The 72,089-nt window shown below is 37.8% G+C and overlaps 2 protein-coding genes across 2 annotated transcripts in view; both read left to right on the top strand.

The window, feature by feature from the left end:
- The window catches only part of LOC141293039 (zinc finger and BTB domain-containing protein 7A-like), a 12,422-nt gene extending 1,747 nt beyond the window's left edge, over window positions 1-10,675 (top strand). Inside the window, exons 2-4 of the mRNA XM_073825084.1 lie at window positions 5,885-6,421; window positions 6,502-7,355; window positions 9,394-10,675. Coding sequence (XP_073681185.1) covers window positions 5,963-6,421; window positions 6,502-7,355; window positions 9,394-9,841 — 1,761 coding nt within the window. The 5' untranslated portion in view covers window positions 5,885-5,962 and the 3' untranslated portion in view covers window positions 9,842-10,675. The remainder of the gene's footprint in view (window positions 1-5,884; window positions 6,422-6,501; window positions 7,356-9,393) is intronic.
- Window positions 10,676-37,570: 26,895 nt separating this feature from the next.
- LOC141292353 (transcription factor E2-alpha-like) lies at window positions 37,571-68,725 on the top strand. The gene is made up of 21 exons (XM_073824361.1): window positions 37,571-38,084; window positions 40,989-41,085; window positions 41,962-42,034; window positions 48,993-49,054; window positions 49,149-49,221; window positions 51,226-51,266; window positions 51,355-51,487; window positions 51,578-51,624; window positions 55,010-55,109; window positions 56,259-56,395; window positions 56,474-56,570; window positions 56,857-56,915; window positions 57,040-57,118; window positions 57,374-57,450; window positions 58,988-59,191; window positions 59,906-60,017; window positions 60,142-60,289; window positions 60,534-60,587; window positions 62,034-62,269; window positions 62,565-62,717; window positions 68,532-68,725. The coding sequence occupies exons 2-20, from the start codon at window positions 41,011-41,013 to the stop codon at window positions 62,708-62,710; spliced, it is 1,953 nt and encodes a 650-aa protein (XP_073680462.1). The 5' UTR covers window positions 37,571-38,084; window positions 40,989-41,010; the 3' UTR covers window positions 62,711-62,717; window positions 68,532-68,725.
- Window positions 68,726-72,089: the final 3,364 nt, after the last annotated feature.

Here is a 72,089-nt window from a genome sequence, read left to right as displayed (position 1 = left end):
CTCTGCCCCCTCATTCTTTTTATAGCTGTGCCATAATGCACATCACCATCTCCCTTGGTAAGGGTCTTTAACGTGGACTTGTCAAATAAGTATACTGCATGTTTGTCCTGGACTCAAAGGCGTTGCAGGAAGCTGCAGTCTCTTTCGCTCTCGCTCTCTCTCTTTTTTTATTCAAAGATGTATGCAGATCATTTCCAACCCATACTTGCTCGACTCGTTTTCACTAGTGCGGGTACAGGGAGGACGCAAGGGGTATTTTTATTCACAGATGACGCCCAGTGTCTGAATAATGCACAGACAAGGCTCCTTGTCTCACTGGGGTGAGGCCGATCTTTATTGTCTTTTGCTTGTTTAAGTGGCAAAGAGATTCTTACCCACCATAAACCAGTTAACCCTGTATATAGTTAAATTACCTGGTAGGGTCGTTTCAGGACAGCGTTTACAACAGGTAAAGTATTTGTGAACTTTACGCTGATACACATCATGTAGTGATGTTTTTACTTTCGTACTAACGTGATGGGTTGCCTTGTTTTTTTTTTTTTAGCTTTTTAGAAACTGTTCCAGTGTGATTTGGTTAGTGTTTTATGCACTTGAATGTATGGAATATTCGACTAGCTTTTGAATGCTTATGAAATACAATTTTATTTGAACTTACACAATCCTTTTGAGAAGTTAGGTAAAATTGTGGTCTGTCATTGGGACATATAAAGCATCTGTTTTTGTGTCCTTGTGCAGTGCAGGACTGAGGGCTGAAGGCAGTAGAAGTTACCAGCAACTGTTTGCTAAACAGTATCTCTGAATAAGGTTTAGTTTTACTTACTAAGTCTGGGGGACAGTGGACGTTTGTGAAACATTTTTGAAGTGATCAAATTAAAGACAGATGCTGGGAGATGGGCTGCTGCAAGCTAGCATCACTATCGGTAATCAGAGAGCTCATCTCATTATTCTCTCATTGCGCTCTTTAAAGGGCCTTCTTCCACTTGTTCTTATCTGCTGAGAGTCTGTCGACATGATGACTGAGGCCTTCTTCTTGGTTTCCTTGACGGTAATGTGGAATCCAATTGCTGTAAGTTTATGCTCTCGCCCCCATTCGCTATTGTGGAGCTCGACCTCCAGCAGGTGGAGGAGTCCTTGACATACTTACCTTAGCACGTTCGTTCAGAGATACGCTGGGAGGTAGAGCTGAAAATGAAAATCCTGGGTGGGTTGTCATGTCGTTTTGCCTCCTCAGCAGAGGCAGAAGAGGGAAGTGGAAGCTGTGGTGGACTGGTGGTGGAGTGTGCAGCTCAGTGTCTGGGAGAGCTGGTCATCTGATAACAGAGCGGGTTCTGTTACACCATCACCAGAGTCACGCAGGAAGTCTTCTTCCGCCCAACCGGCCAGGCTGCCACTGCAGCAGACAAGCTCGAGACACGGACTGAGGCCTGAGCACAAGGGCACTGGAAGGGCTGGAGTAGCGCTGCCGCCATTACTCAATCTTGTTTCTGTTTCGTGTGTTGGTTTTCTTGCTCTTTCCTTATTTCCTGGCCCAGCCACAGTTTGTCCAAAAGACTCCGAAGTTGTGGGCAGCTCAAAGACAGATGCAGGGAGTTAGGCCTGGAAAAGTTTGGTCAAACTATGAGGGGGCGTCGTGGCATTTTCACACGTGGGCTTCATTCTAACATGGGATTCTAACAAAGCTGCTGCTGGTCGAGAAAGATTGTAGGCACGTTGTTGCTTTTCAAGCTGGGTTTCTTGACTTATCTGCTATACCTTTTGCTGTATGCTCTGCTCTTATCTGATCTGCATCTAAGACCTTTAATTTCTTACCATGAAGAGAACATAGTTTGCTCAAAGAAGAAGGTAATTTTCCAGCAACTAAAGTGAAGTAAAATAAAGAATTGCACTAGTGTGCACTTGTTTCAAGCAGCCTCACCCAATACCTTTTGGGGGGCATTGTGAATACAAGTCTGGATTTTTGGCAGCCTGCTGACATATCTCCAGTGAAACGGCCCAGCACTACAACTTTTTATCAGTTGTTCGCCCACTTCCTGCTTGCTCTTTTTGCGACCAATCATGCTTCCCTAACCAATTCTGGCAGGAGTGACTCATTTGCAGGGCCTTGCTCAAAATCCTGTTCTTCTTGGAACCAGTCAGCCCCTCTCCATACTGTTTATGATTATCCGGTAATATCCTCTCTGCCTTGACCTTGAACCCTGTCAACCTAGTGTAGTGACTCCACTTCCCTCCCTCATGAGGAGGAGCTAATCACACAAACACTAGCTCGTACATACATACATACATACATAGTGGACATGCATGTCGGAGAGATGCCCAGGGTCACATGTTTGTCATTAATCCTCTCAAAAGATTCTTTCGAAGGATTCCCAAGCTCTAGTGAAATACAAAGTGAAAGGTGTGACTTATGAAGAAAGTTAATAGCAAGACGCCGAAGTGTTTTTGTAAAACCCTCCTGCTTGTTTTGGTTTATGTCATAAGTCAATGTGTGTTCCTGGAATGTGTGGCATGTGCTTGCCTAAGATGTTTCATTCTGAGGTGTCAGTTTTTGGTTCATATAATGAGAACGTAAATTTGCCGTTTGGTGCTGGATTAGTGTTGTTTTAGAGTTAGTTGAGAGAAGAAGCAGCTGCATTCTAAGAACTTAATCTCCAAACACATTAACCACCCTTGACACAATTTGATTGACAGTAGTTACCTCATGATTTTTGTAAAAAGATTTTACTGTGTTGGTGGTATTTCGAACCGATTACACAACTTTTTTTACACAACTATTTCTGAACTAGTTATATCATACCAAAAGATAACATGTTAGTTGAACTTCTAAACTTGTTTGGTTTACACTTGCTCAGATGAATTAAAACAATACTCGTTAAGACAGTTTGACAGTCTCCGAAATCTATTTTCAATAGCCTCACTCACATTGGCTGGGAGGGGCTGTTAGGGGAGGGTTAGGGCTGGGGTGGGATGAGTATTCGCAGTAACTTGTGGTTTGACTTGCAAAGTAGTTGAGGCCAGTGTGTGCGGCCATCAGAAGAGGTCTGAAATGAGACGTTGGGGCCGTTGCATGGCCCCTGTCACCCATAGCCATGAATAAGTGATGAAGAATGTTGGGAGCCCTGAGAAGGTGTCAGGATCAGGTTTGTTTGCACTGTTTCCTCTTTCTTTCAGCTTTGCCCTGGGTTTATTCAGGGACATAGATGCTGCTTAACTAGTGCCGGGCTATCACCCACAAGCTGAAGTGCAGAGAAATGACTTTTGGTTTTGAGTGTCACTTATAAGAAACTCCCCTATGATAGCAAAACTACTCTTGCTGTCTTTGTCTGAAATTCATGTTTTCTTCAGGTGTGGCACAGGTTCCTTGTAAATCAAGGTAAATTGTCTGACCTGAAAAGGTATGTTTTAGTGTTTAATGAGACAAAACTGATCCTGTGCTATCCATTTAAAATAAACACCATTTTTGAGTCAGACAATTTTCCTTGATTTATGCGGAACCATACCTGGAAACACTTGTCTAACCCAACCTCCAGCCTGCCTTCTACCTTAACTTATTCAAATTCTCCGCAATAAAACAATGAGATAGAATGCACCTGTTAGGGTGGGGGGAGTTATCAGTGAGATAACAGAAAACCAAAGAGAAAAGTGTGTGGTATCAAAGCTTGCCCTACAGGTGCCCATCATTTAGCTCAAAGGTGAAGGTAGAGACAGAAAGAGAAGGGCTTAAGCCATTGGCTTATGGGCATTACCATCTAACTTAAACAAGTCAAGATGTGGTCCAGTGGGGGGACTATTATTGGAAAGGCTTCACTGAAGTGTGCTATATAGAATTGTGTAGTGCATATGTGCCCTAGATTATGGTATTTTCATCATATTCTGACACTGAACTCTTTAACTGTATTCGCTGAAGTTAGATGGCGTGAAAAAACGGCACACGAAAGGTGAGCCTGAATGTCATCCACAGTAATAATGCACGCAAGACAGGTAGTGGGGGTCGGATTTGCTGCTGTGTTTTAACTTCCCACTACCTCTCAGTTGCTACACCAATAGTGACCTGACTTGGTGCCAGCATTCAAGGTGTGGAGGAAGGCAGCTTTGTGCAAGCGTGAGAGAGAGAGAGAGAGAGAGCGAGCAAGCAGCCAGGTTGAGCAGGTCTTGCATACATACCAAGGGGCTTGATCTGAAGGAATGTCATTTGAATGCATTGCTCTTATTGAGTATAATCCCCCTGTGGCCTCACCCCCTGCTGGGTCACTCTGGCAGATGGAGGGGCGGGGGGTAGTTAGGCTGTTTGGTGTTCACGCGTGAACGTGTGTTTGCCAGTGGACAAATCAAGGAGGGTTGCCTTCCAGAGCCCCCCTCCCTCTACCCTCGCCTGTACTGCGGTCGATCATTTTAATCTCCCCCCACACGTGATCAAGGGGACAGGCCTTTCCTGAAACTTGGCACACAGTGCAGGGTGGGGTAACCGGCTCAGACCGGATTGACAACCTCCCTATTTAATACTGTTCCCTTGCAGCCCTGCGTGTGTCCTCCTACTCTTCCTCCTCCTCTAGTGGATTTTTTTTTCCACTCGGGCCTTTAGCCGGCAACCCCCTGCCCCCACCCCCCTTCCCCAGAAGCCAACTGACACGCAATTCAGTGCACATGGTGCCCAGCCCTACTCTATGTGCCGTGCACTCCCCCACCCCAGCAAAGCTGCACAGTACAGATTCTCCTTTTCCACTGCCATCATGACAGCAGGCTTGCCACCCTCTGACATGCTGCTACATTTTAATTCAGTTAACACTCTGAACTGATTGCTGTAAACTAGAAGGCTGTTTAGAGTGCTTTTCAAGACAGATTAAAGTCTCAAATGCCACAAGTTGAGGTCAAACAGCTTTTTTTGATAGCACAATGAGATGTTGTACATAACCTGTAGATTGTTTGATTTTTAAGATCACTTTAAAGCAACATTTTTGCCATCATCAGTACACAGCAAATCAATAAGGTTAGGCAAAGGATTTTACTAGTGAAAAAAACTGAGAAGGTAAACTGAACTGGAACATGTCATTATTATATGTGACCCTGGATGACAAAACCAGTCTTAAGTAGCACTGGTATATTTGTAGCAATAGCTGAAAATACATTGTATGGGTCAAAATGTTTGATTTTTCTTTTATGCCAAAAATAAATTTTGTAAATTTCCTACTATCAAAACTTAATTTTTGATTAGTAAAGTGCATTGCTAAGAACTTTATTTGGACAACTTACTCAGTATTTAGATTTTTTTCGCACCCTTAGATTCCTGATTTTTAAGTAGTTGTATCTCAGCCAAATATTGTCCTAACAAACTATACATCAACAGAAAGCTTATTTATTCAACTTTCAGTAGATGTATAAATATCAATTTCTGGAAATTGACCCTTATGACTGGTTTTGTGGTCCAAGGTCACATATGCATAATTGATACCTTTTCTTTATTTCAATAATTACACCAATTCACTGTGGACTTTAAAATAAGGCTTGCAACCAGCAGATTGTGTATTTGCAGTCATGGCCTTGTTTCTTCCATTTGCAGTTTAGATAATCTTGACCAGTGGTCTTTCATATAATAGCAACCATTTGGCCACTATCTATTAACCTCTCTGCATCATTTGCATACAGGGCTTGGTAATTCTACCCTGGACGGTGATGGAGTGGCCAAATGGTTGCTACTGGACAGCATAAATATGTTCAAACATAAAGTGTTAGTGTATTAAGCAGTAGCATGAATTGAGCTCTTTAGGTCAATAAAGTTTTAGATTGGTGAGTTTGAAAAATACTTGAGAAATGTTTCTCCCTCAATTTAGTATCAATAACATTTCTTTTAATCACTTTATGATTAGTAACTGTTATTTCTCTTAATTAGACAGGCAGACGGACAGACGGCAGGACGGACGGACGGGTGGCGGCTGCGATTGGCGGCTCGGCGGCAGGCTGGTGGAAAATGTCGTCGGGAGCAGGTGGGCGGGGAAGACGTGAGGCAAGGGCCTGTGGGGGTGCAGGCGAGGTAGAGGAAGGACCAGTGGGCATCCCCTTCCCTGAGCACAGCGCTGACCTGCTGGGCAGTCTCAACCGGCAACGGCTAAGTGGACTGCTGTGCGATGTGCTACTAGTGGCTCAAGAGAGAGAATTCCCTGCCCACCGCTCCGTGTTGGCCTCCTGCAGCACCTACTTCCACAAGCTTTTCACCTCGGGCCTGGCTGCTGACCGCCAGAAAGTCTATGCGCTGGACTTTGTGCGGCCTGAGGCGCTGGCCGCCCTCTTGGACTTTGCCTACACGGCCACACTCACAGTCAGCCGCAACAGTGTGGTTGACATTTTAAGCGCCGCCCGTGTGCTGGAGATCTCACCCGTCCAAGACGTCTGCACACACCTGCTGGACACCAAAGTGCTCTCCCCGCCGGTGGGTAACGTGTGTTTCTTACAACTTGGCTATTGAATGTTCTGGGCGATATGATGACGTAGTCCCGTTTCTTTTTGCAGGCGGGCAGTGAGCAAGAAGAAGACCAGGAAGAGGAGGAGCGAGGAAAGAATGGAAAAGAGCAGGGCATCCGGCTGCGTGCCCGTGAGTACTTGGAGTTCTTCCAGAGGGGGGCGCATTGGGGTAGCAGCTGCAGCACGCCAGAGCTCAGGGACCTGCCCGCACACCTGCACTTTAGCCAACGCAATGGCGCTGACAGCAATGGCACGCCCATCGGCCCTGCTGACTACTACTCCTCCCTGGCCCAAGCCCTATCGCAGCCGCCTCGTGACCCTGAAGATGAGAACGTGGATGAGGAGTGCCAGGATGGACCTTCAGTTCTAGCTCGAGGGAAAGGTGCAGAGGCTATGATGTCCCTTTATGCTCCCACTCAGAATGGACATTACTACCTCCATCAAGCAGAGCCCAAATCAGAGAGAGAGGTGGAGGGGACAGGTGAGCGGGAGCACGAACAAGGCCCAGCCAGTGCTTTGCTACAACAGATGATGGACTCCTTGGAGCGGAAAAGGGAACAGGCCACGGCAGGTGGTGGGGCTGAGGAGGACGGGCCGGAGGGCGAAGAGCCAGATGTGGAGTTTTACTTGAAGTACTTTAATAGTGTGCAGAATGAGGAAGTCGCCAGTGCCCCGATGTCTCCAAGTTTGCTACCACTGTGGTCACTAAGGGGCAACGGAGGTGGAAACCAAGCGACTGGAGGGGGTAACAATAGTGAGAGGAAGATGCGCTCTAAGGCCTTCCAGAAGTGCCCTATCTGCTCCAAGGTCATCCAAGGTGCAGGCAAGCTTCCACGCCACATCCGTACACACACAGGAGAAAAGCCCTACGAATGCGCCATCTGCAAAGTGCGATTCACCAGGTATGCCTTTGAGAGCATCTTGCGTGCGATCAAATTTAAATGGTCAGGTATTCAGTATACTAAAGAGAACACAGTCAGCCATAAAGTTGTGTTTTATGTTGACAGAAAGGCTGCATGACAAAGTCCTGGAATTTTAACAAGGGGGGTCCAATAAAAGTGGGTTGTGGTAGCACAGCCTGGTCTGCTGTTATCAAAGATGAGGCTGTTATAAAACTCTCCATACCAATATTGAAAGGGATTACAGTACGGTGGCCTATCTACGCCAGTGAGTCAGCTGAACTTGTGACCCTGGGTGTTACGTTGATTATTGCCCCTGGCACATACAGCCCCTCTTTCCGACAAATACTGCATCTCTGTTAGCAAGCTGCTTGCGTGGCTTACCCTGCACTTAAGGGCATCACCTCTTCCACGAAACCATCGCCTTAATGAATTAATCAGGAGACACACATTGGAAATAGACACTGCGCCAAAAATATCCAGTACCCTATTTGCGTAGAGATGGATCTAAATTTGCCACCTAAATACGCCACCTATTGGGAAGGGGTACTGTAATCTTAATCCTGTTTGATCAGGGTTAAGAGTGCGCTTCACTCACACTGCAATAAATCAATCCCATCTTCTAAATAATTCATCTCTCTGTGCCCCACTCTGTTACATTGAGCGTATGTGCGTGAAAACACGTTCTCTCACAGGCGCGTATGTATATATCGTCCGTATTTTGCAGAATGAATGCGAAAGTGGAGAAAACTACGAGTGAGAGAATCTCCAGATACATTCGAACATGTTTAAATACACAAGTAGGCGTCATCGTGTGCACGTTTGTGTTTACATATTCGGGCGTGTGTCTGTCCATGGACGCAAGCGAGTGCCTATGTGTGTTCGGTAAGCCTCCAGTATTCTGGACGGGTCAACCACCCTAGTTTGTTTAGTTGTACTCTGCCCCGGTCACAAGCTTAGGGGGAGGGACTGAGTAGGGTAAGCTGAGAGCAGAGTCTTACAACAGAGGGCCTTGCATTTGACACCACGTTATAGCTCCCTTATTGGTGCAAAACAATACACTTTGACAGTACACTGTCTCTTGTTGAAGAAAGCCTACTCTTTAGCCATAGTGTGCCTCGGAAGTCAGAAATGTATATAAACTGATGACCAACATGAAGTTAGACTAACATTTAGGAAATATAGAGTGCAAAATTTGGTTTTAATAGTGCTTTGAAATTGTTCGAGGACAATTGAGGAAAGACATTAAAGGTTAAACCACATTCTTCCAAACCTGTTCTTCAACCCAGCACACCTTTTGATTTTCGATCTTACACTGGTTTCTTCCCATAAACTAAACGCTCTCCTCAGTTGAACTCCGACACCACAGAAGATTTAAATTTTTGCTTGTAAAATAAGCGCAATTGCGCATTTTGAAGTGGCTCTTTTGGGAAACATAGGGCCCACTATGACTCTGAACTGAACGTTGAGCCCTTTGGTGCCTCATTGGCCTAAAAAGAAATTATGGTGATAAAGCTGTGAGCTTTATGGCTCTTTTCCTCATATGACCTTGGGTGGTTTCGTCACAAAAGAATGATAAATAAACTTGACTTTACTCTAAAAGGAAAGATAAGGAGGTCAGACTCCTTTTGAGAACACATGTTGTCTTTGATGTGCAAATCTTTAGATTTTTGTTTATATGTAGTTTATGTAATATATGCGTGCATGTTTGCCTTTGCTAATGATCTGTGTGGCTAACCTTACCGGTGTGTCTTGTAAATCAACATCAGGCAGTAGTTAGTGACTCACCCCACTGTCATAAATGGTCTTTCTGGCACATCGAGTAATTTGGGAGTGGGCATTTTAAAGAATTATAAGTGCATTAAGTGTATTAAGCATGTATTTGTGCATATAATGGTGTTGTTTTGTAAAACCCCAGCCTTAAATTGCCATTCACTTACCTGAACAGTGTACTTACCTTAGACTAGGTATTTAATTCGCACAAACCCATGGCTAGCGGCTTATCTGAAGTTTTCGTGTGCTTTTTTTTTTTTTTTTTTAGGCAGGACAAGCTAAAGGTTCACATGCGCAAGCATACGGGAGAAAAGCCTTACCTGTGTACTCAGTGTGGCGCCGCCTTTGCCCACAACTACGACCTGAAGAATCACATGCGCGTGCACACAGGCTTGCGGCCCTACCAGTGCTCCAGCTGTTTTAAAACCTTTGTACGCTCGGACCACCTCCACCGCCATCTCAAGAAAGACGGCTGCAACGGCATCCCTTCCCGTCGAGGCCGCAAGCCACGCATACGAGATTCTGAGCTCCTGGAAGGTCCTATGGAACTTCACGGCCCAGAAGCAGACATCGAGAGAGGTCGGCAGCTTTCGGACAGGGGCACCGGAACAGCAGTCATGGAGGAAAATCACGGTAGTCACACGCACAGTCCGGCTGCCGATGGGGAAGGTAGTGAAGAGTTGACCTCTGGACAAAGGAACTTCGTGACAACATGAATCGGACTTCGTCAGAGAGGGCTTTACTCAACTGAAACAGAAGAGGAAGAACGAAAGCGAAAAATAAGAAAAACAAAAAAAACCTACATGGTCCTCTTTAAAAAAAACAAATCAGGGTGTCACGCAAATCTAATCTTCTAGTTTCTTTTTCCTCCTTTTTTAGCTTCTGCATTCCGCATAGAGACTAACCACCAAGTTACTGGTATGTTGGAAGAGCGAAGAGCACTTCAAATCACTCACCCGTGCTGTCACCATCTTTCTGGGTCTTTTTGTTGGTGTTTTTGTAACAATGGCGTACGAGAAAAAGCTACTATGCAGTTTAAACAAGTTCCTCATCTCTGGGTTGCATCTACAGGGCCTTGTCTTAAAAAGTAAGGTGTCAAACACCAGGCTGACTGCTGCTTCAACAGGTTAGCTACGAACGGTCTAAGATGCGATCAAGGCAACCAATAGATCTCTTTTTCTAATGCAACGAGAAACATGTACATACACTATAAAAAATTCTATTGTCTCAGATTGCAATATATGCAATACTCTGATGCAGCACCTTTTTTCTAAATGTTCCAGAAAGAATTGGACAGGGGTTTGATTTAAAGTGTTACTTTCTCTATAAAAGATGTTTTCATTTGTTTAGTTTTTTTGGTGTAACAGGTTACCGTTTTGAGTCGAATCTACATGGGGAGATTTCGTTAATTTCGTTGTTTCTGGCAGGGAGAGGGTAAGACAAGGGATGAGGTCCTGTGTTTCTAAAGCACTACCTTCATCTGTTCGCCACTGGGCACAATCATGTTCAATCTTACCTCTCACAGGCCTGCTTTTCCTTATATTCTCTCTTATTTTGGGGATTGTCTTAATATTTTGTCATTTGATTTTTCTTTTGACCTTCTAGTTGACTTTTGGGTACTTGACACTTTACATTTGTATACGTGTGTATATATTAGGTTGTAATCTTATGAGACCCTTTATAAGACGTATATTGCAGATAGATAGGGTTACATCTTCCTTCAGCTTCACTCCAGGTTTCTCACCGCGCTAAGTTTGCAGGGGGAAACACGCTGTTTGATGTTTTAGAGAATTATTATTGAGAAACCCATTTTTTTCCTAAGCTGCACTTAATGGAACCCAGAAGTTTCCGCCCAAAGTATGAATTGTGATAAATGTGCTTCATTTCGAGTCTTTCTGCAGGAGATTGAAACTGTATGCAACAGATGAGTGAGTTCACCCCTGTTATACAAACGGTTGGTGAACAACTTAAGCAGGGAATCGTTTATTTGTTTGTTTGTTTCCGCGACGGCAGGAGAGATAAAGAGCGAGCACCTTTTTTATGCATTTGCACAGCTTTACTAAAGATATCCAATGGAGATAGAGAAATATCTATTTATGGAGGCAGTTTGGGTTGAGGAGAGATACAAAGTGCTTATTCAATTTCTTTGCCCAAGGGACCACGGAAGAAAAAAAAAATCTGAAACAACCTGAGCGATAAATGAGCAATAAATTAACGTCCAATTCCAAATAAGCACACAGCTGTAGCCGAGTAAAAGGGAGGGTCCAGTTTTTAGTGTAAAATGTGAGCGTCATTATTAAACGCAATGTATATAGATACAAAATGGGATCAGTTATACAAACTTTATCGCCTTTTTTCAATGCAAATGACTGGGCAAAGTTTTGAAAGAAAGTGTCCTGAAAACCAAGACCTTTATTTTAAAATAATATGTGCTTCCTTGTGCTGGTAAGAGAGAGGGTGCAGCAACATCCTATGGCCACATCAGAGCAGAATGACTCACTGAGAGGGGCCTGGAGCGTCAGCAGGCACTTTGTGGGCACGTTGAGACAGGCTCTCCCCAAAATCCAGCAGAGTGGGTGCTATGGTTAAATTAGGACTAAGGCGGAGCCTTTAAGAGCCGATGAAGTGACACATTTGAACCAAACTTTCTAGGCGCATGCGTTCTAGAAAGTGTATACGGTGACTACGGTTAAAGCCGTGGCATTATACCCTGTTTATTGGCCTTTTGCACCTTAATAAGAAAGAAGCGAGATTTGAATGCACTTTGTTACTGAGAGGGGCACTTTTGAGTCTAGAAACGGGTACCTTCAAACAAAAGAGCAAACATGCTAAACAAAAATATAAAGGCCCATCCGAGTAGTAACACTTTAGTATTTTTTTTATTTAATTTTTTTTAATTATTATTATTTTGGCTTCGTAAGTGTTTAGGCCTCGACACCGAGCTGCCAAAAAGTGCAGTCACTCGAGAGTTTGTTAGAAGAGTAACAAAGAATAATAAAGGAGATATGAAAGAGTAATGAATAATTGCACTTAAAGTTGATCGAAAAGTTCTCTATTTTGTCTTAATACGGAAGAGCATCAAGATGTGCAGGGATTTACGATAATTACCTACAACTACATACTCCTCCTTTTTAGTTTCTGTCGGTGCATTGTGATATGCTGAGTTTCGCTGGTCAAGTGTAGTGTTGTAGGCCACACCCTAAGCATCACACTACTGTAAGTTACGAAGAACGATTTCGTGTGACTGGACGACACGGTGGAATTAATCCTTCTGGAAATTCCAGTGTGAGAGCTTGTGTTTTTCACACCCCAAAACACTCAGTTAATAATACATCACATGCCTGCAAGGGTGTGTGGTAACACATTGACCTAGACCATCTCTTATCAACCGTTTCACTCATCGCCTGCGTCCATCCCGTACTTATCTTTTAGATTTGTTCCGGGATGTATTTGTACCAACACTCTTAAAAATAAAGGTTCTTTATTGGAAGAACCTTCCATGGAAACTTTCAAATGCAGAAAAGGTTTTAAAATGTTCTTTAAAATGGTTCTTCTATGGCTTTCTAACTGCAAAACCTTTATTTTTAAGAGTGTATACCACGACCCAAATTTATTCTCCCTCGTTGTAGATGCAGAAGTTGGAGTCAAATTGTTGTTGAAAAAGCCTACTTGAGTTCCCTTTCTGTCTATTGTTTTTATTTCTTCTGTGATACAGAGTGTGAGAGTTTCAAATTTGCGATGCTTTTGTTTTGTTGTAAAATGTGTTGCTGCAGCTTGTTTGTTTTTATAGAGAAGATAATGCTAGCTTTGTGGGGTTTAGGGTTAAATGGTGGTGGATCATAGGGAGGGTTAGGTGGGTGGGAGGGTAAGGGAGGTACAAAGCCTGATAGCACTGGAAATGGTGCTTTAGCTGAGAATGAGTTTTTGCACTAAAAGTCACTCATGTCCTTGTCCTTGGAGGAGGGGGGACTGGAGAACCGGGCAAGGCCTTTGAGTTTCTGTGAACGCAGAGTCTGTTTAATCTCCACTTTACTTCCCAACTGCAATTAACTCTTTGAAGACCAAAGTAGGAAAAGACTAGGATTACTTGAAGACCGTTCGAAGAACGAGGTGAATCTTGCATTTTCAAGCAGAACGAGTGTAGGTCAAGAGTCCAAAGCAACTACAAGAGAAATAAGCCGCTTGAGGAAAGACACAGTATTCACGGAATGGCTTTTTTCCAATGGTTAACAGGATCAAACCCTAAGCATCTGTGTCTGCGAAGCAGTTTGGTGGAGTTATTAGAGGTCTTTGTGAGTTCGCACAGACTCATTGGCTTGATCTGGAAGGGGGGCAGGGGGGCGTAAACTTTGTTCAGTGGGTCCAAACGGAGTCGGGGCAGAGTCTTGAAGCTTGACAAGTGGAGAAGGATTTTGGAGAGAATGTGCCTTAACTTAAAAGGAGATTGGGAAGAGGATTCAAAAGATGGCTTCCATTCCAGCTTCCCGAACGATTCTTGAATACTTGTGGAGTCCAGAGATTGTCTACTACACCTCAACTTGTAAATACAACTAGCTAAAACTTGGTTAAAAAAAAAAAGTTGATTGCAGTGAGGAGATTCTGTCATCTTCCATTTAGCGCTGTTTATTGCTTCCGCCCCGATCGTGACTCCACTGACAGACACTACAGCGAGAAAGTGTCTCAAACAACCATTTCCATGACTTTAAAAGCACCATGTATGTAATATCCAAATATTAATCTATTTGTGTCTTTATTTGTTTAATTTATTGGACAGGATGTCAAAAAGCATTAAAGATTACAATGACAGTGATAACCGTAATAATCATGGAGGAGGATGATCTTATTACTCTAATTCTAGATGTTCTGGCTGGGTCGAAGCACAACTAGCTGAGGACGACATAATGCATGGCTAGATTCGCACAGTTGTTCTCACCTGATCCACTGCTGTTTGATGCCCAGCGGGCATGTTGCACAAGGAGTGCAGTTCGGGCAGGGGAACTATGTCTTAAAAGGGGGGTTTGGAGAGCCTCGTCAGGTATTGCTGTGCCATTCTGTATACCTAAGGAATTTATAGCCATCTACGTTTTTGACTGCCTCAGCTGGTTATGTTTCACTGATCGAGGAGATGTTCTGGAGAGCAGATGTCAGGGGTTGTGGTGGGAGGCAAGGGGGGATTTTGGGATTATGGGCCATTGTCTATGCTTCTCAGGTTAAATAATCACGGCAGTCCATGTCCATTTTCGTCGTTTGGTTTAAGCTCAAATTTTGCCTTCTGTGTAATCAAAGCTTTATTGTACTGAGAGTACACCAACCGAATATATATTATGAGTTTTGAAGATGATATCGAAAGCCAACTACCCGTGTGACCACAACACCCTCATTTTTGTTTTGCCTAATAACTGTACGTGTTCTAGTGTAGAAACACAATGGCAAATGTGTTTTTTTGATGTTTTAACATTCTAAAATGATAAGAGGTGTATTGTCTCAGAATGAGAATTGTGGGATGGAGACAAGAAGTCTGAGGTCTTCAACAAGTCAAGGATGCATTCCATAACTTCCTCTTAATAGCTGTTAGAACGAACAGATGCAGGTAGACGGAAAAAGAGGCGGCGGTTTCTTGAGTCTTAAAGGAAAGTTTTCCTCTACCCAGAATGTGCAGGGAAGAAAGTGTGTCTGGCTTCACAAAGCCATCAAGCTGATAGCAGTTCTGTGATTGTAACAAAAAAGCACTTTGCGAAAGGCCATCCAGAATATTGTGTGCTGTCTCCTTTGATTATTACTGTTGTTGTTATTGTTGTTGTTTTTTTTCATCTTGTTAATGCAATTTTTTGTTATCTCATTGTGGATGTAATGATTTATTTAAATGCAAAAACTACATGAAAAAAGAAACTTGAACATGCGATATATTTGGGTTGAAGTCCATTTGAACTGCCGCCCCGTACCACACACATCTCTGGAAATACAGACGAAACAATGTTCAAGTTGTCATACATGTTTTCTTTCGACAGTTTTGCACCTTTAAACCCATTATAAAGGACTTTGCTTAAAGGACATTTCTTCCTGGGTTTCCATTGTTCTGCAATATGCTTCATAGACAAATACAGAATTTATAAGTACGTAGATCTAGATTGGTATTGTTAGGGTTTAACCCAAGCAATGTCCACTAAAAGGCTGCAGATATGCAACAATGGACCATTATACAACTTTCCTGCATATGGACAATATACAATATTGCTTTCCTTCTGTTGTTAGACAGTAAAATGTATTTTCCATAATGTTTTTGCATAAAGTTTAAGAGTTTATAAGGGACTCGTTATGTACTCTATTCCAAATTATCGTTTCTCACATCGAATCTGTACGCTTAATTCATTACATGGGTAATCGGCTGAACGGACGCAAGCTCTGCACAATAAATAACTCATTTTCAGGCTTTGGGGGCACTTTTTAACACTTTGGGGCGGCAGAAAATTCCCAGTGTCTCAGGCTTGGACAGCAGAAACCCTTTTTTTGTTTTGTTAATTCAAGTCCTGTTCCTTTCCATTGTCTGTCAGTGTGTGTTGAAGCTATTGAGATGTACAGGAGAATTTGGGAGAATTTGCACTTTTGGCGATGAAAAGAATTTGTATTGTATATGAGACCACTAAATCTACATCGTCTAAATCAAACAATTCCATGTTGTTTTTCCTTTTTCCTTTTATTCTTTTTCTTTTTTTTGTTTTGTTTTATTTTTACAAAATATATCCAAAAATGTCTGACGTTTAAGAAATAAGACATTTCTATTAAAAACAGAATGTTTACGACCTTCCTGTCTTTGTATGCTATGTTGTTTCTAAAAAAATATAGAGGTTAAATGTCATTTTTGGTTCCCCAAAGAACTTTTCAGTGAACAGTTCTTAAATGAACCATTTCGAAGAACATTTTGAAAATCTAAAGAATCTTTTTTTTCACTATAAAGTACATTTTCTGCATTTGAAATGTTAAATGGATGTTCAAGGTTCTTCATGGAACCATCGATGCTAATAAAGAACCTTTATTCTTAAGAGTGTGTCTCAACCCTGCTGGAAAAACACTTCTTAAAACCTACCACACTCTTGAAAATAAAAGGGGTGTTTTAGTGCTGATGCCATAGAAGAATTATTTTTGGTTCCTCGAAGAACATTTCAGTGAACCGTTCTTAGAAGAACCATTTTGAAAATCTAAAGAACCTTTTCTGCATTTGAAAGGTTCCATGGATGTTCAAGGTTCTTCATGGAACCATCAATGTCAATAAAGAACCTTCATTTTTAAGAGTGTCTCAACCCTGCTGGAAAAACATTTCTTAAAACTTACCACACTCTTAAAAATAAAGACTCCAAAGGCTTTTTTTTTTTTGCAGTCATGCCATTGAAGAACCATTGTTGGTTCCCCAAAGAACCTTTCAGTGAACAGTTCTTAAATTAACTATTTCACCTTTTTTCACTATAAAGTACCTTTTCTGCATTTGAAAGGTCTATGGATGTTCAAGGTTCTTCATGGAACCATCGATGCTAATAAAGAACCTTTATTTTTAAGAGTGTCTCAACCCTGCTAGAAAAACACTTCTTAAAACCTACCACACTCTTGAAAATAAAAACTCCAAAGGGGTGTTTTTGTGGTGATGCCATAGAAGAACCATTTTTGGTTCCTCACCTCAACCTTTCAATGAACAGTTCTTAAAAGAGCCATTTTGAAGAACATTTAAAAAATCTAAAGAACTTTTTCTGCATTTGAAAGGTTCCATGGATGATGAAGGTTCTTCATGGAACCATCGATGCCAATAAAGAATCTTTATTTTTTTGCTGGTGTTAAGATGGTCTTCCAGCCTGGCTAAGCTGGAGTTTACTTAGGAGGCCAGCGGCACAAAAAGTACCCAAAACCCCTCTAAAACCAGCCAGGCTGGAACACCAGCTTATAGATGAAGATGTTTTTTTCAGTTGTGAATGTACGGTGTTTGCAATTTCAGAGTAAACAAAACTGTACTTATCTTTTTCCTTGATCTTTTCTAAGTTGTGTTCTTTAACTTAATACTGACACCTATCAGTGTGGATGCAACATCACATAAAAGTGAAGTTTTACGTGTCTAAGTCTAAGTCTGTATTTGCAAATTTTTTGTTTATTTATTCCTCAAATTACAGTGCCTGATAATAGAGAGGTTACCGAGATTAAGTTGTCACTATTTGGCTGATCATGTGATCTCAACTTCATCTTTATGAGTAAAAAGCTTTCTTCTCACATGAGCCTCCTTATCCAGACATATTTTATAGATCAAGATTTCTCTCACCAGAATATGTGTGACATATGAGGTGTCTGGTATTAATTTGATTATATAACTTGTGTGCAAATCAAATATAACACTTATTATTTTGAATAAATTGTGGCTACGGACAAATTATGCCTTTCTGTAGCTGGTTTCCATCTTGGTCCAGCAACTTACAAGGTGGTCCTACTAGTTTAAGATGGTAATGCTGCATTCCAGACAACTTGAAATTAAGATTTTTCCCACCTCCTACTTGGAAATAACGTCTGGAACATCGTTTTAGTTTGGATATCCGACCTGTAAACTCGGGCCAAATCGATCTACCCTGACCTCAGTATATGTGGAGCTACCATGTCAAACTTAAAAACATTAGACAGTTTATAAAATGACACCTTAATTATAGCTTTTCATCAGCTGTTTTCAAGTATTGTTATTTTTTATCTGTTTTTGCCATAATTGACACAAAGTGACATATCTGTGACCCTGGACCACAAAACCAGTCTTAAGTAGTACGGGTATATTTGTAGCAATAGTCAAAAATACAATGTATAGGTCAAAACTGTCGATTTTTCTTTTATGCCAAAAATCAGATATTTTGTAAATTTCCTACCGTGAATATATTAAAACCTAATTTCTAATTTGTAATATGTGTTGCTAAAAACATCATTTAGACAACTTCCTCAATATTTAGATTTAGGGCCTCATTTATAAAGCATACGTACGCTCAGATTTGATTTTAGAGTGTGTGTGCGCTTAAAAACTGGCTCTGACGTAGAAAAGTGCTTAGTGTCACGTCAGGGCCCAGACGTACACTTTTTCTTGTCAGAGTACTGCAGGTTTTTATAAATGTAAGTTGTTCTCGCAGCTCGCTGTTCTAAATTTGAATGATAATGGTGATCTTTTATATGTTAATGACATTAATTAGGAGTCGTTTACAAGGCAGAGAGCTTACGCTGTGCGTAAGTTCAAGATCATTAGCGATTTATAGATTTCACATCTGAAAGAGACACGTCCATGGGTTTTCAAATAGCTGTATCCTAATATGTGACCCTGGACCCCAAAACCAGTCTTAGGTAGCACGGGTATATTTGTAGCAATAGCCAAAAATACATTGTATGGGTCAAAATTATAGATTTTTCTTTTATGTCAAAAATCATTAGGAAATTAAGTAAAGATCATGTTACATTAAGATTTTTTGTAAAATTCCTACTGTAAACCTATCAAAATGTAATTTTTGATTAGTAATATGCATTGTTAAGAACTTAATTTGGACAACTTTACAGGTGATTTTCTCAATATTTTGATTTTTTGCACCCTTATATTCCAGATTTTCAAATAGATGTATCTCGGCCAAATATTGTCCTATCCTAACAGACTATACATCAATAGAAAGCTTATTTATTGAGCTTTCATATGATGTATATATCTCAGTTTTGTAAAATTTAACCTTATGACTGGTTTTGTGGTCCAGGGTCAAATATTGTCATATATATACAAACCATACACCAATGGAAAGCTTATTTATTCAGCTTTCAGATGATGTATAAATCTCAATTTCAAAAAATCGACCTTTATGACTGGTTTTGTGGTCCAGGGTCACATTTCAACTCAGATGTTTCCACTTCCGACCTCGTCTGGAATGTGGCATAAGGCTAGTTTATAGAAGCTGGTAGCTAGCCAGCAAAAATCATTGTAGACTAGTTAATTATCAGCTCAGACAAGCTATAAGTTAGCTATGTGTTTCAGAACACATCTACCAGCTACCAACAGGGTTTATGTGATATTAAAGTTACTAAAGCATAATTATAAAATCTGCTTGACTTTTCTTAGTCAGTTGACTTGGCCTTCACATTTATAAGTTTACCAAAAGTTGAGAGACAATAGTCAACAATGCTAATTAACAACCATTACGCGCCAATTCTAAAAATTGCCAGCGCTCTGAGGACATAAACTAATGAATTCAAACGATAATTCAGTGCTGAGACTTTAATATGATTACTTGTAATGTTGAATATAATTTGAAATAAACACTTACGTGCCATGTCATGTACTCTTTATCCAAATAGACACGCACTTTTGCCATTACATTTGGTTATTTCTTACCTCAGGCCAATCGACCGCTTTCTCAATGACGGCGCCAAAACAAGCATTCCAATGTAGTTCATTATATCACCACAAGATGTCACTAGACCTTAACTGTTCTCCCCCTCGACAAACTCTTCAAGATGTCCCATGTGTTTGCGGGTGTATATCTAAATTATCTGCATTGTTCTTTGTGTAAAGTGAGTGTCATTTACAATAGTTGTCTGAAATAACTAGTATTAGTTAATAAACGAATCTCATTTTGAACTGTGGCCATTCTTACAGACTATCCCATAGGCTACGAAAATTAACCATGGTTATACTATAGTAAAAGTGTAGTAACCATGGTGTTTTAGCGTATTGATTACCATGTGTATAACGACAGTTTTACTACAAATACCATGGTTAAACTATGGTTAGCAGAACAAAACCATAGTTAACTTGTGGTTAACATGGTTTAACTATTGTTTTATTTGTGGTAAAACCATGGTTAGAGATTTCTGTTATTCACCAGTCTAATATTTAGGATGAAATATTACTAATATGAACTTCATCCTTAATAAAGTGTGGAAAAGTGACAGTTTGTGACAGGAAACAACACAAACATCAGGATTAGCAGTGATTTATATGAATTCTGTTACATTTTGTGGCATTATTTGGTTTGAAAACATCTTGTGTGGTAAAATCACAGAAATTCGTGTGATAAATACACTATCCAAGGAGACTTGATTAGGCCTTTTCTATGGAAAATATGTGAAAACATTGTTTTCTTCTCAGGTAACCCGCTTATTTGAGACTATGCGTAGTGTCCTTCTCCTCGTGATGTCCCAGACACGACAGAAACAGGATGAAAACAGAGAATCGAGGGGCGATTAATAATTAAGCAGAACAGAGCAGGCGAAGGGGTTACATTGTTTTTCTCACTCAGGGGTGTTTTTTCTGTCCGAACAGATTGAGTTGGAAACAGGGTCACCGGGATCAAAGAAAACCCTGAAGCAGCCCGTTACATTTTTTTTTTTTAAATATCTGCAGGCCCACTCTGTATTCTCTCCTTTTTTTCTCTTGCAGTGTGTGAGTCAGTGAGAGAGAGAGAGATTTCACGCTATGACAGGACTAGATAAAACCCCTGCAGATTTCCCAACAATGAACTCCAGGAGGTATATCTCAAAGAGAAAAATATGTCTTAATCGGCCTCATTGACAGCCTATTATTACTGGGAGTCAAATGACATTAGAATCACACTTGAATTGGTTGGAACTTGGGTACACTTGCCACCGAATTGCTTATTCAAATAAAGAAAAAGCTAATAGTATCACTCTAGTCTCCATTCAAGCGCGGATTTGTCGTTAACTATTCCATATGTCAATAATTTGGTGCCGCTCAAGACAACCCCCTTTCATATGTTGATTAGGGACCTTGACCTTTAACCCCCTGAACCTCACATCCCGTATCGCGAGTGCCCCCCAACCCCGTTCCACACACAGACTGCTTTCAGGGCCGCACCGCAGCCCCGAAGCCTTGCCTCTGGACATCTCCGGGTCCCTGGAGACTGGGAAGCGAGGTACCTTTAAACCACTGCGGCAAAAATCCCCACCAAAACTCTGCAGTCATTAATATGCAAAAATGCAAATGAGTGGGTAATTAAGAGCTGGAGCTCTCTGGAGGCTCTTTGATTGCTAATGAATTCTAATCTGCAAAGAAGGGGGGAGGGGAACGAAGAGAAAAGGATGAAAGAATCAGACAAAAAAAGCTAAATATTAAAAAGTCGCTTCTATATGTAATCACACAATCCCTTACGGAAGCTACAAAGATCTTATTTACTATCCAGAGTCGCATAACAATACTAATGTGTACAGGTCACTCGATAACCACAGCCAAACATTTGCTAGTAATGCTAACAATTGGCCCTGAGCGAATCCAAAACGCTGACATTCCAAAGGCCTTGAAAGACTTCCTAAACAATAAACAGGATGCTGTAGGGCTATGCTAGACATCGCAGACATCTTGTTTTACGGTATATCGCGGCGAAGGTGAGTTCCTGAGAAAGACAGTGACAGAGAGAATGTCGGAGAGGTCAGGTAGCATGACTGTCTGCATGGCAGCACCAGCTGTGTTGTGGAGAGGAGATGTTATTTCATCACTTTTGCGAGTGAAAACACCCCCCACTCACACTCCCTCGCTCTGTCTCGCTCACACAGGCACACACAAACATGCTGTTATTGTTACTGAAGTAGTCCCACGACACCCACAATCTCCCACTTCACCCCTCCACCCTCCCCATCCATCTCTCCTTCTTTCGCTCGCTCTTTGCTTCGCATTCTGCACCTCCTTGTTAGCTGAACTTCATTCAAAATGTGATACATATTTTTTGTTTAATGGAATAATGAATATTCTGGCACTATTTACCTACCCTCAGGTCCTTCCAAACCTGTATGATGTGTAGTGGAACACAAGAGGAGAGATTTAGAATGTTAAAGTGTTCTTTTGAATGATTCGTCTATAAATCAGATTCATTTTCGCATTCAATCCACTGACTCAAATATGGAAGCCCGTTTCCGCCACTGAATAACAAATAAAAAATGAAATTAAAAAAAGGTAGTTACGACTTTTTGTCTTACAATTCTGACTTTTTTTTCTTGCATTTTGCGATTCTGACTCTTTTTCTCAGAATTCTGAGATATGAACTCGAAATATCTAGTTATGAAGTCAAACTAGTGGAATATAAAATCAAAATTGCGAATTGTTGTTTTATGTTGCAATTCTGACTTTTTTTCTCGCAATTGCTAGTTTACATTTTTAATGTTATGACGTCAAAATAGTGGAATATAAAATCAAAACTGCGAGAAAAAGGTCATTTTCTTGCAGTTGTGAGTTTGTCGCAATTCAGACTTTTTTTCTTGTAATTTTGAGTTTTTATCTCACAATTCTGACTGTTTTCTAGAAATTAAGATTTTACCTCAGAATTGTGTGATATAAACTAGCAATTGTGAGAAATAAAGCCAGAATTGTGAGACAAACTCAATTCTGACTTGTTTTATTGCAATTGCGAGTTTTATGTCGCAATTCTGACTTTTTTTCTCGCAATTGCGAGTTTACATCTTGCGATTCTGGCTTTTTTTCCGAGATATGAATGCGAAATAGCGAGTTATGAAGTCAAAATAGTGGGATATAAAATCACAATTGCAAGTCAGAATTGCGAGATATAAATTCACAATTTCTTGCTTTTTCTTGCAGTTGTGAGTTTATGTTGCAATTCTGACTTTTTTCTTGTAATTTCAAGTTTTTTATCTCGCAATTCTAATTCAGATTTTTCTTCAGAATTGTGTGATATAAACTCACAGTTGTGAGAAATAAAGTCAGAATTGTGAGACAAACTCAATTCTGACTTGTTTTATTGCAATTGCGAGTTTTGTCGCAATTATGAGTTTTTATCTCGAATTCTATTTTTCTCGTATATCTAACTTTTTTCAGAACTGGGATAAAAACTCAGAATCGTGTGATATAAACATACTACGTTTTATGTTATAAAGTCAGAATAGTGGGATATAAACTCAGAATTTCAAGAAAAAATATCAGAATTGCAAGATATAAACTCACAATTCTGACTTTTTTTTCTCAAAATTATGTGATATAAACTCGCAATTCTGAAAATTTTCCCAGAATTGTGTAATATAAACTCAACTGAAAAATAAAGCTATCCCTTTAATTAATTTTTTTTTTTCAATTTTGTGATATAAAATCACAATTGCAAGTTGTAAAGTCAGAACAGCGGGATAAAAACTCAGTTCTGACTTTTTTTTCTAGGAATTGTGAGTTTGTCTCACAATTCAGATTTTTTTTGTAATTCTGACTTTTTACAAGTTTGTATCTCGCAATTGCTTGTATGTTGCAGTTCTAACTTTTTTCTCGCAATTCAGACTTTCTTCTTGTAATTCTGCCTTTTTGTCAGAACTGAGATATAAACTCACACTGTAAAACCCGACAAGTTATGGTAACTCAAACCGTTTGAGGAAACTGATTGCCTTAAACCATTTAAATTTTAAAACCAATAAATATGAGTACTATAAACTCATATAAATTAAGTTAAGTTAACTTATTATTTAACATTAGCTTAGGCAATTATTAGTGTAAACTCAACTTAAAAAAATAATTTTATTCCACTCAGTATTCAGGTAACAAATGCACGCCTTTTTTGTAAAAAAAAAAAAAAAAAAAAAAAAAAACTCTGATAATTTGCCAGTAGAAGGAATTATTTTAAAACGATTAATCTAAATGAAAAAGATGTATTTATTATATTATCGTTTGCTGTTTAATTAGTTATGAATGGTAATATATTACCATTTATTTAGGCTATTTAATTAGTTATGAAATATCTAAAGCATAATGACCTAGAACTGTTATACAAACGTGACTTCTCGAAAAACAATATTAGAAATCATGTATTAAGCTTACATTTCTTTTAAATATTTTGTGATCAGCCATAAACCTAGAGTGTATGGCAATAATAGATTCAATTCATTTCTAGTAACTTATTTAAAATGAGTTCTGCTTAACCTAATTAGCTTTTGAGTTTACATCACAAATATATATTGAGTTAAAATAACTTTTTGAAATTTTTGAGTTAAATGAACTCATTTCATTTAGCGAATTTCACTGTTAGGTTTTACAGTGCAATTCTGAAGTTGTTTTCGTGCAATTGCGAGTTTATATCACGCAAAACTGACTTTATAACTTAACTGCTAGTCTGTATTAAGAATTCAGAGAAAAAAGGCAGAATTGCGAGAGGTAATCTCGCAATTGCGAGATTAAAAATTGCAATTACCTTTTTTATCTTTAATTCAGTGGTGGAAACGGGTTTCCATACTCAATAATCCGTTCACAGTGGTTAACAGCTCACTCGCAGGGAAGTTTATCAGTAAATACTGGCTTAAATTTATACATGTCTCTCTCACATATCTATTGTATGATTTCAGAAGATATCCACCTTTTTCTTTAATGCAGAAGTAGGCCTATGGGTCAGACTTCTGGTTCATTCGCCGCTATGGGGAAATAACGATAAGAATAACAACATCCGGTAAATGGTAAAATGTTTGCACTACAAACCACTGTTTATAATTAGGTTAATACATTAAAATAACCTAGTAAGACACATCAATTTGCAATATCAAGCAGCAAAACAAGCTGTTTTGTAGCCTATAGCTAAAAAATAGCTGGATGTGCATGAGACCAGAAGCCAGATCCATAAAATTGACAAATTACTTATAAGTAACTACTTTTATGTTCCTCATTGGAAGCTTAAAACTCCAGTTATTGTAATTTTATGATAAGCAGACAGTTTAATAACTGATTTCCTTTGTGTACCACAGAAAAAAAAAAGAAATTAATACAGATTTGGAACGACATGAATGTAAGTAAAACATTTCATTTTCCGCTGAACTATCCCTTTAACGTGAACGTGAGTGTGGGTGTACCACTGACAGACACACACACACACACACACACACACACACACACACATATGCCTAACTATTGTTTTACTTACAACATATACATGTTTCGAAAGTTTCGAAAGATCATTTACCAAATGCGGACGTGTATATAAACAGACTCACTACAGATTGTGAAGGGGTTAATGAACTTATACTGCATCTCACTCCGTGTCACGTTAAGTTAGCGCTTGAGCGACCGCAGGTCTGTGTGGCGGGAAGCTGGAGGTCTTGGGGTTTGTAAACAGGAAGTCTACGCTACACTCACTGTACCTGATGCGTGGGTGATAGAGCAGGGGCTGCCCGAGCAAAATGTGCAACGTTGGGATCCAAAAATGGCAGGTGTGTCAGAGATAGGGGAACACGTGATATAATCTTACGAGACAACCACATTGCCCTATTTCTTTGAGTTCTCAAACGCGTTTTGATGTGCAGATGAATCTGACGAAAACCAACAACCTTACTAGGTAATATTTCGAATGAATAAATAAATAAAATAAGATCAAACATGCCAGTAAATAAAATTTGTATAAAGTGACATATTTAGCCAATATTTCTTGTAACACTTAAAGGGATAGTTCACCTAAAAATAAAAATTCTGTCATTAATTACTCACCCTCATGTCGTTCCAAACCTTCATTTAACTTTGGAACACAAATTAAGATATTTCTGATGAAATCAGAGAGCTTGCATAGACAGCAATGCAGCCGTCACGTCTAACGGTGCGTTCACACTGGCACGTAGCGAGCGGGGCGAAGCGAGCGTTTTCAATTCATTCATATGGAAGTTGCGCGTAAACGGTCGCGTGGTGCATTTTGGGATTGGAAGCGGCGCGGAGAAAGCGTTGAGAGCAGCTGAGAGCGTCAAAAGGTTGGGCATTCCTCAACTTTATGCAAATCTCGAGCGCAAAACGCTGGGCGACAACCAATCGCTGTGAGAAGTAGGCGAGGGAAGATTATGACGCGTGTTACCGAAACTGGTGGATTACTGAGCTGAAATCACATATTATTGAAAAAGTCACGCAGAAGTAAATGTACTTTGCATGTTGTTAGTATACGCTACAGTTTAGTTTGCGAAAAGAAGACAATGGAACGTAAATAGGGTGTGAACATTGTTTTTCAGAGGCGTGCTCAGCCCTAAATTTGACACACCCCAAAGCAGTGGCGTTGTAGCGTTGCCAGCGGCACTGAGCGCAAATTTGACACTGTAGTGTGAACGCACCGTAATGGTAATTCACACTGGCACGTAGCGAGCGGGGCGAAGCGAGCGTTTTCAATTCATTCATATGGAAGTTGGGCGTAAACGGTCGCGTGGTGCATTTTGGGATTGGAAGCGGCGCGGAGAAAGCGTTGAGAGCAGCTGAGAGCGTCAAAAGGTTGGGCATTCCTCAACTTTATGCAAATTTCGAGCGCAAAACGCCGGCGACAACCAATCGGTGTGAGAAGTTGGCAAGGAAAGACTATGACGCATGTTTCCGAAACTGGTGGAAACACGTGTCGTAGTCTTTCCCGTAATGGTGCGTTCACATGGTGCGCGAATGAAGCGGCAAGCGCGAGTGATTTACATGTTAAGTCAATGCAAAGACGCGAATAGCCATCCTGCGGCGCGAAACGCGCGAAGAGCGCGAATGGCGCGCATTGAGCGTTTCAAGCGATTGCCGCGCCATTCGCGCGAGTTCAAAAATCTGAACTTTGGCGAAAATCCGCGCCGCGTTAACCAATCAGGAGCTTGCTCTAGTAGTGACGGAGGCAGAAATCCGAAACAACAATGGCGGACAAAATCACCGTTGCTGTCTGTGGTTCCTCGGAGCTGTACGATACATCTTTGGACTTTTGTAGAAACAGGAATAAAAGGGATCTTGCTAGGAATAAAGTGAGTGAAGAGGTCGGACAATCTGGTTAGTTTTAAAAAACGCTCTTTACTCAATTTGACCTACCTATACATACATATTGAGACTACAAGCAAGCTAAAGCTGGCAAATTGAGCTCATTCACCTATTTTACAACTACTTTCCCGCTGACGAGTGGCAGAAGCCCCTCCCTTGACGCGAATTCGCGTCTGTTGTGAAGAAAATGTCACGCGCGAATGACGCAAATTTTACCGCGCGAATGGCGCGAGTAAACTCAAATGTTCAAGCGTTCAACTACGCGCGAATAGCGCGTTTTTTCCGCGCAAGTCGCGTCCGGTGTGAACGCACCATAAGGCCCAGAAAAGTAGTAAGGACGTTGTTAAAATAGTCCATTTGACATCAGTGGTTCAACCGTAACGTTATGAAGTTACAAGAATGCTTTTTATGCGCAAAGAAAACAAAAATAACGACTTTATTCAACAATTTCTTCTCAGAAAGCCGGCACTACAAGTATGCGATGTGGTACTTTCGTGAACACACGCTAAAGACTGACACAGAAGAGAAGAAATTGTTGAATAAAGTTATGATAAACACAGTTTGGAACAACATGAGGGTAAGTAATTAATGACAGAATTTTCATTTCTGGATAACTTTCACTTTAATTAATCTTTTTATTTTTTAGAATTGTGTGATATAAAATCACATTTGAGTTTTATATTTTGCAATTCAGACTTTTTTTTCTTGCAATTATTTTTTTTATTAAGCAGTTCTATGTCTGACTTGTTTTATTCTTGCTATTGCGAGTTTTATATGTTGCAATTCTGACTATTTTTCTTGTGATTCTAAATTGTTATATAAACTCAGAATTGTGAGACAAACTCACACATTTGACTTTTATTCTCGCAATTGTGAGTTTTATGTTGCAATTTTGACTTGTTTTCTTGCAAATTAGATTTTTTTAATCAAGCAATTCTGACTATTTTTCTTGTAATTCTGAATATTTTTCTCAGAATTGTGAGAAATAAAGTCAGAGTTGTGAGACAAACTCACAATTCCAACTTTTATTCTTGCAATTGCAAGTTTTATATGTTGCAATTCTGACTTTTTTCTCGCAATTGTGAGTTTCTATCAGGCAAGTAGTTTTCCTGGAATTCTGACTTTTTTTCTCGGAACTGAGATATAAACTCACAAATCTGACTTTTTTTTCTCAGAATTGTGTGATAAACTCACAATTTCGAGTTACAAAGACAGAATAGTGGGATATAATCTCTGTAATTCTGACTTTTTTCTTGCAATTGTGAGCTTTTATCAAGCAATTCTGACTACTTTTCTTGTAATTCTTGAGAATTCTGGCTTTTTTCACAGAACTGAGATACAATCTCGCAATTGACTTTTTTTTCAGAATTGTGTAATATAAACTCACAATTGCGAGTTATAAAGTCAGAATAGTGGGATATAAACTTGCAATTGCGAGAAATAAAGTCAGAATTATGAAACATAAACTCACAAACATAAAGTCAGAATAGTGGGATATAAATTCGCAATTCTGACTTTTTCTCAGTATTGTGTGATATAAACTCACAATTGTGAGTTACAAAGTCAGAATAGTGGGATACAATCTCGCAATTGTGAGTTTTATATGTTGCAATTCTCGTTTTTTTTTTCTGCAATTGTGAATTTTTACCAAGCAATACTGGCTATTTTTCTTGTAATTCCGACTTTTTCCTCAGAATTGTGTAATATAAACTCACAATTGCAAGTTTTAAAGTCAGAATAGTGGGATATAATAATTCTGACTTTTATTCTTGCAATTGCAAGTTTTATATGTTGCAATTCTGACTTTTTCTTGCAACTTTTTTATCAAGCTATTCTGAGTATTTTTCTTGTAATTCTGACTTTTTTTCTCAGAACCGAGATGAACTCGCAATTGCGAGTTATAAAGTCAGAATTACGAGACATAAACTCACAATTCTGACTTTTATTCTTGCAATTGTGGTTTTATATGTTGCAATTCGGACTTTTTTCTTGCAATTGTGAGTTTTTATCAAGCAATTCTGACAAATTTTCTTGTAATTCTGACATTTTTCTCAGAACTGGGATATAAACTCACAAATCTGACTTTTTTCTTAAAATTGTGTGATATAAACTCACAATTGCGAGTTATAAAGTTAGAATAGTAAGATATAATCTCACAATTGCGAGTTTTATATGTTGCAGAATTTTCTGACTTTTTTTCTTGCAATTGTGAGTTTGTATCAAGCAATTCTGACTATTTTTCTTGTAATTCTTGTGAATTCTGGCTTTTTTCACAGAACTGAGATACAAACTCGCAATTGACCCTTCACAAACAGCTTGATTAACAGGCGATCTGACCAATCATAATGCCAAATCCACCATTTTGTCAGACAAACAAATCAGACGCTGTCGTGAATAATTTCCATATACCAATTTGACGATAATTGCATGGTAATTTCATTGTACGCTTCAAATTGAGTAGCATAATATTATGCCAAGGAAAACGGCACAATAGCAAAGCAATAGTCTTTATTCAGACTTTCTACATAGATAAATATTTTAGACGCTCACACAAATGTATGAATGATTAGCAGAAATCCGACAGGAGAGTAGATTAACTTCGGTGAACATGAACTTGAAAAACCGTGTGTATAGACGTCTTTCCGCAGTTGAAATAAAATACCTTTTGATGTTTATTCATGTTTTTTCATGCTTTAAGTAACTAAGAAAAGACGATCCGTTCAAGGCAATGCAGTGATTACCATAATTAATGACTTTGCATTTTCGGGTGAACTATCCCTTTAATTGTTACAAAAATATTGGCACAATAATAATTAATAATCAAAAACAGGCTAAGCGAATTATTAGATCATAACTGTATACAATTGATATGTTTTAGTCTTTTATTATTGGGGGGGTAATTTTTTACTTTTTTGCTTAATGGTTATAAAAATAATGGTGTAAATGATTTTTTTTTCTTTTAGGTTTAGTGCAGTGCAACGGTTTCAGGCATGCTCAGGTGTCTGGTCTTGTCTTATCTAGCCAAGGCATTTGGTAAGCATTGGTATCGCTACTAATCAACATGCTGGATTGATGGTCCTTTTCCCAGGGCGCAGTAAAGGTGGGAGCCTTCGTTTTAGTGTCCGTTGACTGGCCTCCAATCGAGCGAAGTCAGCGGGGGTCAGTTTACCATGTGCAGGGCAAGCAAAACAGATAGATACTCCGCGCTCTGCCTCTCACCTCCCCTTCGACTCAGATAGTCCCAGAACATGGGCAAGATGCCAAAGACATCAATCTGCGAAGTAGAGTTTCAGAAAAAATGTTTCCATGAGGCTACACAATCATTTTTAGCATCAGCTGTATTTCAAAGACTCAAAATAAATCAAGATTCCTGTTTGCGAAAGAAGGAATTCAGCTGGCGATTGTCATAGAGATGTCACTGTTTGAATTGATGGGGGTTGGTGAGGCTTTGGGGTTGCGAAGCTTGGCCTAGTTTCATGTCTGATCACTACCGTATGCACCGAAGATCTCGCCCTCCGCTGCAGGTAGTCAACGAGGGCAGCACAGCGCACCCCGAACATCTGTGTGATACAGCAGCCATGGAGGAGTTTCTTTGAAGAGCTCAGATGGCTTTTAGTGATGTGAAAAGAGAGAAGTAAATCAGAGATTAGACAGTTCGCTGAGGAGGATGAATGCATGAAAAGGTTAGGGGTTCACACTGTGCAGTGCTGTAGAGCAAACAGAGATAAAAGGTGGGTTTCTATGCTCAGATGACCTGGAAATGGAAAACTCTGGAGATGCACACGGCGAGAAGCTTCAGGTTGAAACCAACCGACTGCAGGTGCTCCGTTCCGTAGAAGAGTTCGGTTGCCCGCTGATTGCATTTCGAGATGTTTTGCAGTATTTTTGTATTATCGGGTGAAAACATACCGAGAAATACATTTCTGCTATAATTAATCCACCCATAGTTTCACTTCTGAGCTTCGTCATTATTCTTATAATGATTGTCATTAGATTCTCATTACTGAAGTACATTAATTCTGTCCAGGTTGGATTAAAAATAATTTATTAATTAGCATTAGAATAGAACATTTACAGCACAAAAATCTACTACAATACTATTCAAATACTATTTACTACTTAAATAATAACACTGTATAATTGTATAATGGTAATGAGCAATATATGAAAGAAAAAAAAATATATATATATCTCAGAAATGTTTTTTTTATTACGGTAATGAGAATTGTGTAGCAAAAAATATATATATATATATTTGTATATAGATATATTTGTTTTCATTAGTTTTTATATTGTTCATATTTATTTTAACAATTCTTTGTTGATTCTAGGGTAATATTGAAACAAATTCATTTTTTTTACATGAATAAATGAATGTATATTAGCAAAACTGAGTGTTAAAATATTATTGACAATGGAAAATGTACACATTTTAGTGATGACAGTTTATGAAAATGAGATTAACACAAATATTGTAACAAAGATTAATAATCAAAAATAGGCTAAATTAATTATTATAAAATGATTGTATATAATTTTTAAAATTTCATTTTCAATAATTTATTTTTCAATGTATGAAAGAAGCAACATTTTGCAAATAATGTTGCACTGCAATAAAAAATCGTTATATACTTGTTTTTTATATATATAATATTTTTTTTTATTGTTCATATATTTATTTTAACAATTTTTTTTGTCTCTTTCTGTTGATTTTAGGGTGAAATTGGTTGACCTGGACCCCTATTTGTATACTAATTTAATTTTTTCTTTACATGAATAAATAAAATAAATAAATTAGAATAACTTAATAAAATTAATTATTGTCTGTAATATATATTAGTGTTTGTGTTAGTGTTCATTAGCATAAAATAATATAAATCAAATTATTATTACTGACAATATTGAAAAGCAAATTCATTCCGGCGATGAAAATGAGCTAAATTGTCACACAAATAATGTAACAAAGATTTTTCATTTAATTTTCAACTATTTTTTTATTTTTACTAGTTAATGAGAATTGTGTAAAAAATTATTTATTTACAGTTTTTTTTAATTGTTCATATTTATTTGGACAATTTTTTTGTCTCTTTCTGTTGATTTTAGGGTAAAACTGGTTGACCCCGACCCCTATTTTTATACTAATTTATTTATTTTTAATATAAATAAAAAAAAATTTCAATAAATAAATAAAATTTATTATTTTCCGTAAAATATACATATTGTAGGACTATTAAGGTTTTGTAAATACATTGTAACATGATTTTTTTTTATGAACCCACCTGCATGTTCATTTGCATAAAGCACTTACTATAAAACTTACTATATTATAATAATAGAAATCAAATTATTATTGACAATAATGGAAAACGTACATATATATGTTTACATTTGTTTTAACATAATTTCTTGAAATTGGTTGACCCGGACCCCTATTTTTATACTAATTTATACTATTTTATGAATTATGAATTTAAGAAATTAATAATAATAAATAAATAAAATAATCAATTTTGCATAAAATATACATATTGTAGGACTATTAAGGTTTTGTAAGTACAATGTGACATGATTTTTTTATTTTTAAAAATTTACCCAACCTGCATGTTCATTAGCATAAAGCATAAAAATCAATTTGTGACATATTACAAGATGAATTACTTTCTCCCAAAATACTAATTAGTTGTAATTCTACATTTTTCAAATTTGCAACAATGCTAGGTTTTGCCCATTTGTCAGTAAGATTTTTTTTACTCATTTAAAACAGAATAAAATGTAATATGCTCCCTTATTCTTTTATATATTTTAATATGTCAGAAAAAGCATGTTGTTTGAATTTGTACATAAATACATAAACCAAATTTTGACATTTTATTCTCCAAAAACGTATGAAACCTTAAAAGTAGACACTTTACTTAATTCAATGTGCTTTCTATGGACATAAAATGACTTTTGTACATTTCTTTTGACGTGGACATCTTAACGTCTTTGACCCATATATATTTTTTAACTTATTCATATTTATTTAGACAATTTTTGTCTCTTTCTGTTGATTTTAGGGTGAAATTAGTTTACCTATTTTTATACCAATCATTTTTAACATGAATAAATCAATAAAATAACCTCACCTAAAGTTGTATTTTCATAGTGTTTTCAGTGTGGGGTCACTTAGAGTTTGGGAAAGAAAAAAGTGCTTCAATTACCAATTTATAAAACCATAAAAACAGGAATTGTAAAATATACAGAATGTTTTTTCTTTTGATTTTAATGTCTGTTGTTATGCTAATTTCAGTTTTGCATCTTCAAAATGCTTCTTGACAATTATGTGAAAGGTGCTTAACTTTGTTTAGATTTTTTTTGCACCAAACCATCTAAACTCCCCCAAACAAGTGCTTTTTGAACCATTCATGAGCGCATACGAAAATAATACTTACGCTCTGTTAAACCAAATAAATACACGCTGTCGTGAATAATTTCCATATACCAATTTAACGATAATTGCATGGTAATTTCATTGTACGCTTCAAATTGAGTAGTATAATATTATGCCAAGGAAAACGGCACAATAGCAAAACAATAGTCTTTATTCAGACTTTCTACATAGATAAATATTTTAGACGCTCACACAAATGTATGAATGATTAGCAGAAACGTGTGAAACATATGCTAATTTTACTTCTACATCTGGCGTTAATTACAGACAGAGGGCGGAGGATGGCTGGAAGGAGGATTCAACAGAGGCTCTTAGATAATGAATCCTACCATGCATGGAAACAAGATATTATACTAAACCATCATGGATTTTTTGTCCATGCAAATCAATCACATTTCACATATTATTCACATATTACGACAAACCCAGTGTCCATCAAAGTGATATCTCAATCCGGAAATTTACATATCTTCTTGTCTTTTTTGACAACGCTTCTTTGCTTCAAGATTTTCTTTTCCTTTGTGTTTTTACCCTCCTTTCTTCATGACCCACTGCATGCTCTCCACGTCAGTCCCAGCTGTTACTACAAACTACTTGGAGATCTTACAAGCTCGCTAATTTCGCTCTCGAAATCCCACTGTTCGCTGTGAACCGCAATCTGACCTATAGCAGTAGGCTCATTCGTCTTTTGAAAAACTGCTAAACTATAGCCTATATGTGCAAATAAATGCATGCATGATCAAACGTTATAGTTATTGCACGCTAGTAAAGGTATGTGTAACCCAGCTGTATTCCTTTGCCTTACAGCTCCATTGTCCACCATATAGGACCCTTGGGGCTAATTATTGCAATTTACTGTGCTTTTTGTTATTCAAGAGAGATCCATGATATTATTTACTAATTTGCTAGCTCCCTGCTGTGGAGGTCCTAAACGGTGCTCTGATTTAGCCAATTTATCCTCTTTTCCACTGTAAAACTTTCCTTCGAATTATTGTTATTTTTATTATTATGCGAACCACACCCTTCTCGGCTGTTCGATCTCTCTAGAATTTAACTAAATAATTGTGCTTTACGTATTCCCTGTTGGAATTCAAGCCCCTTCGTGACATTTTCCATGATCTTCCCTAATATTTAGACTCCTCTCTTTGCTCGGGTTGACCTCGTTTCTTGCATTTCCTTTTCTTCCTGCTTGTTCCTTTCTGTGGGATTGGCTGTGGTATGCTATCTACAATTGACTTGTACCTCTTCATCTGTTGTTTCCTGCCATCATCCCTCTCTCTTCTTCTGGCCACGCTGCATGGCCTCTCGTCCCATCCCCCCACTACACACTCTGTTATGATCCCTGTATTCTGTGATCCCATGCTCCTCTCCCCCCTCACTAGACCAGCTCTATGAATCAGCCACAGGGAGAGACGGAATTGATTATGTGGTTGAGGTGAGAGTACCTACTCAGTAGGGCAAAATATTTGCTGTGAAGATCACTGTAGACCTCAGTTTCGCTTTGGTTCCATGTACAGCTTAGTACTGTGAAAACATACATTAAAAAACGGTTTGCAATATTTGTAGCAATAGCCAAAAATACATGATCAATTTTGACCCATACAAACATTAACTGAAAATGTACTCACCTTCTTGAAGTCTTTCTTTCTTCAGTTGTAAGGAAATAGTTTTTTGAGGAAAACATTTCAGGATTTCTCTCCATATAATGGACTTCTATGGTGCCCCTGAGTTTGAACTTCCAAAATGCAGCTTCAAAAGGCTCTAAACGATAACAGACGAGGAAAAAAGGGTCTTATCTACACTGTAAAAAATTTGCTGTAGTTCTGCAGCTGGTTGCCAGTAACTTACTGTAGATTTTTAATTTATGTTATTTACTGGCAACAGTTTGTTCAAAGTTAAATGAACATTAAACATTAACAAGTCTTTGTCTTTACAGAATAAAACTATAAAATAACAACCTACTGCAAAGCATTCTGGGAACCAGAAACCTTCATCAACCTTTTTCTGTTTTTTTCCTTCAGATTTTGGTTCCCAGAATGCTTTGCATGAGGCTGTTATTTTAGTTTTATTCTGTAAAGATAAAGACTTGTTAATGTTTAATGTTCAATTAACTTTGAACAAACTGTTGCCAGTAAATAGCATAAATTAAAATCTACAGTAAGTTACTGGCAACCAGCTGCCAGTAATACTGTAATTTCTACAGATTTTGTTTACAGTGTAGCAAAGCGATCGGTTAAAATTTTTTTTAATTTATATTCTTTTTAACCTCAAATGCTAGCTCTGTGTAGAGATTAAAAAGTATATAAACTGCTTTTTTAGTCTAGGGTCACATATAACCATTAAATAATTCTGTTCAAGAATGTTAAATGTAACACTTATTACATGCTGTGTTTATTTTTGTATTATATTTTGACAAAAATGTAATTAATTACTGTTGTCAGTCACATGAAACACACAAAACAAGGAGAGGTTCTGATAATCCACTGACCTCCCTTTTTTTCTTCAGTCGCAAAGAAATTGTTTTTTTGAGGAAAACATTCCAGGATTTTTCTCCATATAGTGAACTTCAATGGAGACCAATGGGTTCAAGGTACAACTTGCAGTTTCAGTGCAGCTTCAAAATGCTCTACATGATCCCAGCCGAGGAATAAGGGTCTTATCTAGCCAAACAATTGGTGATTTTCTTAAAAAAATATATATTTATATTCTTTTTAACCATAAATGCTCATCTTGCACTAGCTCTGCAACACGCATCTGTCTACTTCGGTTCAAAAAGGTAGGGTAGAGCGAAAAACTCCAACTTATTTTGTCTTCCAACTTCAAAATCGTACAACATCGTGTTGTGTTTGACTTTCTTTGAAAGTTCACTTTGTAAACACTGGTTTGGTACTTCTGCCTACGTCACGTGTGACCTTTCCAACATCATTACATAATGTGTGAGGTCGGGCTGATGTAAGATGAGCGTTTGTGGTTAAAAAGTATGTAAATTTTATTTTTTTTAGAAAATGACCAATTGTGTCACTGGATAAGACTGCTGCATTTAAACTGCAATTTGGACCTTCAAACCAGTGGTCCACAATATGGAGAAAAATCATGGAATGTTTTCCTCAAAAAAAATTAATTTCTTTGTGAAGAATAAAAGACATTTCAGGATTTTTCTCCATATAGTTGGCTTCAATGGTGGCCATTGGTTTGAAGGTCCAAATTGTTTCACTAGACAAGACTTTGAAGCTGCATTTTGGACCTTCAAACCATTGTCCACCATTGAAGTCCACTATATAAAGAAAAATCCTGGAATGTTTTCCTCAAAAACCTTCTTTGTGACTAAGGAAAAAAGGCATGAACATCTTGGATGACATTAGGAAGAGTAAATTATCAGGAAATTTGAATTTAGGAGTGAACTTCTAATTCGAATATCAATGTTTAGCTGAATAATAAAATGCAAAGCTTGTAAACACTACTTCATTTGAAGGCTTCTTATTAGAACATATGTGACCCTGGACCACAAAACCAATATTTGTAGCGCTAGCCAAAAACACACTGTATGGGTCAAAATGATTGATTTTTCTTTTATGCCAAAAATCATTAGGATATTAAGTATAGATCATGTTCTATTAAGATATTTTGTAAATTTCCTACCGTAAATATATCAAAACTTAATTTTATGCTTAGTAAAGCATTGCTAAGAACGTCATTTGGACCACGTTAAAGGCGATTTTCTCAGTATTTTGATTTTTTTGCACCCCATATTCCAGATTTTCAAATAGTTGTATCTCTGCCAAATATTGTCCAATCATAACAAGGTGATGTATAAATCTCAATATCATACCCTTATGACTGGTTTTGTGGACCAGGGTCACATTTAATGTTTACAACTTACCTTAGCAAAAGTCTTACCATGGGAACAAATGGTGTGTCTAAATCAACTAGATTACGTTACAACTATCTAGCAGTTATAGTCTGCAAACAAGTAAACAAATAAAAAAGTAATATTTCTAACATTTCTGCGTTTACGAGCGAAAGGCTTTAACGCGCGGGCGTCAACGTTAACCAGACTACTAAAATGATGTCACGCAGGCTGTGCTCTAGCCCCTTCAGTCAGCCTCACTGAACACACAGTGTTCGTCACGAAAGGGGCGGGTCTGGAGTGAATATTCGCGTGGCTATTGGATATTCGAACTGCCTATCACTTTCTGTCGCCTTCCTATTGGCTGTTAGCATGCGGGTTTATCTCTCCATCTCTCGCTGCTCTTGTATAAATGCCGCTTACTTTTCTACCATCAACCTCCGCCGGATATTATAGTTCCTATTATCAATTCTTTTATCGTTAAGCTACACCTATTAAATCTCGTCCGATAAATGATTAACAACCATCCCGCGCGTCGCGACCAATCCGCGCTTTTTAATCGGTAGATCTTGTCGAAAAAACTCCTGACTCCCTGGGCACATGAAACTGGACACCCGAGCGTTTGAGGCCCCTCTTTCCATGCGGAGGAATACATTGTTGCTGCTCACAATGTGGATGGAGGTGGTCAAGATGTCTACTAGAAGAATGAATTCACCTCAATTGTAACAACATAAAGGAAGTCGTGGCGCGGGATTGTTTGGATACAGACCTGCAACATTGTGTTTATGACGTTGGCGTTTTGTAGGAGGATGTCAAAGGAGGACTAACACACATTGTTGCGCCTACCAGCCTTTAATGCGCCGTGCTTCAGATTCTTTCAAGTTTTATGGTTTTTTCCTACGAGATTCAACCTTTCTTTTTTACTGCTGGATGTAAAACAACTGATAAACTGAGGTAATGCCTTTTGCGGTTTTTACTGGGTTAAAGTTGGATCGTTTTAGTTTCACATTTACATCCGAGAAGTCACATTATTGCATATTGAAGTTCCATTTAGCAAGTTTTTGGGATGTGTGCTTATGGAAGTGGGGGGGGATGCAGAGTTTTTTTTCTTGCTTAGTGGCTGTGGTGGTGGTGGGAAGTCCTGCCCAGTTTTGTGCTGGTGGTCTTTAACCCAGTTCTATCCTAACAGAAATGACTCCTTTGTCCTTTTATCAAAGTAAGGATTAGTTTGTCCGGCGCGTATGAGTTTAGCTGACTAGTTAGGAGCGAGCTGTCAGTGCAAATTTAATTTGCAAATTACTAATAGCTGAAAGTTACTTTAATTGGATATACTTATTAAAATGTATAACTTCCGAATGAGCTTAAAAGCTTAAACCAGCTTTTTGTATCCAAGGTAGCTTTTCGCAAAACCTCGGGTTAATTCAGTTACTTCGCTGAATATTTTTTGGCAGGAAATTCCTCGCCCCCCACCCCCACTCGCCTTCATCAAATCGCGAGTCTCTTGAGGAAAAGTTGACATTTTGTCGCTGTACTTTTATTAACTTTTACTTAATCCCCAGCCAAGCTTGTGCATTTATCTCACAACACATGAATAATTGAGAATGATGGCTCGACGCCTGGTTAATATTGATAATAACGCCGTCCTTATCAAAAGTACGTGCCCGCGATCGATGGTGGCCTATCGGTTTTCGTAATGGTTAGCTATCGGAATACAATAAGTTTACAACTGAGAATAAATATTGACATTGTTCATGTTTGGGTGAAGCTTAGCCCTACTTACACAAAGAAAGGACGTGACTAAACTCTAGTTTAAACGTGTCTGCATATTCAGTCATGGAGGTGGGTTTTAAAACAGACGTTTTCGCGGTGCATCTTACGCGTTTTTATTCGTAATACCGTGGGTTTAGTTTGGGTTCATTAAATTGGTGGTTAGTGGTAACACTGTTGCGCTTTCTTACAACCACCAATAGCTGCAGTGATACCGACTAAGATACAATTTACCCTACCTTTTAACTACGAAATACGTTTTAAACGCATTTTTATAGTGTTCCCATACCGTTAGGAATTTAACGATCCTGCTCCAGTTTTCTCATAATGGTGTCTTGGTGTATGAATTTGATTAAATAATATCTGGAAAAAAAATATTACTGCATTTACAGCCCAGTTTGTTGGCAAGCATTTCAAATTTCAGCAGAACAGACCTAACAAATCATAAACAAATGTTAGCCTACATCTCCCTTCAGAGCTATCAAATGAATCATAAAGCTGGCACTATTTTAACGCAAATGGCAAACAAACAAAAAGGTGGTAACCTGTTTCCTTCACCGTTTATAGCTAGCTACCTACAGGCCTGTTTTATGCACCTTGTCATACGAACAACCATTCTGTCATTATTATTATTATTATAGCCTAGCATTATTATGGTTTGTAAAGTTCTTGGTGCATTTCAAATGAATAAAAACAAAACGAAATGAATAACTTGGTGTCAATAAGTGAGCTGGATTAATTCATTATAACAGCCCCTTCTGATTCACAAGTGTTTTTTGAGCTACTACACAGAATCGATTCATATGGATCATTGGTTCGCAAATCGAATTGCATTGGCGGCGCTGTGTTTTTGAATCACTTGAAAGAATCGACTCTTAGAGTCACACGTTCAGGAATCGGATTGGAAAGGTCGCGCTGTATGTTCAGTCCTCTAGATTAAAATAATAACAGAAAATACTGTCACATCTTCCTGATTTACGTAAACGAAACCTGCTAACGTCAGGAATAATTCGGTTCTCGAACCGGCTCTCGATTCTCAACCCTAATAATATGGCCTTCATTCGACAAACAAGGCTGTTCATATCATTTAAAACGCTTCTCTTTCCTGTCTAAGACGTTTGGTGCGTTTATATACTAGAGTAAAATTTTGTTTACTTGTGGTTTGGCTTTGTTTTGGTTGCCAAAGGCTTGAGGGGAAAATGGGCCCTCTGTTACTATCTGTCCCGTCTTTTACTGAGGGCCCGCTTTCTGCATGTTATCATTTAGGCCTAGCTGTTTTTGTTTGGGAGTCGAGAAAGCAGTGTGAATAAAATGTACTGGCAAGGTGTAAAAACACTTTTTATTTTAGCTTTTGGCTTGTATAGTGTTATAATCAAGACTGCTGAAGAGAAACTAATGGTTAATAAGCAGGATGGACTGCTAAAGCACACCACCTGTTGGCATGCAACAGCACACAGGACCCCTTAAGATGTTTCGGAGAAAGTTTCTTTATTTGACCGGGTTCTAAAATTTGACCTTCTTGTTTGATGGTCCCCTTTTATGCAAATCGACTGGCCAGATAACTCTAAATCATACACGGGATAGAGATGTACAATAAGTTAAGGACATTGATTTGCATGTTCCATGTGCTGATATCATGGTTTCATGGAAACTTATTGACTGGTGATTGCATTTAGTTTCATTGCCGTGCTGATGTTGCATAACACAGCAATATTAATAATAAGATTGACTGGCTCTTTGAAAACAAGTCTTGTGATGCTTTATTTGGCTGTTTTGTTGTAACACAAGACTAATTGCAGTGTGTAAAACACAGGATTTCCTCGGCCAAATTAATTATCGGGCAAGTTTTCGACTTAAGATTAAAATCTTGGACAAAGATAATAACTTGGCACGTTTTTTGTGAAACCTCCCGAAGCGATACATAGTTAATTAAATTTAGGCTTGCTTTTCAATTGGGACATGGAATGCTGAAATAAATAGAATTATAAATACGTTTTCATTCATCGCTACTATTCCGACTTGCACTTCATCACTGCTTTTCTTTAGATAGCTCACCCTAGCTATGTCTCTCTCTCTGGTTTTCTCCTGTAGGGTGCTTTAAAGACCGAGGGGTATGAACGAGCCGCACCAGAGAATGGCTACAGTGGGAACAGATAAGGAACTCAGTGACCTGTTGGATTTCAGTGCGGTAAGGAAGACACTGAGTCTTTGTTACCGATCTGGACAAAAATTCTCTCGTAAACATTCGCTTTATGATTCCTTAACAAAATCTGACCTTCATTCCATTTCGAACTGATCAAATCTCATGTCACATTGCGTGTTGGTGGCTATAAACATTATCTTTAAATCATGTGCGAGCTTCTGACTGGGTCCTGAGAAGTGCATTTGCCATTTGAAAGCATAGTTGAAAGCATCTCCAATCCTCTCCTATCCCTCCATTTATTATTCTCATATCACCTGTTGTTAAAATGTGATTATTCTTGGCGGTCATGGTTATCCTAAATAGCATTAAAAACAGCAAATATAAAAAATGTTAATCGCTTGATTCACTGAACGCCTCGACCATGCTTAATTTATTGCATTGGAAAATTGCCATCTACTGAAGCAGCGAATCAATTAAGACGATACATTGATAATCAGACGTGCCAGACCGAATGCCTTACGATCTCACGTCTAATTGCAAATTGTTGATGGTTCAGCTACTCCCTCATTTTCCAGCCTCAAACCTTGAAACCAAAGGATGTCTTTTTTTTTTCTCTTGGTGCGAAAGGTGTTTCACGTTGTGAAAAATGTCTACTAGCCAGAAAGTCCCTCTTGTGCAGCATTGTTGCTGCTTCAAAGAGCCATGCTGCTTCGTGAGAAAGGGTTTCTTTCAGATTGAACTATTTCAGTAGGTTAAATCTGGCAAGGTTGACCTGACCTTTAGCACTAAACTTCTGAACAAGCTGAGCTTGACGTCACATAGTGTGAATCCCCAATAATGCTGGAAAATCAGCATGTCTGTGGGCACCTGTTGACGTGAGTACCTAATAAACTTCCTATTTTTCTTATTTTTCTGCCATAGATGTTTGCACCCCCTGTGGCTAATGGGAAGAACAGGCCCACCACACTTGCTAGCAGTCAATTCAGTGGTTCAGGTAAGTCTAAACGCATGCTTTTTCATATTTAGAGGGATATAACGATTCATCAGTTATCTATCGTGGTATCGCGATGGCAAAACCTTCTTGATATTATCGTGGTCAACTGATGATATGAAACTATAGGTTTTTCAGTGTAGTTTTTTTTTTTAAATACAAAAGGTCTTTAAAGTTGTGTTTTGGGCTGTAATGCTTTAGGGCAGTGTTTGTCAAACTAAAACCAAAAGCACAATATCCCTAGCAGCATAATCCCTTCATCAAGTCTGTTTCGAAGTGAAACGCGCATTTTGTTCAGGTGATCAGCTTGTGATCCGGTGTTTTCCGCACCTCAGAACGGTTCAGTTGAAAGTGAATACAGTGAACTTGTTTATTGCATGTGCTGAGTTTAGTGCACATTTGGGAATGCAACAGCCTCTCTTTATGCTTTATTTTTGCTGCTTTTTGCTTGTAGTGAGACAAGTTTTCAGAGAAGCTGGAGTTCTCCATCAAAATAAAAGCTTAAAAGTGCAGTATGAATTGCTGATAGCTAGTGGTTTAAATGGGTGATGTTACTGCAGTCCAGATTCAAAATATCTCGTTCAAGTGTAGAAATTAGACAAGAAGCGTTGTAATTTCTGTACTGTAGTGTAAAGCAATAATAATATACCTATGAAATATTAATTTTCATTTATTTTACAGTCCAATTGTTTTACAGAATATGTCTATTACTGTCATTGTTGTTAGAAATATTATATCGTAATTTGCTAGGCTTCCTAAAACACCAGTGTGAATGTAATTTAGACAGACCTTATACCACAAATAAAAAAAAAGGGTTGAGTCTCCTTTAAAGTTCAGGTACAAGTCAATTCTCTTTTTTTTTTCTGACTTAAAGGAGTAGTTCACTTTCAGAACAAAAATTTACCCCCTTGTCAACTAAGATGTTCATGTCTTTCGTTCTTCAGTCGTAAAGATAGGACGTTTTTTGAGGAAAACATTTCAGGATTTCTCTCCATATAATGGACTTCTATGGTGCCCCTGAGTTTGAACTTCCAAAATACAGTTTAAATGGAGCTTCAAAGGGCTCTAAATGATCCCAGCCGAGGAAGAAGGGTCTTATCTAGTAAAACAATCGGTTATTTTCTTAAAACGTTTATAATTTATATACTTTTTAATCTCTACAAAGAGTGCACACAGAGCTAGACGAGATGAGCATTTGAGGTTAAAAAGTATATAAATTGTAATTTTTTAGAAAATAGCCGATCGTTTCGCTAGATAAGATCCTTTTTTCCTTGGCTGTGATCGTTTAGAGCCCTTTGAAGCTGCATTTTGGAAGTTCAAACTCGGGGGCACCATAGAAGTCCACTATATGGAGAGAAATCCTGAAATGTTTTCCTCAAGAAACATAATTTCCTTATGACTGAAGAAAGACAGACGTGAACATCTTGGATGACAAGGGGGTGAGTACATTATCTGTAAATTTTTGTTGTAATAGTGAACTACTCCTTTTAAGTTTTCTTAGTTAGAACATGGGTTGGAGCTCTTAATTTTGAACTCTCAAAGTGCATTAGATAGAAGAATTGAGCATTAAAATGTAAAAATAAAATTTTCCCCCAATTCTTCATTTTTTTTTTTTTTTTTTTTAAATATCACATTGTGGACTTCATATCACGATGTCATCGTATTGTTACATCCCTCCATATGACTTGAATTTGCTATATTTGTGCATTTCATGGTGTTTTCTGTAGCAATAGAGATGTTTGGCCCAGTTGCTAAGTGCTCGTTCCTCTCAACAGAAGAAGAGGACATGCTTCTTCTTGTTTTCCTAAACCCCCTCTTTTATGAATTCACCGTAGTATATCCAAAGTCAAAGCTCGGGGCAGTTTGGCTCCCTTTGAACTGGTTGTTCAGTTGAAGTACCTATTGCACAAACTTGTACGTCGTAAAAACTTTGTTAGGTCAAGGAGTGAGTGATTGGTTGCTTTGCTGTTTGTCATCACGTTTGCGTCCAGAACTTTTTAACGTTTCTTTTGCTTTGACAAGTTGCCTCCAGTTTAGAAGCTGTCAAAGGCATGCGTTTCTCAGTCTGTCTGTCTCCCAATCGACACTCCAAACATTACCCTTGAATAAGAACAATCTGAGAACAAAGACTTAAATAAAGGCCTTACGGTCTCCAAACGATTCCCCCCACCCCGCCGCGTAAAACACTCCTCCCCCCACACAAGAAAACACTTTCTCCCCCTGCCAACTGACAGGAAATGGACCCTCTCTGAAACAAAGCTCTCTCATACCTCCCACCACCCCGCAGGAGGCCCGCATGAAAACAGCAAAAGAAACACTGTGAAAGATCACCAGCTTCACTCTCGGTCTGTGGCGGCCTAAAGTGCCAATTACATAGCGGGGCCAAGCTAATGTCTCAGTTTGAGATTTTTATTGCGAGAGCTACCTGACACCGAAGTGACCCCGACTCTTAAATCTGTCACTTGTGAGATGCTTCGAGAAGGTCTCCACATCAGTCAACATAAGCCTCACCCTGTGAACTCGATATAACAGGATATGACGTTCTTGATATCATGGATATCATGTTATCATGTTCTTGATTAAGAAACAAAGGTCCGAGAGACAGTTCCTCAGCGTTATTTGGGAATTTTGGGTTCAGTACATCTTAAAGTTTTTGAACAGTATGATTTGTTTTTTAAAGAAGTATGCATTTTATTTGATTCAAAATACAGGAAAAGCTTTTTAAAATTATTATCATCAATATTTAAAACCGTTGAGTACTTTTTTTTTTTTTAGGATTCTGATAAATGGAAAGATCCAAAGATCAGCATTCATCTGAAAAGCTTTTGTAACATTATACACTATACCATTCAAAAGCTTGGAGTCAGTGTAATTTTTCTTTTTTGGAAAAGAAATTATAGAGATTAATAGTTTTACTTAGCAAGGATGCTTTAGATTGATCAAAAGTGAGGATAAAGACATTTATAATGTTACAAAAGATTTCTATTTCAGATAAATGCTGTTCTTCTGAACTTTCTATTCATTAAGAATAGAAGAAACCTGAAAAAATTGTACTCTGCTGGTTTCACCTTGATGATGATAATGTTTTTGAGCATCAAATCAGAATATTAGAATACTTTCTGAAGGATTATGTTACTGGAGTAATGATGTTGAAAATTCAGCTTTGATATCAGGAATAAATTACATTTTAAAATATATTCAAATAGAAACCAGTTATTTTAAATAGTAAAAATATTTCAAATTTGACTGTTTTTGCTGTGCTTTGGATCAAATAAATTCAGGCTTTGTGAGCAGAAGAGACTTCTTTAAAAACAAAAAATCTTACTGTTCAAAAACTTTTGACTGGTAGTGTAGTTTGTGAACATGTTCTCGATTATCACAAAAAAATCTTTTCGAAATCAATTGACCCTCTTCTTTTTTTAAAAGAAGTACTTTTTACACTAGTGTTTCTCCTTAAACTGTATTGTTTCAGCTATAAAGTCTCAAGTTTGTGTTGAGAACACTGTTCCAACCAGATAAAGTCTTAGTTATCAATATAAATCATGTGGTTGAAATCTTCTCTGTGTAAAAGTCCTTCTTTTCTGGCAAATTGTCCCAGAATTACAAGAATTTTTTGACATTACATGGTCATGACATGAATTGCAGACCTATTGCAGTCTTGTAGATGTACATTTAAAAACCTTGTTTTTTAACATTTTATTGGTGATTGAGCTTGACATTTGTGGCCCTGGACCACAAAACCAGTCTTAAGTAGCACTGGTATTTTTGTAGCAATAACCAAAAATACATTGTACGGGTCAAAATGATCAATTTGTGTTTTATGCCAAAAATCATTAGGATATTAAGTGAAGATCATGTTCCATGAAGATATTTTGTACATTTCCTACCGTAAATATATCAACTTAATTTTTGATTAGTAATATGCATTGCTGAGAACTTCATTTGAACAACTTTAAAGGCGATTTTCTCAATATTTAGGTTTTTTTTTTTGGCACCCTCAGAGTTCAAAATAATTGTATCTCGGCCAAATATTGTCCTAATTTCTTTTTTTCTTTTTTTTAATCTTAATACAAACAATTACCCTTATGATTGGCTTTGTGGTTCAGGGTCACATTTATTGAACCTAGAAAAAATTGTTAAAAGTATGTTAACAAAAGCTGCAATCTTGACTTCCTTGGATGGACTGGACTGCTCAGGAGTTAAACTTCTGACTGTCCTCTACTGTTCAAGCCGAATATCCCCAAAGTAAGGACGTGTTTAGAAGTGCATCTGTTCCCTAAGACAAAAGTGCTCGGAAGGGTGCTAATTGCATTAAGCCATCTCCTCCCCCTCCTTGGGCATAGCCGTGGTGTTTGCTGGATTTTTTTTTTTTTTTTTTTTGCATGGGAGGACTTCACCAGGCGTCCTCTCGCTCACCTCCACAGCTGCCTGACACGTCACCCACTGAGGACAGCGTTAGGACAGGACAGAGCCCATTTCCCCCCCTGGTCACACCCCTAGATGCGAGCACATTTACACACACACACACACACACACACACACACACACACACACACACACCTCTTCGCTTTTGATATCAGCTGCGATCCGAACTTAAATAATGGCATGCTGTGCAAGCTTGGAGGAGTGTATGAAGGAAATGATCTTTCCTCAATGCAGGAAATGGACTGAATGTCAGATTTGTCTTTGATGCTTCCAGAAAATAAGTGGCCAATAATTCAAAATATGAATCAGACTTTATCCTCTTTGTACACTTCCAAAAGATTATTTTTTTTTTTTATAAAGAAGTCTCTTCTGTACACCAAGCCTGCATTTATTTAATTTAATTTCATTTAATTTATTGAAATTTTTGATGTGTTTGCTGTTTAAAATAACTGAATATATTTTAAAATGTAATTTATTCCTGTGATTTCGAAGCTGAATTTTTAGCATCATTACTCCAGTCACATGATCCTTTAGAAATCATTCTAATATTCTGATTTGATGCTCAAAAAACATTTATGTTAAAAACAACTAAGTAGATTTTTTTTTTTTCTGGTATCTTCAGAAGTTCAGAAGAACAGCATTTATCTGAAATAGAAGTATTTTGTAACATATGTCTTTATCATCACTTCTGATCAATTGAAAGCATCCTTGCTAAATGAAAAGTATTAATTTCTGTAATTTCTTTCCCAAAAAACAATATAGTGTATAATGTTACAAAAGCTTTTTATTTCAGATAAACGCTGATCTTTGGATCTTCTTATTCATCAATGAATCCTGAAAAAATGTACTCAACTTTTTTAAATGTTAATGATAATATTAAATGTTATTTTCTGAGGTAATCAAGAACAAACTTTTGCACTGTAAGATTTTTAATGCTTTTTAAAGAAGTCTCTTCTGCTCACCAAGCCTGCTTTTATTTGATTCAAAGCACAGCAAAAATTGTAAAAGTGTGAAATATTTTTACCATTATAAAAAAACAGTTTTCTATTTGAATATATTTTAAAATATAATTTATTTGATTTCAAAGCTGAATTTTTAGCATTGTTACGCCAGTAACATATGACCGTTCAGAAATTCTAATATTCTGATTTGCTGCTCAAAAAACATTTATTATTAATATTATGTTGTAATATTATGTTATCTGAAATGGAAATCTTTTGTAAGATTATAAATGTCTTTATCATCACCTTTAATTAATTTAAAGCATAGTAGCTAAATTAAAAAATAATTTCTTTCCCAAAAAATGTTACAAAAGCTTTTTATTTGAGATAAATGCTCATCTTTGTATCTTTATATTCATCAAAGAATCCTGAAAAAAATGCACTCAACTGTTTTAAATGTGATGAATGAACAGCAAATCAGCATTTTACAATGATTTCAGAAAGATAATGTGACACTCAAGACAGTAATGTATGCTGAAAATGTAGCTTTGATCACTGGAATAAGTTACATTTTAAAATATATTCAAACAGAAAACCGTTATTGTAAATGCTTTTGCTGTATTTTGGCTCAAATAAATGCAGTCTTGGTGAACAGAAGAGAAAAAGCACCAGTTTAGTTTGCTAATACGGTAATTCATAAAAACGAATCCAATCGAAAACCATGTTAGACATCTTCTACAGTCCTCCTGCATCTAAATCTGTATCTCTGCCACTTCATTTTCCCCACATAAGATGATTCTGCCAGGGAGATTCTTTCACTCACTCAGTCAGTGCCCACTTCATTTCCCATGCTGCCTGCGTGGGCTCCATAGATCACGGCTGTCAGCGTGGATGTCGCTATTTGCTCTGCTTTGTTAGCTTCATCACTCATGCTCAGCCTTCAGTGGCCGCTCTGGCTGAGACCCCCTCTTCTCTCACACATTTTTAATTAGACCTCACAAAAAAAAAATCAAAAGGAGAATATGAATATTCATAAACCAACTGCATTAATATGCACAATTATGCAAATCAGCATGCAATTAAGCCATGTGTCTTTGGAGAGCTTTGCATTAAGGCATAAGACAGGAGGCAGAGGGGAATGCTTTATGAGGAATTTCTGCTCCAGTACACTCTGAAATGTTGCCGCAATGTTTTCCAATATTCTTTTTTCGACATGTAAAGCAACCTTTTAACACTTCGTATCCTCTGTCTTGTTCTGAGACCTGTGTCGTCCCTGTGGGTCTCCGCTCCCAAATGTACAATGATGCTAATTTCGCAATTCTTTGATCAGCCTGTTTTTGTTCGGCTTGCCGTGATATTCCTCCCCCAACTTGTCTTAATGAGATCCAGTAACTGAATGAATGCTCCCTTTATGGTCAGTGATGTCGAGGCTTGCTGAATGACATGGATATTAGTGTGGTGTGATGGTTTTGGATGAGATCCAGAGCTGTCTGACAAGCACAAAACCAGCCACCAAACGTCCAATGGCCTTAATGCATGACAGGAGAATTAAAAAGGATCTTTGGGCTGACAGTTTGTGATCACTTGCTTTGTAGGTATGGAAGAACGCAGTAGTCCTTGGACTGCCGGAGAGCAGAACAGTCCTTCTTTTAACCAGGTACACGCAGACCCAATGCCTTGTTTGCCGTCTAAAAGTGTTGCTGGGACATCTTTTATAGGCTTGACCTGCTTCTGTCTTGGTTTTCTTGTAGAACTATGGAGAGGGCTCACACTACAACGAACATGATGGACTATCTTCGCCATTCCTTGGCACTGGAATTAGTGGTGAGTTTTACCAATGTTTGGTTGGTTGATCTCAAAGCCGCCAATGTAGAAAGTAGTTTGAACCTCGATCTTGGAGGGCTGGTGTTGAGTTAAGACCACAATTAGACACCTGCAATGGTGAATCAAGCTCTTACTAGGCATACTAGAAACGTCCCTGCAGATGTGTTGAGGCAAGTTGAAGCTAAACTCTGCAGGACACCAGCCCTCCAGGACCAAGTTTGGGCAATCCTGAAATTGTGGCATTGACTTTCTCCAACAGTTGTGACATTTGGACTTGTGTTGTCACGATACTAAAATTTTGACTACGGTACCTGACTAAAATATCTCAATGCTGCTACTGAACCGATACTACAACAAAAACATAAAACGACAATAAAGTAAATGAATAATAGATGATCCAAATGGAGGTTGTAGTTATTTTATCTATTAAAAAGCAGCATTTCTTCTGCCATGGTGAGTAACCACCAAACCTATAGAGATCTGCAACTTTGGTAAGTTATCTAAAAGGATAAAGCCAAATCTTATTTCATAACGTGGTAATTTTTTTTAACAATAACAATTTATATAATTATATAGTTTGTTTTTATTATATCTGTGGTGTTAATAATAAGAACATAGATGCAAGTAACAAACTAAAGGACAAATATAATAAAACAAAGACAAAAATGAGTTTAACATAAAAAATGTATTCAGTTTTTCAGAATTTTTCTGGATTCCGTTTTTTCAGTTTTTAATTTTTCTAGACTCCATTTTAATGAATATTAATCAAAAAGCAAATTTTAAGGCCCTATAAAACCGTTTTATTTTTCTCAAATATAGTTTTATTTTGATCAAATTCTGTGGATCTATTCATTTTCTGCATTCCATTTGAATAGTTTCATTAAATTTTAATAATCAAAAGCATGTCTAATTAATTTAGAAAGATTCATTAGATTTCCTAAAGCATTATTTTTATTTTTCAGAAATACGCTACTGTTTTGTATTTGCAGTTTTCTTGTACATTCTGCTACTTTTTTTTTCTTCTAAATATTCCTTAAATATTGTTTTAATAATATTTTATTAGTAGTGGTAGTTGTAGTACTATCATTACATTACATTAATATTTCTGTCAAGTTAAACCAAACTTTAATTTTGATCGGTTGCTGCCTTTACGTTTCTGTTTGTGTATGATATAAGATTGTTTTTCTTAAAAGTAACAGTAAAATGCTGATGACGTGACTCTCACAGAGTTCTAGAAATTAGGTTTATGTATTCATGTACTCGTATATTAAGGAGGCATAGGGTGAAAACAAAAGATTGCGCCGAATTTGCAGGATTCATAGTTAAACATGATATTCTGTGTTATACAGTAAATTCTGTTTTTGTGTCTGGATTCCGTGATTCCCTCCACGTTTTCTGCTACGCTTTAATCACAGGACCCTTAATAAACCGTGTTAATACGACTCTTATCAAAATGGATTCTTAAAGTACCGTACTAGTAAAATGTGAAATCATACTGTTTTTTTAAACTGTTACTCCACCCCAAAATGAAAATGCTGTCATTATTCACTTACCCCTTTGTCGTTCCCAACCTGTAAAAGCTTTGTTCATCTTCGGAACACAATTTAAGATATTTTGGATGAAAAACGAGAGCTTTGTGGCTGTCCCATTGACTCGCTATTTTTGTTTTCTTTGTGTACAAAAGATATTCTCGTAGCTTCGTAAAATTACGGTTGAACCACTGATGGCAGATGGACTATTTTGATGACATCTTTCATACTTTTCTGGGCCTTGACAGTGTTATTTACTTGGCAGTCAATGGGACAGTCACAAAGCTCCTGGTTTTCATCCAAACTGTCTTATATTGTATTGCGAAGAAGCTTGTGTTGTTATGTGGAGTAACCCTTTAAAGCAGGGTATCGTGATATCTTTTTAGTACCGGTACATCGTGCAACACTAGTTTTGACTTTATTTGGACTCATTTCACCTGAATTTGCTCACAATACCAACTATTTTTACTTCTAGGCAAGAACGAAAGAGGTCCGTACTCTTCCTTTGGGGGCCAGGTAAGTTGAATCAAGTCTTGCAACTCAAATCAAGCAACTCTTGACTCGCAAATCAGACTCAAATCCACCATCTTGTTGTTTCCTATAGCCTGGGTTCCTTCCCTCAGACATCGCCATGCCTTCTGCAGATGCCATGTCTCCATCCGGACTGAAGTCTGGCTCACAGTTTTACCAGTCGTACCCCAATAACCCCCGGAGACGCCCCTCAGATGCAAGCATGGGTAAATAACTTGCATTCACTAGACTTGCATCAGATCAGTCCGTATGGAAGGAAGGAAAGAGTACCACGTGTGCTTTGATCTCTTTCACAGATCCCCAACCCAAAAAGATCAGGAAGCCGCCAGGACTGCCATCTTCAGTGAGTGACCTTTCTGAAGTATTCTTACTTACCCATGTTTCCCATTAAAAGACTTTTATTACAACCTCAATTTAATTGTGAGGAACTACACAGATGTTAAGTAAGCAAAGTCCTGCCCTTTAGAAGATCATAATCACATAAACAAGATGTAGTGGCCATTACAGGAACTTTTAGAATTGGCTTCAAGCATTCATAGCATCTGAAATGGTTTGACATTAGTCCAAAGGTTTAGCTCCAACACATCTGCCAGGAAGTTTTTAGTAATAAATTCTGCAGGAAGCTCTTGAAGTAGGATTGGACACCCCTAATAGACCTTATGTAGAGTAGAAATGTTTTTAACATGACGTGACTAAACAAGAACATGGTTGTGAGGGGTAGATGTGAAGAGTCATCAGATATTTTACCCTCGTGTCAGACAATTAAGCACAAAGTATATGCAAATTTTGTCATCAGAATAGTATGCGCACCACCCGAACTTTGCTCGCATTGACAAGAGCTTTTGAGCGAGGGTATATGAGAGCTCAGCTTTGGTTTAGAAAGACTGAAAAATGTTATCGGTCATAACGTAGTATACGCTACCAGTCAGAAGTTTTTGAACAGTAAGATTTTTAAATGTTTTTTTTTTTTTTTTTTTAAATAAGTCTGTTCTTTATTTGATCCAAAGTACAGCAAAAAGTCATTTTTTTTTTAAAATATTTTTGATATTTAAATATATTTTACTTATTCCTGTGATCAAAGCTGAATTTTCAGCATCGTTACTCCAGTCTTCAGTGTCACATGATCCTTCAGAAATAATTCTAATATGCTGAATTGCTTTTCAAGAAACATTTATTATATTATATTATATTAAGTACTTTTTTGTCCCAAGATTCTTTGAGTAGAAAGATCCAAATATTAACATTTGTCTAAAAATAAGAGCTTTTGTAACCTTATACACTTTACCATTCAAAATCAAACATAATATTAATAATAATAAATGTTTTTTGAGCAGCAAATCAGAATATTAGAATGATTTCTGGAGGATCATGTGACTGGAGTAATGATGCTAAACATTCAGCTGTGAACTCACAGGAATAAATTACATTTTTAAATATATTCAAATAGAAAACAGTTATTTTTAATAGTAAAATTATTTAAACATTTTACTGTTTTTGCTGTACTTCGGATCAAATGAATGCAGGCTTGGTAAGCGGAAGAGACTTTAAAAAAAAAACATTACCAGTCAAAAGTTTTTGAACAGTAAGATTTTTAGTGTGCTTTGGGCTTTATCGAACAAAGAATTTAAGTGAACACCCTTTCTAAAACATTCCAGTTGACAAAATAAAAAGACAACTAACGTCCATAATGTTTCTGAACATTTGACCATTGCAAATCGGTGTTAAAAGAGTTCACCCAAAAATGAAAATTCTGTCATTAATTTCTCACCCTCATTTCGTTCCAAACCTGTAAGAATTCTGTTCATCTTCAGAACACAATTTGAATATTTTTTCTGAGACATAAGAGCTTTCTGACCCTGCTTAGACAGAAAGGTAGTGAAGACACTGTTATAACAGTCCATGTGACATTTCAACCGTAATGTTTTGAAGCTACAAGAATACTTTTTGTGCACAAAGAAAACAAAAACAACAGCTTCATTCAACTATGTATTGTCTTCCGTGTCAGTCTTTGACGATTTTTGTTTTCTTTGCATACAAAAGGTATTCTTTTAGCTTCATTTATTATGGTTGAACCACTGATGGAGTCACATGGAGTACTTTAACAGTGTCCTTACTACATTTCTAGACCTTTAACATGATAGTACCGTTGCAGGGTCAAAAAGCTCTTGAATGTCATCAAAAATACCTTCAGATTAAATATTTCATAATCATCCAAAGATAAACGATGGTTTTACGGGTTTGGAACGACATGAGGGTGAGTAACTAATAACACAACTTTCATTTTTGGGTGAACTATCCCTTTAACTTGAACAAACATGCAAGTAGCCATACCCCATTTTTGAGTCCTGGGAAGAGTAACTGTTGTTTCTCAATCTAAATCCACATAAGCTCAACACTTTGCCCTCTAAACCCCCTCCCCAAACACGATCCTTCAGATTTGCCCATGCTAGCCCTTATCCTCCCCCTCTTCCAAAGTGACCCAGTTGTGAGTCCCCTTGCACCTCTCTCTCTCTCTCTCTCTCTCTCTCTCTCTCTCTCTCTCTCTCTCTCTCTCTCTCTCTCTCTCGCTTGTGCTTGTCTTAGCTCAGATTAATGGCTTCTGATGAGCTAGGGTTCTAGCTCCTGCTGAATCCCACTCTACGGCTCAGTATAACTTCCTCTTGTGCCGCCACAGCATTATAATACCCCTAATGATTGCGCCAATGCTCACCTGCTACGCTTAGCATGCTTTTCAGATATTTAAAAACACTTTTTTTTGAAGTTCAAATCCACCTTTGGCTAAACACTAAAGGATATTGATCCTTAACTTGTCTGGGCTCGCCTTGATCTTCTCGAGTGCATCAACAAATCATTGTGAGGATGTGTTTCCTGGTGAACTTCAGAGAAGAGGGCCATTCGCAGGTTTTTTTTTCTCCCCCCTCCCTCCCTCATTTGTTCTTTTTATGTGGTTTCTACATAATCGACCAGTCTATTTTGCTCCACTCCTACCACTTCTTCAGCAAGACCTCTCCCCCCACTGTTCTCACCCCTCCCCTCTTCAGCCCAGCTGCCTGTGGAGTTGGACGGGCTCCAGGAGTAGGCAGATGGCTCTGTAATTAGAAGTGCATCTCTCCATTCCCATCCCACTTCTCCCTGTTAAATCAAATTACAGGCAAAAGAGAAATATCGCTTTGCTGGATTTGTATTCTCCGCTGGCCCGAGACCCACCCGCCCGCCGGCGTCCCCCTCCCTCCCAAACACTAGCTCTTGTATGCGCACATACAGACAAACATACAAATCATACATGTTAAGACAGGAATACGCAGTATGGAGGTATGCCTAGCAGCTTCTGAATTCAGATTCAGGGTTTGAGATTTCATTATTACTATTATGAAATATCAAATATGTCATTACCCAGTGTGCTTAGCTTGATTTGGACTCACTCTCAGTGATGGTGCTCCCTGTAGCTGTCCTCCCTCTCCTTTTTTGGCTCATGGGAGTGCGAGAGGAAGCGCCGACTGTGCCATGAGATGGCCGTGGCGCATTTCCCAGCATGCTCTGTTCTCTGTCCCTGCCACTTTATCTGAGGGGGCACTATGGAAACACGCGTCCACGTCATTTGTACCGAAAACCACTATGCGCTTGCCAGCTTCATGGGCTGTGCATTCATGTGCAAGCGATTCGCTAGGGTTATTTTGCCTGTTACTATGAAAGTCATGTTTCTTTATGCACCTTGTTTGTAAACGCAGGTTTATGCTGCCACCTCTGGTGACGACTATATCCGCGACAGTGCTGCCTACCCAGGTTCCAAACCTGGCTCCGTTTACCCAGGATCTTTTTACATGCAAGGTGTGTACAAAATCGTCCAACCTTCCCAAGCTGTGGATGATAATGTGTATGTGCAGTTGAGGTCGAAAGTTTACATACACTTTGCAGAATCTGCAAAATGTTAATTATTTTACCAAAATAAGAGGGATCATACAAAATGCATTTTTTAGTACTGACCTGAATAAGATACACTTGATTCTTAATACTGTGTTACTACCTGAATGATCCACAGCTGTGAGTTCTGAATAAAAAATCCTTTAGGTCCACAAATTCTTTGGTTTTTCAGCATTTTTGTGTATTTGAACGCTTAGCAACAATGACTGTATGATTTTGAGATCCATCTTTTCACACTGAGGACAACTGAGGGGCTCATATGCAACTATTACAGAAGGTTCAAATGCTTACTGATGCTTCAGAAGGAAACGCGTTGCATTAAGAGCTGGGGGTGAAAACTTTTGAACCAAATGTGCATTTTTCTTATTTTGCTTTCTTTTTTTTTTTTAGTACTGCCCTTCAGAAGCTACAAAACATACATGTTTCCCAGATGATAAAATAAGTTACATTTACCCTGATCAAATTGAAAAAGTTTTCACCCCCAGCTCTTAATGCGTCGTGTTTCCTTCTGAAGCATCAGTGAGTGTTTGAACCTTCTGTAATAGTTGTATACGAGTCCCTCAGTTGTCCTCAGTGAGAAAAGATGGATCTCAAAACCATAAAGTCATTGTTGGAAAGGGTTCAAATACACACAAATGCTGGAAAACTACAGAATTGGTGGGACCTGAAGGATTTTTCTGAAGAAAAATCTGTTCAGGACAAACAAGGGACTATCACTAAACAAGAAAAACACAGCTCAGGTAACAACAGAGTATTAAGAACAAAGTGTATGTAAACTTTTGAACATCTATTATGTGAAATATCTTATTCAGGTCAGTACCAAATAAAAAAATAACATGCATTTTGTATGATCCCTCTTATTTTGCTAAAATAATTAACATTTTGCAAGGTGTATGTAAACTTTTGACCTCGACTGTAACTGTTTTAGTTACTAACAGATTAGTAACGACTAAGCAATTATCTTGTAGTTTTGTATGTTTGATTTGAAATACGTCCACTTAAGTTCTTGTGCTGCTGATTGTTATTGATCCATCCCCACTGCATTTGTGTTCGCAGAGGGCCTGCACTCCTCTTCGGACCCCTGGGCCCCTTCTGGATCCATAGGCCAGTCGGGATACTCGGCTATGCTGGGGAATTCGCCACACATCAATCAACCAGGCTCCTTCTCCGCGATAAACCCACAAGACAGAATGGTAGGTCTTCTGAACATTTTGAAGGTTGTGGAGAATGCCTTAAATTTTCAGCTTCAATAACTGTGTTTATCTTCACAGAACTACCCCTTGCATGGAGCGGACGTCAATGGTTTCCATTCAGGCTCCACAGCTTATAGCCACACATCCTCCATGAATGGATCAGACAGCATTTTGGGTAAATTACCTTCCTCGTTTTAATTTAATGTCCTCTAGCTTGTGAAATGAGCTCGTAATTGGGTTGCGATTGGATCTTGAGGTTGATTCTTCTTGTAAAATCAGTTCAGAATTTTTGGCCTTGGACTAGGCTGAACTCGAAGTGTAATTTAGAGGAAATGGCCTTCAATCTTTCATTGAGAGTTTGAATGGACATTTTTAGCAGATAGCAAATTATGGATCACTTGAATAGTCGTGACATTGAAGTAATGAATGAAGTTAATAAGTACTCCCCTTCTCTCCCACAGCAAGCAGAGGCACGGTCGCAAGCAGCTCAGGTGATGAGATCGGAAAAGCTCTTGCTTCGGTGAGTGAGCTTTCATTAATCACGGTGAAAGAGCATTTGGCCATGTGAAGTCAAAGATGGATTATTATTAGCCATACTGCAGAGCTTCACATTTAGTCATATTCCGTGTGTTTTTGATGGACAGATCTATCCTTCGGACCACAACAGCAACAACTTCTCCTCCACTCCTTCCACTCCTGTGGGCTCCCCTCAGGGCATTACAAGTAAGTCAGATAAACTGTCTTATTCCGTCAAAGCTCAGTCTGCTTCATTAGATCAGTTTGTGTTGAAAAGTACCAAGACAAAACCGTGTACGCAGAGGAAGAAGCCTGAAGAATCATAAATCATTCCCTTTAGATTGATGGGCTTTGTGTTAGGTCAAGGTGTGAATGAGAAGCTCTAGAGCGCCATCTGCTGGCATAGTGGCATAGCAGCATTCAGATGTTTCACACTCAGGCTATATATCATGTTCTCCTCAGCAGGTGCAGCACAGTGGTCGAGAGCTTCTGGCCAGACTGCTCTGTCTCCTAATTATGAGGGTGGACTACATGCACTGGTAGGTTTATAAAAAACATTTGCACAATATGAATACCGCTTTACTTTTTGAGTAGACAAATGTACAGACAGTAGTTGCATTTCCATTACCCTTCAAATGGCATGAATTCAAGTTTCACTAAGGCTGTGTTCACACTTGTCAGGTTTGGTTCAATTAAAACGAACTCTGGTGCGATTGCTCTTTTAGAACAGTTCATTTGAGTAAGTGTGAACGCTGCCATCTGAACCCTGGTGCGCACCAAACAAGCGGGCCGAGACCGCTAAAAAGATGGGTCTCAGTGTGCTTCCAAACGAACTCTGGTGTGGTTTGAATGAAATATGAACATAACATGGACCAAATACTCATAAATGAACCAAAAACAGGAAGTAATGACAATATGTGACGCTATGCGACATGATTTCACAAAGGGAACAAGCGGTGTATCGAAAACAAAATGAGCAGAGGGTAAATGTGGAGCAACGAGGAGGTAAAGTGCCTTTTTATGAGCTCTTTGTGAGTTTGCAGGTGGTGAAAATAAAATCATATGCACGCAACAATGAGCGCGCTTAGTCCAGCAGACAGAATTAGGTGTATCTGACTTAAAGTCGAACACACTTTTCCTTTTGTTTGAAATGTTTGGTAAGTTCCGTCACGAAATATACGTCATTCAACCCAACCAATCAGGTTTGATATCTTTAGGTCCGCTGTCAAAAATGGCAGTGTGAACACTAAGCAGACCAGGACCAAATGTATAATTTTCCTTTTTGGTCTGGACCAAATGAACCAAACGAACCGAACTGCAAGTGTGAACACACCCTTAATGCTGCTTTTATTTCAGTTCTAATTTTCATTTAAGCTCAAGTTTTTCATCTACTATTGATATTTTATTTCAGAAATATTTTAACTAAATTACATTTTAACTAAACTATGACAATAATAGTTTGATTTTTATGTATTAATGCTGATGTATAACCACATTTAGCAGTGACATTTAAAAAAAAAAGCTCTACTTAAACACATTAAATAAATATTAGTTTTAATATTATAATCTTTGTTTAAAACATTGACTTGTTCTTGGTCTCATTTTGCACAAATTATCTGTGCCTTTTATTCTGTAGAGGAAAAGAAATTCAATTACTCACCCTCATGTCGTTCCAAACCTGTAAGACCTTTGTTCATCTTCAGAACCCAAATTGAAGATATTTTTGACCTTCTGACTTTCTGACCCTGCATAGACAGTAACACAACTCACTTTTAAGGCTTAGAAAGGTAGTAAGGACATTGTTAAAATAGTCCATGTGACATTAGTGGTTCAACCTTAATTTTTTGAAGCTATGAGAATACTTTTTGTGTGCGAAGAAAACAAAAATAATGACTTGATTCAACAATTTCTTCTCTTCCATACAAGTCTTCGGCACATGTTCACGAGAGTAAGTTGAAGGTTGAACCACTGATGCGACAGACTACTTTAGCGATGTCCTTACTACCTTTCTGGGCCTTTATTAAAAATATACCATTTCATGGATTCTTTAAGGTAAATGTCAATCATTTTTTACAGCAGAACAAAATGGAAGACCGGCTGGAGGAGGCCATTCATGTCCTGCGAAGTCACGCGGTGGGTCAGCCCCCGGGAATTCCTGGAGCCCATCCTGACATGCACGGCCTACTGGGTGCCGTCTCCACATCCGGTGCAACTATGGGGGGTCTCCCTCAGACCTACTCCAACCCAGGACTACCCCTGAGCAACAGACACCCTGCCATGGTTAGTATGGCCACTTAATAGTGTAATCCGAACAGATCCAAGCTTACCATAGTTCACCAAAAATGAAAATTTTGTCATTAATTACGCACCCTCATGTCATTCCAAACTCGTAAGATCTTCGTTTAGCTTCACAATGCAAATTAAGATATTTTTGATGAATTCCAAGAGCTTTCTGACCCTGCATAGACAGCAACACAACTGACACGTTCAAGACCCAGAAAAGTAGTAAAGACGGCATTAAAATAGTCCATGTGATATCAGTGTTCCAACCTTAATTTTATGACTTTTATTGCGCACAGTGTTTTCGTAGTTTTATGAAATTCCAGTTGAACCACGGATCTCCCGTGGACTATTTTAACGTTGTCCTTACTACCTTTCTGGGCCTTGAACGTGGTAGTTGTGTTGAGGTCTATGTAGGGTCAGAAAACTCTTGGATTTCATCTCAAGTATCTTAATTTGTGTTCTGAAGATGAATGAATGTCTTACGGATTTGGAACGACATGAGGGTGAATAATTCTGACAAAATTATCATTTTTGGCTAAACTATTTCTTCAACTACTATAGCCAACTACAGTTTCAAACTAGCTTCACAAACACTGATAACAGGCCTCTAGTTTAGAGCTGTATGTGGTATAATCTAACACAAAACAATAAAAATGCACCAGTGGGTATTGATATGTGCTAATTACTCTCCCTTGTTGCACTTGTCTGCAGGCTGGAAGCCATCATGACGACCATGCCTGCCTTCCTCCCAGCAGCACCCTGTTACAGTCCGCTCATGCTTCAGGCACCCCACAGCCTGGAGGAGCACCAGAGGGTTTTAACAGTGAGCAGCAGTTTCAATTTCTCTTTTTGAACCAAGCGAACATGTAAACAACAGATGCAAACGTTGAGCGTTTGCTGCGAGTTTCAGCGGGATGCGTTTAACGATTTCCTGTCTCTGGCTTCAGGTTTGCCCGGAGGCTTGGCCCACGCCACGCATTCGTCAAACAAGTCCGACATTAAGAGGGAAGACAAGGAAGAAGATGAGAACTCCTCTGTGGCTGACAAGTCTGATGAAGAGAAGAAGGAAAGCAAACCGTCTCGCACCAGAACAAGGTACAAGATTGTTTTTTTTTAGCATTTTCCATAAATAACAGCTGAATGATTTTTAAACCGTAAATGTTCATCCACATGACGGTTTGACGTCTGTAAATTTATTTATAAGTTTCTGTTTGTTCAAATGTTTCTTCACATCAGGCAAAGCCTGATTTCAAAGTGTTTGGGCTTCCCCAACACCCAAAATATCATGTTTTATAGTGTTCTCCTTCCCCCCTTTCCCAAACTCTCACATTGTTTTCAGAAAGGAGGTGTTTACCCAGCAAGTCCTTTCAGGTTTATCAGACCAGGGAGAAGAGTAAGTCTATCTCCCACCAAAGAGTGCATGTTTGTGAAAGACTCCGGATACTCACTTGATCGCTTTAAATTGTTAAATGTCTGTGTTATTGTGCACAAAATGAATTTAAAGCCATTGAAACACTATGATGATTTTGACACAGGTGGGACTCTCTGCTATACAGGATGTTTTCAAAAGAGTAAACTAGAATCGTCTGTTTTTCAATGCGCAATATGCTGCAAAATCAGCATATAAAGCTCTTTTTGTATATAAATATATATGTATTTATTTTATTTTATTTTTTTAATTCAACATTCATCTCCCAATCTAAAATGGGTTACTGATGTTTCTATACTACAAGTAAAAGGTTTGGACACATTCTCATTCTTTATCATAAAATGATGAGAATGAAGTCAGCAAAACTATCAAATAACACAAACACTACCAGTCAAAAGTTTTTGAACGGTAAGATTTGTCGTTGTTTTTTCTCTTCTGCTCACCAAGCCTCTATTTATTTGATCCAAAATAGAGCAAAAGCAGTATTATTGTAAAATATTTTACTATTTAAAGGAACTGTTTTCGATTTAAATATATATTAAAATGTAATTTATTTCTGCGATCACAGCTACATTTTCAGCATCATTACTCCAGTTTTCAGTGTCACATTAACTTTCAGAAATCATTTTAATATGCTGGTTTGCTGTTCAAGGAACAGTTCAATACTTTTTTTTTTCTGGATTCTTTGAATAGAAAGATCCAAAAATCACATTTAATTAATTTTATTAATACATTTAATTTAGCCAGGATGCTTAAAATTGATCAAAAAATGATAAGACATTTATAATGTTACAAAAAAATTCTATTTCAGATAAATGCTGTTCTTCTGAACTTTCTATTCATCAAGGAAACCTGAAAAAAAATTACTGAGCTGTTTCCAACAATGTTTTTTGAGCAAATCAGGATATTAGAATGATTTCTAAAGGATCATGTGACACTGAAGACTGGAGTAATGATGCTAAAAATTCAGCTTTGAAATCACAGGAATAAATTACATTTTATATTCAAAAAGAAAACGGTTGTTTTAAATGGTAAAAATATTTCAATTTTACTGTTTTTGCTGTACTTTGAATCAAATAAATGCAGGCTTGGTGAGCAGAAGAGACTTTTTTTTAACATTAAAAATCTTACTGTAAATAATAAATAAATTAAATTTGTCAGGTGTGTCGACACTTTAACTAGTACTGTATTTGAGAGTTATAGTACGTAATAAAGTACACAACTTTACTCCTAATATACTTAAGCAGGCACCTGGACCACAAAGCTTACATTTTACTATTTTAAATACAATTAATTAAAAAAAAAATCAATATATATATATTTTTTTTAATTTAAATAAAATACATTTTTTTTCACTGTACAGTTGAAAAATGGAAGTTAAATGTTGTATATATTTTTGTCTCTTCACAGTCTAGACAATGAAGATGATGAGGATTTGCCGGCGGAGGTAAAGATCGAGCGGGAGAAAGAGCGGCGAGTGGCCAACAACGCACGAGAGCGACTGCGCGTACGTGACATCAACGAGGCCTTCAAAGAGCTGGGCCGCATGTGCCAGCTGCACCTGAGCAACGACAAACCCCAGACCAAACTGCTCATCCTGCACCAGGCCGTCAACGTGATACTAAACCTGGAGCAACAAGTCCGCGGTAAGCATTTTCATCCTTAAAACTGACATAAAACAGCATTTACTTGTATCATTTTCAGACATTATCTGAGTAATACTGAATTTTGAAATAATAATAATAATAATAATAATTAAATAATGTAAGTCGGGACTTACTGAAATATATTACCAGAAATTTTATTATTTTAAAAGGAATTAAGTTTAGAAAGCGGCTTATTTTATCAAATAAATGCTTTATTTTTCTGAAATTCAGTATCGGATTTTCCTTTAACTGAATGAATCAGTAATTTTGTATTTTTGCTTTCATTCTCATCCAGAACGCAACCTAAACCCAAAAGCGGCATGTCTGAAGCGACGTGAAGAGGAGAAAGTGTCCGGGGTGGTTGGAGACACTCAGATGCAACTGTCCGGATCGCATCCAGGACTGGGAGGAGATGGACGCAACTCTGTCAGTCACATGTGATCATGTGGTACGTTAATGTTAATTTAACCATTGCCTCACTTTGTGTAACCCAGGTTATGCAAGCACTTTTTAGTCACTATTTTTTTTTTTTTTTTTTTTTCTAACATTAATAGAGTTAATAGTAGGGGTGAGCGATATACTGGTAGGCATGATTAACCGGTAGAAATTTGTCAACCGCTACAGTTTTTGTACTATCTATGTGCTTCAAGGTCACAATGTATCATTTGCATGTGTTTTTAAGCATTTAAATTTAAGAACAAGTCACTTTTTAAGCCTTTGAAATGCAATCAGCGGCGAAAGACAACTCATTTGGCTACATGTGAAGACGGTGCTCATAAAGCGTGGAGTATTGAAGTTGTTTTTGCCACTTTATATATAGCCCTTGAACGGTTAAATACTCACACTTGTATGTGTCAAAATGCCCATCTTTGCAAGTGAAAGCAAACACCTGAGAAAGAAAACGTGTAACATTATATTGCATCCGGGTAGGTCTTAGAGTGACAGCAGTCTAATATTCCTTCTGTCTGTCATTCATGTTAATCAAACAACAAAAGAGAAAATTTCTCACTGCTCTTGACTAAATCAGTTTTGTAAATTTGATGAGAAGAAATATATATTTAATGTACACAGTGAAGAATATGCCGTGTTTGTATACATTTGATGACTTTATACAATGTTTGCAGCATTTCTTATTTATTTGTTATACTATAGGTTTTTTTTTGGTCCTGTTGCTTGTAATTAGTTTCTTCTTTAATCACTGACTTTTCTTTTTTTTAACTTAAGTTTTTTTTTTTTTTTTTTTTAAATGTTCAAAACTTTCAGTTTACTTTTGTCATTTATTTTGACAAAATGGTATAGAATTCAATATCTGCCATTTATCAGTCATAACTTAAATCAGTGTTATTTTAGTAGTATTTATGGTATTTAATATTTTAAATTAGCTTTTTCTTTGTATTTTCAGTTCTATTTTTAGCTTCATTTTAGTAATTGTGTTATGCGCTTTTGTCATTTTGGTAGTTTTGTTATACTTCTATGTAGCTTCAATTCATTTGAATTTATCTAATAATTATATTTTATTTTGGTAACATTTAACATTGGTCAACTCTATTAGCATTAGACTTACTAATTTTTAGTTAAAGGAGTAGTTCACTTTTAGAACAAAAATTTACAGATAATGTACTCACCCCCTTGTCATCCAAGATGTTCATGTCTTTCTTTCTTCAGTCTTAAAGAAATGATGTTTTTTGAGGAAAACATTTCAGGATTTCTCTCCATATAATGGACTTCCGTGGTGCCCCAGAGTTTGAACTTCCAAAATGCAGTTAAAATGCAGCTTCATAGGGCTCTAAATGATCCCAGCCGATGAATAAGAAGGGTCTCTACACAAAGTACAATCAGAGCTAGACAAGACAAGCATTTGAGGTTAAAAAGTATATAAATTGTTTTTAATTTTTTTTTTTAAAGAAAATAATCGATCGTTTTGCTAGGTAAGATCCTTTTTTCCTTGGCTGTGATTGATTAGAGCCTTTTGAAGCTGCATTTTGGAAGTTCAAACTCGGGGGCACCATAGACTGTGTACTCCAGTTCAAAAAGATAGGGTAGGGCTAAAAACTCTGTCTCATTTCCTCCTCCAGTTTCAAAATCATCCTACATCATTGTTTTACCTTTTTTTTTTTTTTTGTACTTTTGTAGGGCTGCAACTAACGATTATTTTAATAATCGATTAATCTGTCGATTATTTTTTCGATTAATCGATGAATCGGATTTAAAAAAACAAAAACAAGAAAGGGATTCATTTACAACCCTTCATTCAAAAACAGAACTAAAATCTTTAGAAAGTGCACGAACATGTTGCTCCTTGAACTGTTAATAATAATAATAATAAAATAAAATAAAAATGGACTAACAGAAAAAAACATACACATGTATGCTTTACATCTGCCAAATATATAGACTTTTTTTTTTTTTTATAAATAAACTAACTAAATAAACTATAAAAATACTATCCGTCAAGACAGCGGCTTCCTGTGGTGTACATGATGCATTTCCCATCAAGAAGCCTCTCAAATTAAATTCCTCAGTGCGCATTAAAAAAGTCAAGTGACTTTGCACGCTGGAACGGGATAACTTGACTAACTTTCTGCTACATTCATTCTGCCATGGCGGTGTTTAGTGTCCTGCCATCAGCAGCGACCAGCTGGAAGAGTTCCGCATTCAAATGCACGCAAAACTGGCCTCAAAGCCCCAGCGAAAGTAATTACCATGAATCTGTCAGGGCAAAAATTAAGAAAATATTCGAATTACTAATTAATAAACTAGTATTTTCTGATTCAGTGTTGCAAAGATTAAAGTCCCCCTGAAATCAAAATTAAAGTTTTTTGGCTTTTAGTATTAATATATTAGCCTTAAGATTATCTATAAGCTAGTGTACTTCAAAGCAATGACAAAATTCGCTTTTACAAGAAATGGGCATTCAAAACTTACAGTCTCGTCACTTCCGCCAATATGAATCAAGGATTTTGATGATATCACCGCGCACTTCAGTTTCTGATCAAACATTCTGTCCAATCAAATGCGCTCTAGAGTCCGTAGTGTCCCGCCCCCTACACAGAGACGCGGACTCGCGGAGGAGATCATATGCGCTCGTATGCGCGGTCGGACTCGGCATGAATTAAACTACACAGCCTCAGCATGATTATTATCACTATTTCGTTTTAGCAAGAGTTTCATATTGAATCTGTGGGGTAATTTATTAGTCTGTGGCTGTCACAAGCTTACAAACGCGGCTTTACCGAGCTCAACGGCTCTGGCCCGAAGAGATATTAATGGAACGCTATTTGCTGTTCAAAATAAGTGGGCGGGGCTTAGCGATATGTTTTTGTTTCAGTTAAAAGAACGTCACCACATAGAAGAACGCTGCGTGTTTCAAGGCACTTCAGTGGACCTTTAAGTTGACGATCCTGCCATCTGCTCATTAATGCCTAATGCATCTTTATGAATGCGTCTCCATGTCCTGCAAAGCGCGCTTCTCTCCGCACAAACTTTGGATTTATATGGATTGAATGATTAAACTAATATTGTGATATGTTTTAAGTTTTTTATATCAATGGATTTTAATTTAAATCACGATGACTTGAGCAGGCTATTGATCGGTCTGCCACTGTTTGGTCATAACTTTAAAAAACAAAGACTTGAATTTAACAAACAAAAAGTGTTCCAAATATATCTCTAAATTAACTTTATAAACTAAAGAAACGAAAATAAATGTAATCACTTTGCTATTAAAAACAGCAGCTGTGTAATGAGGAAGAGAAAGAGAAAAAAAGACAGTCGGACTGGAAATTCTGTCGGCCAAAAATTGATGAGCTGTCGGAAATTTTTACAAGGAATGTTTGTTTAATAGCCTATATAATATTCTTAGGCTACTTTCTTAATTAAAAATATTATTTATTTGATTTATTTTAGCGTTTTTAGGCTGCTTGTTCGCTGACTGAAGTGTAGGCTATATATAAAAAAACAACGTGCCACCGTCACAGCCCTATTAAAAACTGAGACGATTTCACCTCAGCAGAGCTCCTCTTTCTCCTTACGGTTGTGGTATGTTTTCGACACATTATACAGACAGACAGTGTTACAAAAACTATAGAAGTAGTTTTCTCCATCTCCACTATCCAACGACCGTACAGCAGCTGTTTTGCGATCGCACATTGGCTGCTGTGAAAGTAGGTAGAATGTAGAAACGGTGCTTTATGCTCAAATGTTCCAGTTTTGCGCATAAGTTAAATTCGCATTTTTTGATGGAAACACAGCTTATGAGGCGCCGAACTCTGCTGGCATCAGTGCAGGAGAGAGACCGAATGTGTCCACTCCGCTCTGCGTTCAATTTTTTTTTTATTTTTTTTTTAATATATATATATATATATATATATATATATATATATATATATATATATAATAACCAAATGTCTCTGCGTCGCGCGACACAACGAATCGATTATGAAATTCGTTGCCAACTCTTTTAGTAATCGATTTTTATCGATTCGTTGTTTCAGCCCTATACTTTTGCCTCCGTCACTCCTGATCTTTCCAATGAGACTACGTAATGCTTGAGGTCAAGCTAGTGCAAGATGAGTATTTGTGGTTAAAAAGTATATAAATTGTATTTTATTTTTAGAAAATGGTCAATCTTTTTACTAGATAAGACTCTTATTTTAATAAGGATCGTGTAGAGTCCTTTTGAAGCTGCATTGAAACTGCAATTTGGACCTTCAACTGATCCATATTGAAGTCCACTATATGGAAAAAATCTAGAATGTTTTCCTCAAACCTGATTTCTTGGTGACTGAAGAAAGAAAGACATGAACATCTTTGATGACATTGGGAAGAGTAAATTATCTGAATGGTTCTCAAATGGTTCAGGTCATACTTAGAAGGGAGAGGTTATTACGTAAGTATAGGAGAGCATAAGTCTAAGTGGACGTCCATGACATGCGGAGTCCCACAAGGCTCAATTCTAGCGCCGCTGTTGTTCAGCCTGTATATGCTCCCACTAAGTCAAATAATGAGAAAGAACCAAATAGCATATCACAGCTATGCAGATGATACCCAGATTTACCTAGCCTTATCGCCAAATGACTACAGCCCCATTGACTCCCTCTGCCAATGCATTGATGAAATTAACAGTTGGATGTGCCAAAACTTTTTACAGTTAAACAAGGAGAAAACAGAAGTCATTGGATTTGGAAACAAAGATGAAGTCCATAAGGTAAATGCGTACCTTGACGCTAGGGGTCAAAAAACAAAAAATCAAGTCAAGAATCTGGGTGTGATTCTGGAGTCAGACCTCAGTTTCAGTAGCCATGTCAAAGCAGTAACTAAATCAGCATACTACCATCTCAAAAACATTGCAAGAATTAGATGTTTTGTTTCCCGTCAAGATTTGGAGAAACTTGTTCATGCCTTTATCAGCAGCAGGGTGGACTATTGTAATTGTCTCCTCACCGGCCTTCCCAAGAAGACCATTAGACAGCTGCAGCTCATACAGAACGCTGCTGCCAGGATTCTGACTAGAACCAAAAAATCAGAGCATATTACACCAGTCCTCAGGTCCTTACACTGGCTTCCAGTTATGTTTAGGATAGATTTTAAAGTACTTTTACTTGTTTATAAAGCACTCAATGGCCTAGGACCTACATACATTGCAGATATGCTAACTGAATATAAACCTAACAGACAACTCAGATCACTAGGATCGAGTCAGTTAGTAATATCAAGGGTTCACACAAAACAAGGGGAATCCGCTTTTAGCCATTATGCCGCCCGCAGTTGGAATCAGCTTCCAGAAGAGATCAGATGTGCTAATACATTAGCCACAATTAAATGCAGACTCAACTCATCTGTTCAGTTGTGCATTTATTAAATGAGCACTGTGCTACGTCCGAACAGATTGCATTATTTTATGTATAATCATTTTACTGTATTAATTTGAAATCTTCTTTTTTAAAATCATCTTAAATGTTCTTAATTTTGTTTTTAATGTTATGATTATTATTTAAAATTTTTATGATTTTTATGCTATTGTGTTTTTAATTCCTTTTTATGTACAGCACTTTGAATTACCATTGTGTATGAAATGTGCTATATAAATAAACTTGCCTTGCCTTGAATTTCTGGATTTGAACTAATCCTTTAAGCTGACATAAACCATGAACAGTTACTGTAACGTGTTAGTTTTATTTTAAAGTAACTTCATTACAATTACTAATTTAGTTTACAATAACAAGAGATTGAAGTCTCTGATTGACATGTTTTCTATCTTTAGATCCAGTGATATTTCTTGGGGCTCCTGGAAGAAGTGACCTTGAATCTCTTCCACCGTTCTCATCCTCTCCGTGTGCATAAAATGACTCGGAAAGCATATCATCCACGAAATCAGAGATGCACCCTCCAAACCTTTTTTCGGACACACGAACCGACCCGCCAAAACTGACCCAGCAGATTTTGTCCGTGATCACTCCAGACCACAATTACCAGCACAAATGTGAAGAACTCTTTCTCAAGTCGTTTTGTATTCTTCAGCTTCCTTACAACAATGGATCATAAGGAAAAAGACCCATTCTGACCACAACTGATGATTTTTTTGTTTGTTTTTGTTTTCATTTTTCCACTGCGGAAAGAGAGTTCTGATCGAGAGACGAGACAGACGTCAATTTAATCATGGATTTGTGCCTAATTGTTACGTTTTATATAAGACGCAAACTGCTTACTTGTGTGGAACAAAACAAACAAGTTTGGGAGTTGCTTGTATATGAGCAAAAAAAATTTCTTTTTATTTTTAAACGTGGTTTGTCATTCCCTACTGAAAGGTACAGTCTTACGTGCGTTGTGTAACCAAACCCCATGAGAATGGGGCGAACCTGTGGTGCTTTTTGAGGACGGCGTATCCCAGCATGCCTCTGCTTTATAGGCCAGGGCTCTTTTGGAACGGGAGGAAGAAAAAAAAAAAAGCACACGGGGCCATCGCAGCTCTCCAGACTGTTTCATATTTTTGGAAACATCACGTATCATCAGCTCTCACGATGCCATTGACTAGTTCAGCCAATCGGAAGAAAGAATAAAGAAGCGTAAGCTTCTGCTACTATGACAAAAGCGATTGGATTCCATTGTGTTCCCAAGCAGAAAATTGCCAAGTTGACCTTTTCACTTCTTTCCTTTCATTTTTTTCGCCAGGATACGTTCAATCATCACTTGCTCGACTCATCGTTGCCAAAAGTCTGAAAGCGTACACATGTCCACCTCACACATATGTAACGGATATTATTTCGATTTGAGAAAAAAAAAAAGTAAGAATATATATAAATATATATATTTTTGTTAGTCTATACATTGTAGATTTCTAAATAACAAAAACATATTAGTTTGAAGTGTAGAGTCTATAGCGCAAGTGAACGCTCAGAGACGCGCCCACGATCCCTGCGTATATTTTCACAAGGTTTGGGCGAGGCGACCCATCGATAATTTTATCCCAGACGCAGAGTTGATAGTGATGTTTGAGGGCGCATCGAGGTTTAGAAAACCTCGCGATGGTTTCCTGATTTCAGGGAACTGTACGTCACTAGAAGTGTTCTTAGGCAATGGTGAACGTTCACCATCATTTCAGTCTCGCCAATGCACATAATGCAACTGTTTGAATGTAATATTCAAATGTAAACACTCTCACGTCTCCATCAGACTGGCTTACTGTGAGTTTAGTTACTTCATATTGTCATTTCAAGGTGTACGTCCCATTTTTCGTCATGTGCGTGAGATGTTCCCCTTTGGTTTGAATTATGTATGTAGGAAAAAAAAAATGGTGTTATAACCTGTGTAATTGTCACTATGTCCACAATGGATCTGATTTCTGAGTAATAACATTTCACCGTAAGGGGGATACTGAACTTAGGTTGTCCTAAAGTATAACGGAAACATAATATCAATTCTTGATAAAGATAAAAAAAAGTTGTTGAACATTTATATATCGTGGCCTTCTTATTCTCAAGACTGTCATTTTTGAGAGTGATGCCTTGTCAGTGCCTAAACTTACTTTCGTTGTAAACTTGACCATTTGTTTTTTATTTCAAAATGCAAAAATGTCTCCTTCATCTTGGTTTCGTTTTGTTTTTTCTTTCTGGAAGCATCTGTGTAGTATTTAATCTGCAATTTAGAAACATCGTAGTCTTTCATCCTCATTATTATGCTGTGTGTGTGCACCTTTTGGCAATTTTAGGATTCCCTGTCATCTTTGGCTCGATTAGGTTGGAATTTGTTTTTTGCTTTCAAGACGCTAGTGTTTTGTGATCTGTGAAGCACACGAGAAAACTGAAGGATCTTTTTTCGATTCGTCACTAGACTGTTATGAGTAGATCTCAATATATCCAGCTGATACCATCTCAAATGTGTTCATTTTGGGGGGAAAAAAAATCCATAAAATATGAGTGCTGGACTTTTGCCTCCTGCCTATCGCTGTAGATGCTGAAGGAGGGTTGTCGTGTCATCAAAGATTCTCCTGACTGAAATCACTTTCTTTTTATCCCTAAAGCATCTTCTGTCCATCTTGAATGTCCAACTAAGAGAACATTTTGAATGAATCATCGTGTGCCGAAGTATGATTTCCATCGGAATTAAGAAGTGTGTGAATTTTACAGAACCTGGTGTCTTGCAGTTGCAGTAGGGACATGAACAATACTGCTGTTGTGTCTTCAGAGTGCCTCCGGTTTTTGTCATTATTATTATTTTTTTGTCTTTGTTTTTATAAATATATATATAAAGTAGGTATTGAGAACTGTCCTGTATATAACAGTAATGTAGCAATAAATGTGCCATTTTTAATAACAGAATTATACATTTTTTTCAATGTCTTGCTTTGGATCTTGTATACCTTCAAATGAGTTAAATAAAAGAAAGCATTGTAATAAAAGTATTACCGTTGCGTGTCTTTTCCGAGAAAAAAGAAATGACGATTGCTATTTTAGCGTCCACACACCAACTGACGATAGCCTTAGGGCTGGGAATCGACTTTAAAAAGAATCGATTCCAAGGCATTGGGAATCGAGAGTCGATTTGGAATCGATCCCATTAAGGGGAATCGACTCCTCAGAGCCGTTTTCAGTTCAGCAATAATAAATCATGACGTGATCGAGGGTCTTGATCACTGATCTATAATAGATTATATAGATCAGTGGTCTTGATATTATTTACATTTTAAATCATGTTTTTAACCGTTCTATTAGCAAATGAAAGAAAACGCAGAGAGCGCATCTGATTGACAGCTATGCCACGAGCTCTTATATCAGTGTTGTTGTTAAAGTTCAGTTTATTTTGTTTCAGTGAATAGTTTGCTAATTTTGTCATTTTAGACATGTCATGTCTTGTTTTATTCATGCAATAAATGCATACCCACTGCTGAGCTGTGGGTTATGACTAATTTCATGGGCAATGCAGACACAATTACAATTTAAAATCAGTCGAGCTACAAAAAAATCGTATTTTTTTTTTTTTAACAAATGAAGCTTAATATTGTGAGAAGACAACTTTCTACGACCTTTACATCCTGCATTCATCGTAAAATTAGCTTCCTCCGATCTTAAAAACAAGAATCGGAAAAGAATCGGAAGAAACAGTGAGGAATCGATTCTGGAATCGAATCCAATCGATTCCAGAACCAGGAATCGGAATCGATTCCAAAAATTTCGGAATGAACAGCCCTAGATGGCCTACTGCTTGTTAAAAGCAGGCCGGTGCGGTTACGTCATCTCCCGCCTAAAATGTTCGCGCTCGTGTGTTAAGGGATTCTGATTGGCTGTCAATGTTTTTATCGTTCATCAGCTGTATTTACCTCAGC

Source organism: Garra rufa, chromosome 19, assembly GCF_049309525.1.
Source record: "Garra rufa chromosome 19, GarRuf1.0, whole genome shotgun sequence".
NCBI lineage: Eukaryota > Metazoa > Chordata > Actinopteri > Cypriniformes > Cyprinidae > Garra > Garra rufa.
The sequence above is the reverse complement of the archived record's forward strand: the minus strand, read 5'-3'. Positions and strand labels throughout refer to the sequence as shown.

Coding starts and splice junctions, on each gene's coding strand:
- LOC141292353 (XM_073824361.1), top strand. CDS start 41,011: ATGAACGAGCCGCACCAGAGAATGGCTACAGTGGGAACAGATAAGGAA. Junction 51,625..55,009: donor CGCCAGGACTGCCATCTTCA/GTGAGTGACCTT, acceptor TTGTAAACGCAG/GTTTATGCTGCCACCTCTGG. Junction 55,110..56,258: donor AGGATCTTTTTACATGCAAG/GTGTGTACAAAA, acceptor TTGTGTTCGCAG/AGGGCCTGCACTCCTCTTCG.